The 72,089-nt window shown below is 34.1% G+C and overlaps 3 protein-coding genes, 1 long non-coding RNA gene and 1 pseudogene across 4 annotated transcripts; 4 read left to right on the top strand and 1 right to left on the bottom strand.

Moving 5' to 3' along the window:
• The first annotated feature begins 2,318 nt into the window (after positions 1-2,318).
• On the top strand, positions 2,319-8,318 carry LOC110803180 (eukaryotic translation initiation factor 3 subunit D). The gene is made up of 2 exons (XM_022008667.2): positions 2,319-4,247; positions 8,009-8,318. Exon 1 carries the CDS (start codon positions 2,486-2,488, stop codon positions 4,241-4,243), a length of 1,758 nt encoding a protein of 585 aa, XP_021864359.1. The 5' UTR covers positions 2,319-2,485; the 3' UTR covers positions 4,244-4,247; positions 8,009-8,318.
• Positions 8,319-19,910: 11,592 nt separating this feature from the next.
• On the top strand, positions 19,911-33,038 carry LOC110803196 (uncharacterized; annotated as a pseudogene).
• Positions 33,039-41,317: 8,279 nt separating this feature from the next.
• On the bottom strand, positions 41,318-43,194 carry LOC130466758 (uncharacterized). The gene is made up of 2 exons (XR_008926911.1): positions 42,445-43,194; positions 41,318-41,760 (listed from the first exon to the last, which is right to left on the bottom strand). It is a non-coding gene; the product is annotated as an uncharacterized lncRNA (long non-coding RNA).
• Positions 43,195-51,126: 7,932 nt separating this feature from the next.
• Positions 51,127-52,824, top strand: LOC110803173 (uncharacterized). The gene has a single exon (XM_022008655.2). It carries the CDS (start codon positions 51,127-51,129, stop codon positions 52,822-52,824), a length of 1,698 nt encoding a protein of 565 aa, XP_021864347.1.
• A 5,285-nt stretch (positions 52,825-58,109) lies between these two features.
• LOC110803185 (uncharacterized) lies at positions 58,110-69,506 on the top strand. The gene is made up of 5 exons (XM_056836426.1): positions 58,110-58,367; positions 58,503-58,663; positions 66,128-66,214; positions 66,642-66,800; positions 69,178-69,506. The coding sequence occupies exons 1-5, from the start codon at positions 58,262-58,264 to the stop codon at positions 69,295-69,297; spliced, it is 633 nt and encodes a 210-aa protein (XP_056692404.1). The 5' UTR covers positions 58,110-58,261; the 3' UTR covers positions 69,298-69,506.
• The last annotated feature ends 2,583 nt before the right edge of the window (positions 69,507-72,089 follow it).

The raw sequence follows: 72,089 nt of genomic DNA, 5'->3' as shown, positions 1-72,089 counted from the left end.
CTGATTGTGATTGCTAATGACTTTAGACAGGTAAGTGCCTAAGTTCCTATTAGGATAGGAACTTGAATCAGATGTTGAAGTTCCTGGTTTTACACTTGAAACAACCACTGGAGTTCCTGAGCTGGAAGTTGTATCTGTTCCAGTTTGAAGTCATAAGAGGAGCAACACATTTTACATATCAAGAGTTTTACATGCCCACAAGAACAATTACAGACTCATGGCCACGAGTTCCTTTTTATAGCCAGAGAGGAACTCATCATTGTTCCAGAGCTAGAACGTCTGAAGCTTCTGAGTTGCAAGTTCCAGACAAAGGAAGACATAAAAGTCTAGGTAGTCTACTGTACTTAGAATTTTATGTAAATATTAATTATGCTTAAGGTATATAGGGTACTCAAGGAACTTGTGATTTAATTAGGGCCACTTATTTTACTGGAATATATTTTTATGGAAAACAAGTAATTAAATAAAAATAAGTTTTTAAAAAATAGAATCACGTTTTAATTTATTAAAACTTATTTTCCTAAAAATTCTCCTTAGTTTTTGTAAATAAATAAAATCTGTTTTAAGGGAAATCTTTTAGGGTTTGATTGAGTCAAGCCACTAACTGCTTTGTAGCTAAAACGTGGGAAGTGGTCTTCCCCTTGTTCCTCAAGTCAAGGGACGTGAAGACCAAAGTGCTGGTAGTTAGCAGTTGAGGTTTTGAAGGGAACTAACCCTAGGGATAAACCTATAAAAGGGCAAATACATTTTCTGGAAAAATACACAAACATTCTAAGAGTTTTTGCTTTCCTAAAAACTTATTATCAAAGATTTTCTAAAACAGTTTGTGTCCTAGTTAATTCAAAGTTCCTCAGTTCCTTATATTTATATCAAAGCATCATTAATATCTAGAGTTATCTAAACACGAATTGTATTTTGTATTAGTGAGGATAGAGTTATCCTGTAAAGACTTAGAGTTTAAGTCTGAGAGAGAGGAAAAAGATAGAGTTGTAATCTGAGTAGATTACTGTGAGGAACACAAGTTAGAGAGAAACTTGTGTTGGAGAGTTATTGTAATCGAGGCATTACCATAATAAAAGAAATTCTCTTCTTGATTAGTGTCAAGAAGTTCGCACATTTGTTATTTTAAATCTTTCTTGCTCTCAGTTTCCTTATTGTTCCTTGGTTTCGAAAGAAACTCTATCAAAGTTTGAATTACAATTCACCCCCCCTCTTGTGTGTGTTCCTACTGGAATATCAGATTTAAATATAATAACACAAATTTGTTTCTTATATTCACACGCATCATGTGCATATAAAACTAGCGCAAATTTTTGGCTATACCCGGGTACAGCCAAAGCTGGCTATACCCGGGTACAGCCAAAGCTGGTTGTACCCCCATCCAAAACGATGTCGTTTTGTGTTGTTTAAAATGAACATTAATATACTGGTACAAAAATGAACATTTACTATTTCGGAAATGAACATTTATTTATTTATTTGGAATGAACATTTACTATTTTGTAAATGAACATTTATTTATTTCTTTGGAAATAAACTACAAAAATGAACATTTACTATTTCGAAAATGAACATTTATTTATTTATTTGGAATGAACATTTATTATTTTGGAAATGAACATTTATTTATGAACATTTATTTATTTATTTGGAAATAAACAATATATGCGCTTGTAAAAACATAAAAAACCAATGAAGTGAACAATTTCATTATGAACATTAACCATATATTTATTGTGAACAATCAAATAAACAAGAAAGAACAAATAATTCAACAAAAAAGAACAAACAATATAAAAAAGAACATAAAATTCCAGAAAAAAGAACAAACAATACAACAAAGAATAATTTTATGATGAATTTTAAAGCCAACATGAAAGAACAAACAATACAACAATAAGTTTGACGAATGAATTTAAAAAACAACAAGAAAGAACAAACAGTACAACAAGAAAGAACAAACAATACAAAAAGAAAGAATAAAAGATTAATGGAGAGTTTAATTTTGAACATTACCATATGATTATTATAAACAAACAAATAAACAAGAAAGAACAAACAATAAAAAAAAGAACATAAAATTCCAGAAGAAAGAACAAAAAATACAACAATTATGAAAATTTGATGATGAATTTAAAAAACAACATGAAAGAACAAACAGTACAACAAGAAATAACAAACAGTACAATAAAAAAGAACAAACAGTCGACAAGAATGAACAAACAATATGAGCGTTTCGTTTTTGGGTGGTATAGCCAGAGCTGGCTGTATCCGGGTACAGCAGTTAACGATTAATAAAACTAGTAAAATATAGGCAAAGAATCAATCCGAGTTGATTCGTAAAAAAAACCGGCCCAATCAGAGTGAAAAGCATAACGCAGCATCACTCTCGAATTCATTCTACTATTCTAGGGTTTGTCTCTCCTCTCTTATACCTCTTCAGTCTACCTCCTCCTTCCTCTCAATCTCATCTTCTGCAACAACAATGATGGAAATCGGATTCGTTCCCTTCAATTCAGATGGTTGGGGTCCTCTGGAAACCACCACAACCACCGCCGCAACCCCATCTCTGCCTCTTACCGCCGCCGCAACGACCAACGTCCCCACCAATGTCCCCTTCGCCCCCTTTTCTCGCTCCGACAAGCTCGGCCGAATCGCCGATTGGACTCGGAACCTGAATAACCCCAACAACCGACGAAACAACCCTAACGACTCCGTCTTCGATTTCTCCGGCGACGATTCATTCGCCGCCACACTCGCAGCCGATGAAGACGCCTCTTTCCGTCTTGTCGATGGTAAACCTCCTCCTCGCCCTAAATTCGGCCCTAAATGGCGATTCCACCACCACCACAACAACCCTGCGCGACACCTCCCTCAGCGTCGCGATGAGGAGGTCGAAGCTCGTAAGCGTGAAGCGGAGAAGGAGCGAGCTCGTCGTGACCGCCACTACCACAACAACCACCGTACTGGTGGAGGCGCTCATCAACGCCGTGAAGCCGCCGTCTTCAAATCCTCTGTCGAAATCCAGCCTGAGTGGAACATGCTTGAGCAGATCCCGTTCTCCACCTTCTCGAAGCTGTCCTTCACTGTTCCCGAACCTGAGGATCTTCTATTCTGCGGTGCCCTTGAATCGTACGACCGAACCTACGACCGTCTCACCCCGAAGAATGAGCGTAGACTGGAGAGGTTCAAGAACAGGAACTTCTTCAAGGTCACCACCACTGACGACCCCGTGATTAGGAGGTTGGCCAATGAGGATAAGGCCACCGTTTTTGCCACCGACGCTATTTTATCGACACTTATGTGCTCGCCCAGAAGTGTTTACAGCTGGGACATTGTGGTTCAGAGGGTTGGGAATAAGCTCTTCTTTGATAAGAGAGATGGGTCTCAATTAGACTTGCTCTCTGTCCATGAAACTTCACAGGAACCACTACCAGAATCCAAAGAAGACATCAATTCTGCTCATTCATTGAGTGTTGAAGCTGCTTACATTAACCAGAACTTTTCCCAGCAGGTTTTGACAAGGGATGGGAAGAAGGTGAGCTTTGAGGAGCCAAACCCGTTTGCCAATGAAGGAGAAGAGGTTGCTTCTGCTGGGTATAGGTATAGGAGGTGGAAGCTTGATTCTGACATGTATTTGGTTGCTAGGTGTGAGTTGCAGAGTGTGCTTGATAGTAATAATCAGAGGCAATTTTTGACACTTAATGCTTTGAATGAGTTTGATCCTAAGTATTCTGGGGTTGACTGGAGGCAGAAATTAGAGACTCAAAGAGGTGCTGTTTTGGCTACTGAGTTGAAGAACAATGCTAACAAGATGGCTAAGTGGACCGCTCAGGCGCTTTTGGCTAGTGCTGATATGATGAAGTTGGGGTATGTTTCTAGGGTTCATCCCAGGGATCATTTTAACCATGTGATTCTTGGTGTTGTTGGGTATAAGCCTAGGGATTTCGCGTCTCAGATTAATTTGAACTTGAACAATATGTGGGGAATTGTTAAGAGTATTGTTGATTTGTGTATGAAGCTTGGTGAGGGTAAGTATGTGCTTGTTAAGGATCCTTCAAAGCCCCAGGTGAGGATTTATGAGGTTCCTGCTGATGCTTTTGAGAATGATTACGTCGAGGAGCCGTTGCCTGAGGACGAGCAAGCTCAGCCTCCTACTGAGGATGCTGCCAATGGTATTTCTTCTGAGATTAGTGTTGCTGCCACTGATGTGGAGGACAAGGAGATTACTGCTGTGCCCTAGAGGGGTATGGATTTCAATCTAGCTTTGTTGTATCTTTTTGAACTATCATGTTGAACTTTTTAGTTTTGTCAAGACTACTGCTGTTATGTATGTTGAATTTTTTTATTTTTTTTATGCTGTTCCATGTTTGTGTTGTATGTTCAAGTTGCACACTTTTGTAGTTTTAGGTTCAAGACTAATTGGTTCTCATGCTATAACTCGCTTATTTGTTTAGTTGGCTCGCTTTATCGATGCCATCTTCAAGTTTCTGGTTCATTATGACAAGAAATTGATGACCTGTGTTCAATTTTTTATCTCTCTACCTTCCAGGGAATTGGAGTGTAGTCTTAGTGGCAGAATTCTGGATTTCTGGTTATGAATATGTAGATTTTTGTATTAGAAATCTTGAATTGTTCTTTTCCCTTCATGAACTGAACCTATATCACCATTAAAGTCTGTATCTTTAACCACGAATCATCGTCAATGATGTCTATTTTTATGGCTTAAGTTGTTTTATACCACTTTATTGTGCAAAGCTTAGGTAGCTGTCGTAACTAGCTGCTGAGCCCGTGACCAATGTTATTAAACAAAATAGCATTTGTTCATCATAAATCCCCATTCAATTCAACAATTAACTCAAGTGCTTGATTTAGAGTCCTTTATAAACACTCTTTGTTGATAGTTTTCTCTCAATCTAACTCCCAAATGGAATCTCTATATTTCTATACAATTTCATCCTGTTAAAGCCAATCCTTGTGAAATTGCATCTATTGGAGCTGTTAGAATATTTTTATGTTTCGGTTCATCTCTTTTGGAGTATGTCTAACGTTTATTTTGATCATATGAATTGGCTGTTTGTAAATTACTTTGTCTGTATTTGGAATTCAAGATTTTATAGTGTTGAATGCCGCCAATCTGCAATTAGTATATTGTTTGGAGTGATTGCATATAGAAGTAATAGAACCAACCAAATGAATGGACAATATTTGTTTTTGGTCAATTACTATTATAATTATGAGTTATCTGAAATTCTCAAAATTATTCTTTCTTGTCTAAACATGGGTATCGGTCTTGAAAGGATTTGTTTATATTTTGTACCTTCTATTATCATGTCGTCACCTTTGATCCTTTAAGAAACTTTGTGCGACTTTATCAACGTTGTTGCTGTGTGAGTCGTAATATTGTTACTCAGTACAACAATATTACAATAGTGTTATCCAGATATTTTTTTAGCCTTGTAAGCTTCCTATATTCAAAATCATTTCTGCACAACTGGCTTTGAAGAGTTTCACTGCTTAACCGAGCATCTTTTTCTTAGTGTTTAATCCATAAGCCTATTTCTTAATTTCCCTTCGTCTTTGTGGTTGTGCTTTGGTTCGTCAGGTTCTTCTTTCTTTCTTGTACTTATTTGTCTTGCGTGACCCTCTTATTAAAAGCAACTCTATCATATTTCGACATTTCTACATATATATTGAAAGAATAATTAAGTTTGATTTTCAGAATTGGTTTCCTCTAAGTCAAATTGTTTTACTGTTCCCAGAACGATAGTCAGTCTAATACTTAACTTGGAGCCATCTTCCTTATAAGCTCCCTCTCCCGAAAAAAAGAAGGGGATGTTTTTAAAGATGGAGTTGACTCATATTACAAAGGAGCGAGTGATACTGATAGGAAATAGTTACATTGAGTAGAATAGAAGATGTGTTCTGTTCTATGGAGAACAGGTATTTGCTCTCTTAGCGCACAAGCTGCATAACTTTCTTTTTGTTTCACAATATTTTTGTTTTTTTATTTGGTGCACCCCACTTCAATGAGAGCCTAGGCAAAGCAGGATTCGTGTCAAATCATTGGTTCCGTTTTATTGTTCTAGTGTCTATAATAGTTGCAATCTCTTAGCTTATGCACATTACAAGTCAGCTCTAAAATTCATCTAAACAAATGTTTGTACTTAGAACCTTGGAGTTGTAGCTCATTTGTAATGATCAGTGTGGACAAATCTCTGAAAAAAGACTTCGTGATGCAAAGGGGCAGGTTATACTGACAGGTCTTAGTTACATTGAACAGAATAGTAGATATTCGCTCTGTTCTATGTAGATCAGATATTCTGTTCCCTTCCCTTAACAAGAGAACTGATGTGGTAATACAGACAGCAGGAGATTATTTTGACTTGGTAAAAGCTTGTAACATCAGACTATCAGAGCAGAGATGAGGGAGTTTATCTAGGTCTATATTAGAACATAACGTGCAGGACAAGATCATGTTCTGTTCTGGTACTTGGATATTATAACCTTTGGGGGTTTTTGAGGTTTTAGATGACCCACAAAGGTCACAAGGAGTCAAAGCTCTGTAAACGAGATTCAAGTGTGAATTAAAGTGCTTTGAGGCTAGTCATGGATAATTTTCTAATTAGTCCTTAATCTTATGTTAGTCTTGTACCTTTATAATTGGTGCTATTTCTTACGAAGTAACAAACAAGGTCTCTAAAATTGTGTCAGGGTTCATTAAAATATATTTAAGCTTTGTTTTAGGAGCTAAGGTAATCTAAACATCCACTCTTTTATGGATTACACTTAAATTTCCATTAAAGTAACCAAGGTATTCTGTTTTAACCAAAGAGCTAGGAATCAAGCTGTGGTTTTCGAACCTGTAAACTTCCCAGTAGGTTTCTTCTACACTTCTACTATTGCTGCTGTTAGTATTGCTTCACATTGAATGTTGTCTTGCAATATCTAGTTTGATGGGTTTATACTTTATAGTGGAATAGCTAGTTTGGAGTTTGTTATTGCAACAGGCCAGTGCTCAGTGGCTATTGTTAAGCTTCAAAAGGTCCTTAGCCTTTGATCAATATATTCTAGTCTCTTAGTTCGCAAATGTCCAACGTAATGGAGGGATATTGTTTTGCATACTTCCTGTCCAGTTTTTGTTTTTTTTGGCAGAATGTTTCTTGCTTCTTTTTGGCTTCTAAAGTTAAACCCTTTACTTAGACCCTAAGCAGTTAATTTTGTGGCCTCTTCTTGCCAGCCTTATCCAAGTATTTTAAATCTAAGTTAAAAGTCTCTGAAATTCTAGAGAATATCCCTAGTAAGATTGTATGATCGGGCACATAAATTTGATAAAATCCAACTTGTTTCTCATATAACGTTAACGCTCTCACAGTCTCACCTGCTTTTACAAGAAACTGCTCATGGGTATCAGTGTGAGTGGAACATAGGGTGCCTTTTACATTAGTTTTATGTGAGCCTTTTTTGTCGAAAAGATGAACTGCAAAGTGTTTATAGAATAATTTAGTTGGATAAGAGTCAAGTTATCTATCTCTTGATTCACACAGTTCTATTTGTTGCTATGTAAGCTGCTAGATTATTTGTCTGTTTTGAACATATTTAGTAATGATGTGCCTAACATAGGTTGCATCAGGGTTAACCTAATGGCTTAAGCCGTGGCTGTTCCTACTTTCACTTGTGAGTTATGAATTTGCTGCATGAATCTATATAATAGCTCGTGAAAGTTCTAGTCATGCTCCTTGTTTTGACGTGTTCCTTCTTTTCCCGTGCTTTGACTTATTTGTCTTCACTGATTTCTCGCTCTTAGTTGCCTCGGTGTAATTCTCTGTATCTGCATCTGTATTCATGGTCATTTGAAACTGATATATGCAAAAGCTTGCATCTTACTAGAGAATAATCTTCTATTTTGCCTAGGTTTTCAGACCAGAGTACACAAGTGAAATCTTCTTTCTTTGTCCTACGCGTGATTGGTTTTTGTTTCACTCTAATCTTACTGTCTAAAATGCAGGTCGATGTGATGAAGAGAAGTAATGCTATGGATTTGGCAGTGTTGATTATGCAAATGCACAAAGGAAAATATGCTCACTGTCAATTTTCCTGTGAATGTGAACTTCAGTTGTTAATTTTGTAGCGAAACCCGGGATTTGATGTGTCTTTTATTATCTCTGTTGTAGTTGAGATTCTGGTAACATAATAGTGCTTAAGTTGAAATCAAAGGGTTTTATGGACCTCAATTTTTGGTTGCTGAGAATAGTAACTGTGTGTTATCAAAACATATATGATAATACGAAGTATGTTGCTGTTTTGTTTTTTTCTAACTTGGGATACTTTTGTTCTTGATTTTCTTCTGGTAAAACCGTTTATTGATAATATCTCAATCGGAAAATCTCAATTTGGGGGTGTTTTTAACGTTGAAAATAGAAAATCCACCGGAAAGGCAAACCTCAAAACTCTTTCGATTCCTCCTTGCGGTAACTGCAGCCTCCCTCCTCAGTAGCTTCTTGACCAGTATTAACACCGTGATGGCGCCACAAATCAACCTCCAAGGTCCAACCCTGGCCACTATAGTCCATTACCCTTCGAAAAACCACCAATTCAAATGACTGACGGAGAGTAGAAAGTGAAGCGCAGCTTTGGTCGGAGACGAGGGAATACAATTGATGGAAAGGGGATGGGAGTATAGATGGTTGTGGGCTGGGCCAGTTGAGCCTATGGGCTGTGGTATGAATGGGCCTCGCCTCGGGCAACCATGCCCGCTTGTATTGGGTTTTGCCATGTTGGTCAAAAAATAAAAAATAGGGCCAAGCCCACTTGCTCTCGGCCGGGCCGTGCCTGGCTAGGTCATCATGCCTAAGTCTAATTTTATCTTGTTTTGTGGTATCAGGCCGTGGCGTGCTTTTTCCCCAAAAAAATACAGCCTATGCCCGTGTCAAGGCAAGATTTTTCGTGCTGGATCGGGCCTCAATCCAGCCTAACCCACAACCATCTTTCATCGGCGGATCGCAGTGATGGCCTGGGCGTTAGTAGCTGAGCAAAACTATCTGAAATCCGAATATCCGATAATCCGATTCGTATCTGATCCGGTTTTTTTGGATATCCGATCTGAATGTTAAAAGTAAGCAACACTAGGAGCTTGTTTATCACTAGGGCACAATTAGTTGTTTGTTTGAAATCGTAGATTAATATAAATTTTTCGAAGATTTTAGCACTTGTATTGTTTTTTATACAAAGTAAAAATTTATGTATTCTTAAATTACAGATCTCCATTTCGTAATAAGGAATTTTGTTTCTTTGTTTTGGATAGTGAATGGTGAGATTACAAGTAAAACTGAGAAATTGATGGAAAACAAATTTAAATTTTTTAAAAAAAACATTAAGAAATTGGATATCGAATATCCGGGATATCCGGTTCGAAAATTTTCGGATATTGGATACCTGAAACTTTTCGGATCAGATACAAATATCAAATTTCACAATTTTCAGATTCGGATATCCGATCCGAAATCAGATTTCGGAACGTATCCGATCCGTGCTCACCCCTACTGGGCGTCCCCCCTCCCCACATAAAATTGGTAGTATATTTGTAGTTCTAGCTCCCCTAAAATTTGAGTTTATAATTGTAAAAATCATGTACTTATATTGCTTAATTGTTATTCAGTCTCTAGTAGTTAAATTGTGCAAGATCCGCCACTGATTAAGAATTAATAGAACGCTAGTAATTCACTCCAGATTCACCATTCACCATATCAATACGAAGTACAAAGGTTGTTAGATTAACAAAGTGATTACTAGAATGTAATTAGAAGCTTAAATTTGATAACTCACGTGTGATAGAGAAAACAAAAGCTATGAAGAATAATTAAAAATGAAGTTAGTTAGCTAATCCACATCCTTGCTGTTGAAGAAAGGAGAAGGTTACTTCGTGTGGATTAATTAAACTAATACTCGTAATTAATAATGTGTTGTTGTCCTTCAAAGTTCAAACCAACCTATCCTTTCTTTCCTTCACTTTCATTTAACAAATCATAACCCAAATACGTTGAATCCTAACAACTTAATTTTAATTGTATTAATAACCAAATAAGGCATGGAATGGAAACTACGCCGTACGTACGTGTGGCAACCACACCAACAATTGAACAATTGAACATCACTAATACACTTCATGATTTATCGCAAATACGATGGTGCAGGGGTGTGTAGGGTGCTTTTGGTGCACTGGTATCCAAACGACACGCGTCACATATAAAACGCGGATATCTTGTTGAATTCGGAGAAGAAAAGAACAAACGTTATTTTTTTGATAAAAAAAAAAGAACAAACGTTGTTCTTTTGTTAAAAAAAAAGAACAATGACTGCTCTGTCCCTTTTTTGTCGTTCTTTTGTTTTTCGCTCCATTTTTCTGGTATATATACCTTCTTTTTTATAATTTTCGAATCAGAATTTGTGAAGAGGAGAGAGAAAAACTATGGAAAGGAAAAAGAAACTGTGAAGAGGAGAGAGAAAGTAAAGGAAAATTCTCAGATATTGGTTGATTTTTCTACTTCAATATCAAATTATATTGATTCTTCTTCTTCAAATTTGAATTCCTCTGCTGATAATCCGATTTGTGAAGGTAATTTTTCAATTTTTTAAAAACGAATTACTTATTTATGATGATTTTGATTTCCATGTTCATTATTTTCATCATTTCAATTTATTTTGATTTTTTTGATCATTTCGATTTCTGCATTTCTCAATAACCTTGATTAATGTATTTTGATTCTATATTTTGATAATTTTGATGATTAATGTATCTTGATTATATATTTCTGATGATTTTGATTTCTGTTCTTTTTTCGATTTTATATGTTCTTTTAGTCTTATCTTTTGTTCTTTTATATATTGGTTCTCATATATGTATTAAGAGATTGTAATAATACAGAAAATAATTATTGAACATGTTGTCTTTTTTGCTTTAGCTTGTTGTTCTTTTATGCTTTAGCTTGTTGTTCTTTTTTGCTTTAGCTTGTTGTTCTTTTGATATTACACACTTCAGATCAAATTGTTCTTTTACCATTTTTGTTGTTCTTTTATCTTTTTTGTTGTTCTTTTTTCACATGGTTAAAATAAGTGTTCTACATGATATGTTCTTTTCTGTTATTTATAATGTTCTTTTTCTTTACTTTATTATGTTCTTTTATGCTCTATTGTTGTTCGTTTTTTTATTGGTAATGTTGTTTTACATTGTTAAAATAAGTGTTCTACATGATATGTTCTTTTCTATATTTATAATGTTCTTTTTCGTTATTTATAATGTTCTTTTATTTATAATGTTCTTTGAGGTTCATCCTCTTTTTGTTCTTTTGAGGAATTGCTCTGTTTATTCAGCCTCTCTTCTTGTTCTTTCAGCTATTTTTGAAGATTTAACATCATTTGTTGCTGGTCAAGTAAAAGCTTCCTTTGCTCTTCAATACTGTACTTTTTGAAAAAAGAACAAACATAAAAGAACATTAAGATTTATATCTAATAAACATAAAAGAACAGAACAACAAAACCAAAAAAAAAAAAAACAAGTGCACCGTTCTTATCATGAACATGGCTTGTATTTCTTCTCCTTCCCCCTCTTTTTTTTTATTTTTTTATTTTTTATTTTCTATATATATAATATTTCTCCTATTTGATTCATAACTTCTCATTTTAGAAACACATTCTTGAGAGAGAAAGAGGAGAGCTTTTAGTTTCTCCCAACAAAAGAGAGATTTTATGAGAGAGAAAGTTCAAAACAAATTTTCTCCTCCTTCTTTCTCTGAAATGTGATTTTAATTGAATTACGTTTACAAAAAACTAGTTTATTAAGCGAAATACTATTTCAATTTCGCTATTTTTTGAATTTTTTGTATTCATTCAAAGAGGTTTATGCTGTTGATGAAGGTGCATCGGGTGATTAAGGTAAATTTTCTCGTTCTTAATTCTATGTTCTTTTTAAAATTTAATGTTCTTTTATTATAACTTTCTATTTCTGTGGCATCAAAATAGTGTGTTCTTTTTTAGAATCAGCAATTGTTCTTTTTACATATTTATAGTGTTGTTTTCAGATATATTTTGATAAATAAAATAACGGAATTAGAACATAAATTGGTTGAAAAAGAACGTTTTCAGAACTTAAAAGAACAAGAAAAAATATAGATCTGGTTTTAAAGTTCATCAAAGGTTCGTCGTTTTATTTTTTAATTAGAACATAAATTAGTTGGAAAAGAACATTTCCAGAACTTAAAAGAACAAGAAAATATATAAATCTGGTTTTAAAGTTCATCAAAGGTTCGTCGTTTTATTTTTTAATTAGAACATACTGTAAATTGATTGGAAAAGAACATTTCCAGAACTTAAAAGAACAAGAAAATATATAACTGCTTTTTATATTTGTACCTTTTGTCTGATTTGTCAATATTAGTGTTCTTTTTGATTTGTTGCTAATGTTCTTTTACTTTACTTGTTAATGTTCTTTTCTGATTTATTTTCTCTGTTCTTTTCTTTTTTTTGCGATTTTTATGTTTGCTGCGTTTTATTGTTATTTTTGTGCGTTTTTGGGCAGGTGCACGAAGAGCACCGTGCACACCCCTGTATAATCCGAGCGTTGATGATTTATGCCTACGTTATCATATTATTACTCTCGGTGTTCATTATACACTCGTGTGTTATACTTCGGTATTTTTTTATGTTTTAAAGCTCGTGTCAAAATATCAGCATGTCAGATCTGAACCAACAAGCAATTGGTCGTGTTAGATCTTTAATGTGAGTAGGTGTATAAATCTAGGAGTATTCATTAAGATGCATGGTGATATATCTTTAGTGGCCTTACCCCAGGGTTGGAATTGAATTGAACCCAAATGGTGCAACCTTAAAAAAAAAAAAAAAAAACAGAGGAATTACAAAAACTTATTGGCGGTCTTGTATATAAGATCAACGTGACTTTGAGCGTTTTCTGCTCCTGCCCCCAGGTTTTAGTCTTAGGAGCCCTCGACCTCATGACTCCGTGGATTGGCTGTTTGTCTGATTCGAGCCAGGTCGTCCTGCATAAGGGACAGGACGTCTGACTTTAGCAAAAGAATGAAAGAGATGGGTGTCATAACCCCCAAGACGCCTCCACAGAACACTATAAACAATAAACAAGAGAGGTCCCACAAGCATACAAAAAACAAAGTTTTGATAGAGAACTTACCAGAAAATGATCAAACCGATGAGAAGTCTTGACAAATCCTCTAAACCCTCAAGAACACTGGACAGCGAATCCAAGAACACTCAAGCGCAAGCACAAGCAGATCTTTGGCAGGACAAAATTTGCTTTCTCTCTCTAAGAAAAATTGCTCTGAAGTAACAAAAGAAAAATGAAAGAGGAACTGAAGCTTTTAAAGGAAAATCTAAGCTCTGAAAAGCCCTCACACGTGGCGCTCCCTCTGATCAAGCAGCTTACCCCACAGGGACAAGGGGCATCCTCCTTGAGGGGCAAATGATGTGGCCTAAAAGAATGCCACCTGCCTGTACTATCAAAGCCCAGAAACAAGGCTCAAAAGCTTGCCTGCGGGCCTTTCTCAACTTCACAGGGCCAAGGCCCAAACGATTAAGAGGCCCACTTGGTCCAAACCAAGCCTCCAAAACCTTAGCAGGACACGTGTCCCCATCTTGCAGGACCAGTTCCCAAGAAACCCTAGCACTATAAATAGTGCAGATCCCTAGGTAAAAGGCATTCAATTCATCCCCACCAACAAAAACTTATCTTTGCTCTGCCTTCTCTCTACAAATTACTTATTTCTCTAGCTTATACTTACTTAAGCATCGGAGGGAATATTCCTACGGGAATATTCTTGTTTTGCAGGTTGCCAGAAGTTCGTGCCAGGTCATACTTGATACCTCCGAGGAACGCGTGCCACGTCAGCACCGTAAAAGATCCCACAGCATTTGTGTATAAGATCAACGCACTTCTACTCAAGGTTGTCAGGATCGGAATCCTACCTAGGATCGATGAAGGGGGGTAGGATCATATCGGTAGAATCGGATCGTAGGATCGTAAGATCCTACAAAATAGTAAAAGTAATATGTATATTAATAAAATTCAATGTAAATCATGTATTCAAGTAATCTTAATACTTAAAGATCATTTATTTCTCACATAAGATTAATACTTGTGTAGATTCAAGTGCAATTAATAAGAGGTGCGCAAGTTTGTTGAAATTAAGATTTTAGTTATGATCAACTTCAAATCGTAATTGATAAAATTATATGAATTTCCATACTTTTCAGTAAAAATGATACTTCGTTTTCTATAACTAATTCATTGATTGAAAAATATTATAATTCTAATTATATGTGATTATGAACTATTTAGTAATAAATAAATGATTTACTATCTTAAAATATTGTATATTGGATCTAATCGTAGGATCAGATCGTTGGATCGTAGGATCGTGTTAATATCCTACCACTTAAATTTTTTATCGAGGTAGGGTCGTAAGATCCTACACACATTAAATCCTACCTAAGATCCGGATCGGTGGCGTGTTTTTGGATCCTAGAGTAGTAGAATCGTAAGATCCGAATCGGGAGTTTAACAACCATGCTTCTACTAAATAGTTATACGGAGTAGTTTCTAATCAAATTGTTACTCATTGTGATCAAATAGTTGTACTCAATAACTATAATCAATCAAACAATTTTACTTTCTAATCAAATTATTATGCTTTGTCATTATGTAGTTATATATTTAAATTTTTTTTTACTGATGACATCAACGATTTTATGCGTATGACGGTCTCATAAAAGATCTACCCATTACTTAATTCATGCACTAGCTTCCTCCCCCCTCAAAAAATAAAAAGAAGAATCGACAAGAACTTAGAATTCTCTATTCTTACATACAAGAACTTGGAACTCTCTATTCTTACATACAAGAACTTTTGATTCTCCATTCTTACATAGAACGGCAATGAATAACTAGTTGACTTACTTGATTAAAATATTTGAGGATGATACCTGAGACCTGAACTTCAATCTTGTTTTTATCGGTTGCGTGTTAAAAATCTTTCCCTATACAGAAAAATTGATAATTTAGTCCGCTTTTGGATTTGGTGCTTAAAAAGTGATCTTTTACGTACTCCCTCAGCATTTATTTAAGAGATACACTTGGTCGGACACGTGAATTAAAAAAAAAATTGAATGAAATAAAGTAATAAAATACGTGGGGTTGAATAGATATTTTAATAAGAAAAACAAGTGGGGACCATGTCATTTTAGGGAGTGGGGGGTGTGGGTGGGGTGTAGATATATTACTCCCTCCGTCCCGGAATACTCGACCCGGTTTGACCGGCACAGAGTTTAAGGGACTTGAATTGACTTATTTAATTTAATAGGTAGTAGTTGATAGTGGGGTATTATTTTAATGTAGTTAGTGGGAAATGTGTAAAGGGGTGGGATTGGGGGAGAGTAGGGGTTGAATTTTTAATTATTTTTTGTATGGAGTAAGGGATAGGTGGGTTAATAGGGGTGGAGTGAGAAATAATATAATATTGTTAGAATATTTCCATTTTTAGAAACAGGTCAAGTATTAAGGGACGGCCCGATAAGGAAAACAGGTCAAGTATTCCGGGACGGAGGGAGTATTTAATTAGATGGCGGGGTTGATAAGTTACTAAAAATGGCAAGTGTATCTCTTAAATAAATACGGCCGGAAAGACAAGTGTATCCCTTAAATAAATACAAAGAGAGTAAGGAAGAATGACCATCAAAAGTAGGGGTGTGCAAAAACTGGTCCGGACCGAAAAAATAGATCGGATCGAACTGAAGGCAATCAGTCCGGTCTCCTGGTCGAGAAATACTAATTTCTGATCTTCGATCCGGTCCGATCCGGTTCGGTCCAAAACCCGATTTTGGACCGTACCGATTTTTCCTTAATTAAATACTCGGTATAATATAAACTATTTAAAATTTTAATTCTCTCCTTTAATATGTTACAAATATTACTACATTGTGATATATTTGATTTTAGCTTCCAAAGAGGGTCTTAAAAAATTATTTTTTAATTATATTTTTTCTCTTTTACCATAATTTTTAGAAAAAAATAAAAATATATATAGAAATAGGTCTATAACTGGTCCAAACCGGTCCGGTCCGGATTTTGGACCGATTTTTCGGTTTGGACCGGGTCCGGTCCAAGCATAATCGGTCCGATCTTCGGAGTTTGATTTATCAAAATTTCAATTTTCAACCCGGTCTAGATTAGTCCGGTCCGATCCGGGTTTAGACCGATGAACACCCCTAATAAAAAGTATTAATCAGACATTCAATTTTTTTTATATACTTCGTATAACACATGAACTTTAATCTCTCGTGAGAAAAGGCAAATAAAACCTTAATAAACATCGTGACACCCCAACAAGCAGTATATTTAAAAGCATGCAGTGAAAAGGGTGATTTTGGATCTTTGTTTGCCATAACTTTAGAGAAAGTGCCCACTAAATATCCAACCAGATTATCCCCACCCACCCATTAAACTTCAAATAATCCACACCCAAATATTAAAAGCAAAACAACTTCAATCTGTAAAAGGACAGGATTGCTAATTTGCAATCATCACACTCACATTCACACTATTGATTTAATGCAATAGTAAATACAATTAAAAAAGTAAAGGGTACCAATGATGTCTTGGCCTAGTGGTTAAGACTGAGGGCCTGTGTAATAGGTCTCAGGTTCGAATCCCCCCGCCCCCATTTGTAATTTATATTGCCCTTGTGGCTCATTCGCACCAAAAAAAAAAAAAGTAAAGGGTGAGAAAAGAAATATATTCCATTCTCAAATTAATTGCTCTATTTTACTGCCTCCATTCTTAAATACTTTCTTCGTTCCTTAATACATGCATCATTTCTCATTGCACGTATGCTAACGCGCTTATTTGAACATTAATATCTCTAAATGCGTATAAGTAAAAAAATATAAAAAGTTGATATTTGGAATTCTTGCATTAATACAAATTTAACAAGATCTCACTTGACTATGTTTTTTCTTACACGACAGTGAAAGAAAGGTTGTCAAAGTTGATTGATGAATAGTGCGCAAATGAGAAATGATGCATCTATTGTGGAACGGAGGAAGTATTAGTCTCCTCTTGACTTTTCAACCCGTTTTAACTCGATATTTAAACGTAAATATCTCCAAATACGTATGTTAAAAAATATAAAACTTTGAAATTGTTAAACTACACATTGAGACGAACAAAGCATGAATATGTTTTGAATTACGTATTGGAAATAAATTAGAAGATTCTCTTAAATTGTAAATAGTGTCAAGATTCCAAATAGGGCTAATATTCAAGAACGGAGGGAGTATACTGAATTTTAAGGAAATTAAAAAATAAGAATGAGAGTCTCGCAAAAAATGGACAAATTTGGTGATTAATCTAGAGTATAAAAAATCGAGTGAGTAAATATAATGTAAAATCATAAATATATATTTTGTATAATATACTTCCTCCGTTCCGGAAATATCGCACCATTTTTTTTACACTATTTACACTACCATTTTGACCAGTTTTTTTTATTCGTACATAAAGAAATTTTAGTCATGTGGGGTCATGTTAGATTAGTATCGATATATATGTTCTAAATATTGATTTTTTATAATTTTTACTTGCACAAGATTTGAGATATTAAGAGTCAAATTAAGATGCGATATTTTCGAAACGGAAGAAGTATATATATAATTCTAGTGGTAGCTTTGATTTTATTTTTATTTTTCAATTGTATTGTTTGCTTTATTTATTCATTTATGATCCTCGAATTCAAAACTTATGCATATCAAAAAAAAGTAGCAAAATTTGCATGGTCATTCTTTTGGAGTTTTTGTAAATGGTAACAATGGTAAATTATACTTCCATATCACAATGTCTGGATTTCCCAAAAATACTTTGAAGAGTAAAAGAAAAGAAAAGAAAAGAAAAAATCCGATAAGAGTACGGAGTATATCATAACCAAATTGTAATATCCAAAACTAGATTATATCCCGTGCACACGCACGGATATTTTAAAATTATTGTTTAACCATATTTTTAATAAATATTTATCCCCCTAAAACGAATATCTATAACTATATACTAAAAGAGACACCAAGAATGACACGTGTCATCTCCTAGTGAATCCTTTAGTATTTTTCTTTTTTTAATTATTTTTTAACTATTTAAAAATAAAATTCCCTGTTTTTCCATAAAATTCTAAATAATTAATAATAATAGAAAAAGTTTTTTTTTAAAAAAAAAGTGAAATATTATAATCAGTTTAGTAAATTGACCGCATCTTTTACCAAAATTTTCAAATGAACGATCATAATAGAAAAAGTCAGAAAAAAAGCGTGTGAAATTGATATAAAAAACGTGATATCCTGTGGAAAAGATACCGCCATTTTTTTTAACTGGTATCCTAAAAACGTGGGCAAAGATCCTGTGGCACAAAATCCTGTGTGAAGTGAAAGAGATCCTGTTGAAAAGATCCTTTAGAATAATTATTATTTACAAAAATTTTGGTTAAATGGAATTAAACCAATTCCTAAAAACGTGGAGTTTCTAAAATTTAGGGGATAGAAACAGTTTTACAGTTGATAAAATTCCCTTAGAAATAGAAAAGAAAAGACTAAAATTAATCTACGTTTTACATTATGTAGTTCACGTTCAATTTTTTTAATAATTCCCTGAGTCCCTGCAAAATAGGAAAGCATAGAACAAGATTAAAAAAAAATCACATAAACTACGTACAAAACTTATAAATTACGAAATTTTAGGGAATTATAAATTTATAAAATACTCCCTGCTTATCCAGTAATCCCAAGAATCCTGAATAATCACAACAAATTAGGGTAGACTAGAATTCAACTGAGTATATATATACTCCCTTCTCAACCATCAATAATATCAAACATCAATATACGTGAAGTCTGAGAAAAAAAAAGGCCAAGAATTTTACACCCATACACACTATTAATCCTTCTATAGAGAACATAACGATTCAAGCAAGGGTTATCCGACTATGGAGCGTTCCTGCCTTCAATAATCCGAGTGAAACAAATGCTATTGAAATGGTTTTACTAGATGCAGAGGTAATTTGATCATTCATATTGTGCTAGGTTCGATACTAATATTCAAGTTTTAGTATGCTGCTAACTGATTATTTATTTTATTTTTATTGTATACTAGGGAGGCAAGATTCAAGCTTCTATTAAAAAGTCTTTCATCCCAAAATGGCGGAATGTTTTCCTCGAAGGACAAGCGTACAATATTTCGTATTTTGGTGTTGGAAAGAATGCTGGAGACTATAAACCCACGATGCATCCATACAAAATTAACTTCAGAATGTTTACTCAAGCTCAAGCCGTAGAAGTGGTTGCATCGACCATTCCTATGGATGGTTTTGATTTTAAGTCATACGAAGCACTCAAAGATCTAGACAACAGTGTGTTAATCGGTATAAAAATCTACTAAAATTTTGGTATATTATATTTTTTTTATTATTATTCGCTTTTAATATCGTTTTTTTGTAAAAACAGATTGTATTGGATATTTTTCTGGAATATTATCAACTAATCAATTTATTAGAGATGGTAACCCCCAAAAAATGATCAATATTCAACTAGAGGATTTGCAGTAAGTATATTTTTAATGTTTTTAAGGAAAGTACAATTATTATTTTTGTACTAACTTTGTTGTGTTGTCAGGAAAAATTTCTTGAGTTCTACTTTGTGGAATCAATATGCTGATCAATTGACAGAATATTTATCTAATCATCCAAATTGTCAAGTTTTTATTGCCATCCAGTATGCAAAAATCAAGACTTTTCATGGTATATATATTATTTGATATGAATTAAATCCTTGCGTCATTTAATACATTGATGGGGTTTTGCATTCTTATACGTTTATCTTTCTTACGCATTTAAATGTCTTGTTGGAATATCGAGTTCGCTATTTGTGACTGGACTCCATATAAATTCTGAAATTGCAGAGATAAATGATTTTAAAAAGAGGTATGTGTATTTTTTTTTTGTCCTTAATACCTTTTTTTTCTAATCTAAATAAACTTTTATAATAAGTATACTTGCAAAAAAAATTGTCATGCAGATTTGGGAGTGAAGGAAAAACTTCTTCAGAAATGGTGGAACAAATAAGTAGTCACATCTCTCAGAAACATGAAAACGAGTTCCTGAAAAAATCGGAGAGGAAACATGTTGATGAGATTCTTGAAATGCTGGAGGTGAGCACATTAGTATTGTTTAATTTGATGCTTATATAGACAGAAAAAACAAAAGATCTATCTCAAGATACTAATTTTGGATTTTTATGGCATAGGTTTGCAACTTTGTGACATTAGCCACAATCGACTCTATTGAGCTTGAGAATGGTTGGTTCTACCTTGCATGTAAGAAAGACTACAAGAAAGTTCAAGATCAAAAAATTGATGAGCTAACGAAGTTTTGGTGCGAAAAGTGCAATAATTATGTAGATCCTGTTCCAAGGTTCAAACTTCAAGTAAGGGTGAGGGATGAATCAGGAAGTGCTTCGTTTGTTATTTTTGATCGCGAGGTGGTACAAATCTTAGGAAAGTCTGCATTACATATAAGAGAATGCCAAATTAAGGTATACTTAGTTCATCTGTGATTGTTCCTATATGTTACTATATAGTAAAAGTGTATTACATATTATTGTAGATCTTTTGATCAATTTTTAAACTTGATGCAGGATGGCAATAAGGATGACAATGACGATTCAGTGCCTAAAGATTTAAAAGAACTACTGGACCGGAAGTTTTTATTTAAAGTTAAAGTTACAGATTATAACCTTAAGCAAAGCTGCCCATTATTCACAGTAACAAAGATGTCTGATGATGTAGGCCTTATAAAGACATTCCAAGATGTAGAGGGTCCTAATGAGGTACTTTTATAATCAAATAAAACTCTAATCTTTTTATCAATATACAATTGCTTACCCTCTCTATTTATAATAGGTTATGGAGCATGAAGAACAACTAGATGTAACTTCAAAATCTGTCAACCATTTCAAGGATACTAACACAGAGAAGGTATAAAAATAAATATCTAAAAGTATATTAAACACACGTATACATTTGATTTGTTGTTTGAGAGACATGTATCTAATTATTTCTATTATATGCAGAATGTACTCAACAATGACAATGAGAATATGGATGACAATTGTGAGGAACTTTGTATCACTCCAAACCATAAAAGAAGCTTTGAAGAGTTGGGGTGCACAAGCTCGGAAGGGCATATTACATCATCTGAGTTTTCTACTAATAAAACTCAGCGAAAGATTGTCGTCAAAAAAGAGAAGGACTAAAGTTACTGCTGGAACAATTAAGAGTATTTATTTACATTTGTAGTATTATTATTCTGGTGTTTTTTTAGGTTTAAAGCTTTTCTGTTTGTTGATTTTGGATTTTGAAGTGTTCTTTTCTTTTCATGTCGTTTTTATTGGTTAATGTTTGATGATTTTGGATTTTGAAGGGTTCTACTCTTTTCATGTCGTTTTTATTGGTTAATAAAAGCCTTTGAATTTTTTTCAATTTCCCTGCTATGTTCTTTATTTTTTAATACTTGATTATAGTTAATAGCATGATAAGTTTGAACCAAAACAGAAACCGGTATGGGCGTTAAAACTTACACAACAAAATTGACCAAAAGATCATGAGAAGACTCGAAAATGGATAGGAACTGTATGCAACAAAGTACCAGGTACATCTACTGTTTTTAAAAAATATAAAGTAGAATAAAAAAACTGTGATGCATGAGTCTTTTATAGCACTGAGAAGCTGCTCCCTTAATTCAATAGCTTCTCCCTTTTGGATGAGAACACTGAATCTTATACTGATCATAGAGGGTAAACTAGGCTGAAATTATTGAAATTGATATTGCAGTAACATTCGGCTAAGGGTAACAAGAATGTACCAGGTTCAGCTACTGTGAATGGAAAATAAAAAGTATTATACAAACCTGAACAGGTCCTTTCATAGAACTAAGAAGCTGGCCGTGCGGAGAAAAATCAGCAACTGCATTCGTAAGCTTCTCCTTCCAGATGCGAAAATTGTCAAACCTAGAAAAGAAAAAGAAAAAACTGAATTTTAAACTGATTAGAAAGAGTAATCTGGAATCAGTACCTTGAATTAAGAATAGGAAAATTGAATCATTAGGAACACAATTAAGCTACTGTTGTAAATTTTAATCCATTTTTCACACAACGCACTGATTTCCACACACTGCAATAGCAAGGGATGGTTCATCATCTAAATTCTGTTTTATCATGTCCAAGTATGCTTTCACAGCTTCTTGTGTATTTCCATGTTGCTGAAAAGCCAGTCATAGAACAAGGAAGTCAGATGCCACACGATCCATACCTGTTGAACATATGCCAGTTGAACAGCTATAGGTGCCAATTCATTTTCTATATCATCATCTGCCCAGTTATCTTCCATCAGTGATTCCTGACCCACTCTGTAAAACAAATAAATCACTCATGAGTCTACAAGATCAACTCAAATTTCAGCAAGAACTCCCACTACACTGCAATAGAAGTTATACCCATTTTTATTACCCTCACCCGAGACACTGTCAACAACTACCCTGCAGCAAAGTCTATGCCAGTGCGGTGTAAGGCAAGGCAAGTCATCTTAATGGTGTAACGTCGAGGGCAGGGTGGTGTAGCCCAGAATATGGGCATGTCTAAGGTGAGTGTAGATGCTGTAGTGTTTGCTGGAGGAAGGGTGGGGCTGGGGGCTGTGGTGAGGTCGAGTGAAGGGGTGGTGTTGGCTGTAGGGTGGACGACATGTGACAACCTGGGATGCAAGACTTGTTAGGTTATGATACATATGACAATTCATAAATCATGCGGAAAAACCATAAAGCCAGGAAAACATATTATTTACACATAATCATTTAGCATAGTTTAGATGCATACTCTTTGTTGCGTGCCTTCCCTAGCTGCGCCCGAACCGAACAAGAACAAGTCTTTAGGACTCCAAGTGTCGTCCCTCCGTAGATAGTCCACAGCACGTCCGGATCCGCCTTAAGATTGACCAACTAGAATCGCCCTTAAGGTACTACTTATTTTCGGCTAAATGGGCAAGAGATATGGCTGATTTTTCTGCTTAAAAATCCTAGCTTTGAATACTTGAAAAGTTATGTATAAATAATGACCCTAGGCCCTTATTTATAGAGGTATGGAAAAGGAATAGGAATCCTATTAGGATACTAATTTATTTAATTAGAATCCTGCTAGGACTCTATTTAAATAAACTTTATCTAATAGGTTTAGGATTTAATCTTTTATCGAATCCCGATAGCTTTAGGATTCACACACGAGCATCGCACGAGCACCGTACACCCGCGCAGGCCTTGCGGCCCACGCTGAGCGCACAGCGCTCGGCCCATGCTACTGTCCGCGCGCGCCCATGGCTTCGGCTGGGCCTGGCTTGCGCTGGGCCTGGTCGAGGCTTTGGCGTGTGTTGGTGATGCGTGTGGCTTGCTGGGCGATGGCCTGGCTTCGTGCTGGGCCTTCGTCTAGCGAGCCTCGTCCGATGCTAATTCATACGATACGCTTTCGATTAAATTCCCGATTCCGGAATTTATTTCCGATACGAACAATATTTAATATTTCCGATTCCGGAATTAATTTCCGTTTCGAACAAATATTTAATATTTCCGTTTCCGGAATTATTTTCCGATTCCGATAATATTTCCGATTCTGACAATATTTCCGTTTCCGGCAATATTTCCGATTCCGGCAATATTTCCATTTCCGATAATATTTTCCGATACGTACCATGTTTCCGTTTCCGGCAACATCTACGACTTGGATAATATTTATATTTCCGATACGATCCATATTTCCGTTTCCGGCAATATCATCGTTTCCGGAGTATTCATTTCTTGCCTGTGACGATCTCAGCTCCCACTGAAACCAAGATCCGTCGATTCCGAATATCCATAGATGGAGTATTTAATGCCATTAAACACTTGATCCGTTTACGTACTATTTGTGTGACCCTACGGGTTCAGTCAAGAGTAAGCTGTGGATTAATATCATTAATTCCACTTGAACTGAAGCGGCCTCTAGCTAGGCATTCAGCTCACTTGATCTCACTAAATTATTAACTTGTTAATTAATACTGAACCGCATTTATTAGACTTAACATAGAATGCATACTTGGACCAAGGGCATTATTTCCTTCAAGACTTGGGGAAGTGATGGCTGCTCGCTTTGGCCTGTGGGTAGCTAACAGACCTGAATTTTTTAAGGTTGAGTTGCAGTGCAGTGGCGAAGGCAATATGCAAGGGGAATATGTGGCGAACACTTAATGACAGCTATAAAGCAAGCTTTAAAGACACCTCTCCTGAATTTTGAACACTTAATTCTCCTCATACCTCTGATCAGACCATTTAAGTTCCTGAAACCGTACCCCAAACCAATCCAGTTTTGCACAGTTTATCAAATTGGACTACTTAATTTAGCCAAGTTCTAAATTACATTTATGCAAAATTAAGGAAGTTTCGATACATTTGATAAAATTAAATCTGAATTATGATTTGTAATTACATGAAAACTCCCTAATATTACTTAAATTAAACAACATTCCTACTAAATGAGTGATATAAATATATAGTATGATCCAAGTGAAAGCCCGACATTGATGCACATTGCATTATTCAAATACCTACTTTATTGCTTATTTACCTTTTCATAAACAAAGGCTTAATGCTGATTACATGAGATGATGAATCTATAAGGGCATTGCCCCTTAAAGGACTGGAAAGTTCGGAGAAGATAAGACTTCAAAAGAGTTAAAAAATACGAGCATATGGTAAAAAAAACATTCAGAACGAGCCAAATTATAATACTAACAGTCTCAAAACTTAATTCAGGTGACAAGGCTGATTTAACTTTGATAGAATTTAGAACTAACAGAAGCAACACAAATATTTCGTACACTTATGCTTTGTCGTTAGTTTCGAATCCCATAAAAGTGACATATTATCCAATCCTATAAAAGTGACATATTATCCAATCCTATAAAAGTGACATATTTTTAAATCCCATGAAAGTGACAGATTTTTTAATCCCTTCAAAATGACAGATTTCTAAATCCCATAAAAGTGATGGATATCTAAAAGATAAAATCATAAAAGATATTGTAATCTAGGGAAAAAAAGAGTTTGACACTTTATTGATGATTACGGAAAATATAGTGTAATGACATATTTTTAAAACCCTAAAAGTGACAGATAATTATGGGATAAAACTAAAAAAGAATCATTAATAGTTTGCCGCCAATATCAGATTCTTAAATTATACATTTGTCACTGTAAACCCAAACAGTTTTTAAAGTAGAAAAATAATGAATCCACGTTTGCTAGATAATTATCATTCATAGGTCATTTTTAAGGGGAAATCTTAACCAGAAAAGTTTGATCAGAGGCAGAAAAGAATGGATCAAATGCTTAAGAAAAATGCCAGGATGAACAGAATAACCATTTTAAGGGAAAAGCGACAACGACTATCAATGGAAGCAAGAAGGACATCAAACCAGTTAAGAAGACCACTAGGAGATATATCAAATGGCAAGTACTCTTAAGCATTCTTTAACATTTACATTTGAGCATTATAGAGGGTGTTTTCATTGATAAAAAAAAGAACATATTTTTTAGAATACGCATTTACAGATTATGAATTAAGCATAAAGAATTTTTTAATGCATTTACATATTATGCATAAGAAATTATATAGGAAACAAACAGATTATATTATGCATATAGACTTTGCATAAAGAATTTTATGCATAAACCGATTTATATTATGCATAAAAAGATTTATAGTATGCATTGACAGATTTATAGTACCCGTGACATGCAAGATATAATCATCTTATTATAAATTCTCCAATCTTAATATAATCATCTAAATATCTACATATACTATTATGCGATCAATCGGGGGAAATCTGTCATTAGAAAAGATAAGAACAGAATCTGATTTGTTCGTATAGAGTATCAGTGTCATTAGAAAAAATAAGAACAAAATCTATTAGCCTATTTTAAGTTTAAGAAAATCACAGGTCAAAGCCATCCATATTGGAAGGAAATTAAGTCATCTTTATCACATCACACATTCCAGTAAAGTAAAATAGAATTCTGATTGTGAATTTGGGATGTCTTCGTTTTATGAATTTGAAGAACAGATTAAGTAAAACCACCAGAGGATTTGCAGTAAGTATATTTTTAATGTTTTGTTAATGTACCTCAACTTTGTAGTCTCCGATGATCATGGCCAATCATCTTCAAGTCAGAAGCAATTTCGTACTCCTGGAGAACTAGCAACATCATCTGTGTGTCATAGCACCGAAAACTCTCATTGCATCAATGGGTTTGCTGCATCTAATCATTCACCTGAATCAATCAAACAAATGCCGACCAGTGGCATGAATATAACACCAGATAGATTCACAAGCGAAAACAATACTAACCATGCAAGTACTTCTTCAGGTATCTATTATATTTTACAAGCTATTACACCGTAAAAATTCAAATTAAAAATTCAGTCAGATTCCGAACTACTTATACATTAACACAAGTATCATTCTCATTATAGCATTTGGGCATCATATGGATACCGATAGCGACCATAACTCAAACGTTGATTATGAAGGTATTGGCCGACCATTTATCTTTTGTTTAATGTATTATTCTGTAGCTTATTACTATATCAATTTCAATACAGAACACGAGATCGTCGATGAACTGATTGAGGACGACTCAAATATTGACATTGAAGGTTTGAAACATCTCATCCTTTCCACGCCCACCCGGCCTCTCTGTTAGTAAAGCTCATTGTAAATTAATTATGCTACATTTTTTTTTGTCGGCATTCAAGGTGGGAACGATATATATGCGGATGTTACTGGTTTTGAAGGTACTTATTCCGCAACTATTTATATTTAATAACTAACAATCACCTATGTGATATTTATGTTCCAAACGTATTGATTAAACATGTAGGCTATTGGGACATTGGAGATCCAACATACACATGTGAATATTGTGATGCGTTCATGTGGTTTGAAGAGAGAGCAAGGAAAGATCGAAAAACAAACCCAAAATTTAACAAATGTTGCATGCAAGGAAAGGTTCAACTTCCTAAGCTCCGAGATCCACCTAAAGTACTTCAGGATCTATACACAAATCAAGATTCAGAGGGCAAGAATTTCCAGGAAAATACACGAGCATATAATATGATGTTTGCCTTTACTTCAATGGGTGGGAAGATTGATTCATCTGTCAACAAGGGACGTGGTCCATTTACCTTCATACTATATGGACAAAATTACCATAGAATAGGGAGTTTATTGCCAACAACAGGATCATCACCGAAATTTTCACAACTATATATATATGATACTGAAAACGAAGTATCTAACAGATTGCATGCTTACAGGTGTGTTGAGATTACCTTAAAATTATGTTGAAATTGCATATTATGCTTGAATCGTGGTTGACCCCATTGGCGTGACCTAAAGTGTATTCCTAACCGATATTTCTTGCCAATGTATTATTGCAGCTCAAACAGTGAAAGAAATGCAAGGAACGCATTAGATGATTCAATTGTTGAAAGTTTGCGAGAGATGTTGGATGCATATAATCCTCTAGCACAGGCATTTAGGGTGGCTAGGGATCGATTTGAATCCAATAATGAGGAGTCTGTTAAGCTTAAACTCATTGGAAATAGGGAAAGTGATGGCAGAACTTACAATCTACCAACTGCATCCGAAGTGGCTGCTCTTATTGTTGGAGATAATGGGAGTTCAACAGGAGAAAGAGATATTATAGTTGAGACACAAACTGGCCAATTGAAACGTATAAACGAGTTACATCCATCGTATCTTCCCCTACAATATCCGTTGTTATTCCCTTATGGAGAGGATGGATATCGACTTGGTATTCAATTAAGGGAAACATCTTCCAACAGAAAAAGAAAGAAATTGACCATGAGGTAATTTTTTGCATTTAGAATATGCGAGAGAAAAGATGAATCTGTCACTATTTTGTGGGCCCGAAAATTACTCCAACAGTTTTTGGTTGACGCATACACAATGATAGAATCTGAAAGGATGTGCTTCGTTCGAACGCATCAAAAACAGTTGAGAGTAGACAAGTACAAGAATCTGAGAGAAATACCAAGACAAAACACTAATTCTTCATCTACCGGAAAACGCATAGTCTTGCCTTCATCTTTTACTGGTGGTGCTAGATACATGGTTCAAAATTACCAAGATGCTATGGCTCTATGCAAATGGTATGGATATCCTGATTTATTTATTACCTTTACATGCAATCCAAAATGGCCATAAATCATGCGATATGTACAGAAAATACTTCTTAAACCTGAAGATCGGCCAGACTTCTGTGTAGAGTTTTTAAAATGAAGCTAGATCAGTTGATTACAGATTTGAAGGGTGGCAAATTATTTGGAAGAACACAAGCTTGTGAGTTTTAATATTTATATAATAAATATCTTTTATGATTTTTCATTTATCTTAATCTTTAATATATTCTATAGTCTAATATGAAACTTTATATGTGCAGTGGTCTACACAATTGAATTTCAAAAGCGAGGCTTACCTCATGCTCATATTGTATTGTTCTTGGCACCAAGAAGACAAGTTTCCTAATGCGGATGACATCGATCGGGTTATTTCTGCAGAGATACCTGACAAGGAAACAAATCCAGAATTATATAAACTGGTTACAGACTCCATGATTCATGGTCCATGTGGTGAATATAACATGCGTGCTCCGTGCATGAAGGATGGAAAGTGTACAAAGAAATTCCCTAAAAATTTCAACGAGAGAACGACAGTGGATGATCAAGGATTTCCTGTGTACAAAAGAAGCAATAACGGACGGACAGTAGAAAAGAATGGAGTTACTTTGGATAATAGATATGTCGTTCCATATAATGCTTATCTTCTATTGAAATATGGAGCTCACATCAATGTTGAGTGGTGCAACCAATCACGTGCAATTAAATATCTTTTTAAGTAAATTAGCAAGGGTCATGATCGAGTAACTGCATCGTTGAGTCAGACAAGTGAAAGTGCCGACACTATAAAAGATGAGATAAAAGCATACTACGATTGCAGGTAAATCTCAACATCACTTAAAAGACCTTATATGGTCTTCTAACTTCTATTTAAATGTTGAATATTTCACATAGTTTCTTTCTTTTCCATTTTGGGGTGAATTTCATTGTGTTTATCATTAACCTTCGTAAGTTTACAGGTATATCTCTCCATGTGAAGCTGTATGGAGAATTTTGGGATATGATATTCATTATAGGACTCCACCGGTTGAAAGGTTGAGCTTCCACCTACCCAATGAACAAAGTATTGTGTTTGAAGATGACGAGTCATTGGAGGACATCGTGAACAAGCCGGGGGTTGATAAGTCAATGTTCTTAAGTTGGATGGAATGTAATAGAACAAATCAGAAAGCAAGAGAATTAACTTATTGTGAATTTCCGACGGAGTTTGTGTGGAACAAAAACGGGAAGAAGGAATGGACGACAAGGGCACAAAGATTTTCTATTGGAAGAATTTACTATGTTCCTCCGGGAAGTGGAGAATTGCACTATTTAGGTGCTTTGTTGAATACAGTAAGAGGTGCGACATGTTACGAAGAAATCAGAACAGTCAATGGTGTAACGTACTCAACATTCAAAGAGGCTTGCTATGCTCTTGGATTACTGGACGATGACAGGGAATACATTGATGGTATAACTGAAGCAAGCTTTTGGGGATCAGCAGGGTATTTAAGGAGTCTATTTGTGACTTTATTGATATCAGGAAGTATGTCTAGACCCGAGTTTGTGTGGGAGAAAATATGGAGGTTCCACGGAGATGATGTTCTTTTTAGGCAGAGAGTTATTCTTCAAATTCCCGGTATGACGCAATATTATGCATTTACAGATTATAGAATTCAGCATAAAGAATTTTTTTATGCATTTATAGATTATGCATAAGAAATTATATAATATACAGACTATATTATGCATATAGACTTTGCATAAAGAATTTTATGCATAAACCGATTTATGTTATGCATAATCAAATTTATGGTATGCATCTATAGATTTATAGTACCCGTGACATGCAAGATATAATCATCTTATTATAAATTCTCCAATCTTAATATAAACATCTAAATATCTACATGTATTATTATGCGATCAATCGGGGGAAATTTGTCATTAGAAAAGAGAAGAACAGAATCAACTAGCCTATTTTAAGAAAAGCACAGGTCAAAGCCATCCATATTGGATAGAAATTAACTCATCTTTTTAGCATCGCATCACACATTGCAGGAAAGTAGAATCCTGGTTGTGAATTTGGGAGACTGGTTAAGTAAAACAGATTAAGTAAAACCCAGAAATATTGTACACCAAGGAGGATTCGACTCAATGCAGCAACTTACTTAGCACTGCACAAAAAATTTGACTTGAAAATATATAGGAAACGTATGCAACAAGTACCAGGTTCAGCTACTGTTTTAAGAAAATATAAAGTAGAATAAAAAAAACTTTGATGCATGATTCTTTTATAGCACTGAGAAGTTGCTCCCTTAATTCAATAGCTTCTCCCTATTGGATGCGAACACTGAATCTTATACTGATCATAGAGGGTAAGCTAGGCTGAAATTATTGAAATTGGTATTGCAGTAACATTCGGCTAAGGGTAACAAGAATGTACCAGGTTCAGCTACTGTGAATGGAAAATAAAAAGTATATACAAACCTGAACAGGTCATCCATAACACTAAGAAGCTGGCCGTGCGGAGAAAAATCATCAACTACATTCGTTAGCTTCTCCTTCCAGATGCGAACATTGTCAAACCTAGGAAAGAAAAAGAAAAACTGAATTTTAAACTGATCAGAAATAGTAATCTATAATCAGTACCTTGGATTAAGAATAGGGCACTGCACAAAAAATTTGGGTGGAGGATTAAGGAACAGAGCGGCCTGCACAACCATATTCATAATTTTGGTGACTTTCGGTATAGCTGATAATCTGGAAGGAGATTTTTTGCTGCATTTTTCTTATAAACGAATTTAGTATTAGGCATTGGTAAATTTGATGCAATCCCTAAATATCTACAGATCATATGGCATTAGTATGCATTTACTTAATCCCCTAGCAGTAGTATTATTGGTAATAGAATTTTATAGATTCAATAGTAACTTGCACATAACTAACATGCAACCATTTCCATACTAATGATATTGTTTCTTATTGTAGACTTGACGTTAAGTGAAGAGCGACTGAAAAACCACACTTTGGCATACATAGAGAATTTACTACAGAGTAATGGACGAAGTCTTTCACAATTTCCTCCGATGCCACTACCAGATCGGGATTTGATTTCAGATGGGTTGAACAAACTTATTCATGAAGAACTTTCTTATGACAAAATATCCATGGAAATAGAGCACAAAAGATTACTTTCATGTCTTACGGATGAACAAAAAGGCGTTTATGATGAAATAATTGGTGCTCTTGCTGGAGATAAAGGAGGTGTTTTCTTTCTTTATGGGTATGGTGGCACAGGAAAAACCTTCATGTGGAAAACACTTTCTGCCGCTATTCGATGTAAAGGGGAAATTGTACTTAATGTTGCATCAAGTGGGATCGCTTCTCTACTACTACCAGGCGGAAGGACCGCTCATTCTAGATTTGCAATTCCTATAAATGTAAATGAAGATACCACTTGTGAAATCAAGCAGAGAGCACCGTTAGCAGACCTTTTGATTAAGGCAAAACTTATTATTTGGGATGAAGCCCCAATGGTTCACAGGTTTTGTGTTGAGGCTTTGGATAGAAGTTTAAGGGACATTATGCGATTTAGTAATCCAAAAAGTATGGAGCAACCATTCGGTGGCAAGGTAGTTGTTTTTGGAGGAGATTTTCAACAGATTTTACCGGTTATTCCAAAGGGAAGCAAACAAGATATTGTTTATTCAGCTATTAACTCTTCATACTTGTGGGACTTTTGTCGTGTACTTTCTTTGACACGTTATATGAGACTTCAAGCAGGAAGTTCGGATTCAAATTTGAATGAGATCAAAGAATTTTCAGAGTGGATATTAAGAGTAGGAGATGGTAAAGAAGGAGACCCTAATGATGGGGAAGCAAACATACAGATTCCTGAAGATATACTGATCAAAGATGGAGGAATAAGTCCCATTGCATCTATTGTGGATAGTGTGTATCCTTTCATGTTAGAGAACTTGGATAACCCAAATTACTTTCAAGAGAGAGTTATTCTTGCTCCAACAAATGAGTGTGTGCATGTGGTTAATGAGCATTTACTGTCCATGATTCCAGGCAAGGAAAAAATATATCTTAGCTCAGATAGTATTTGCGCATCAAATAGAAATATAAGAGGAAATCAAGAGTTATATACAACAGATTTTTTGAACAGCATCAAAAGTTCCGGTCTGCCAAATCATACCCTAAAACTGAAGGTTGGTGTCCCAGTTATGCTACTTAGGAATATAGACCAACCTAATGGTCTATGCAATGGCACAAGATTAGTAATTACTCAGTTGGGTAACCACATAATCGAGGCTAAAATTATATCGGGAAACAACATTGGTATGAAAGTGTTTGTTCCTCGCCTGCTCTTAACCCCATCGGACATAAAATTTCCTTTCAAGTTTCAACGAAAACAATATCCATTGGTTGTTTGTTTTGCTATGAAGATTAACAAAAGTCAAGGGCAGTCTCTCTCACACGTTGGTCTATATCTTCCAAGGCCAGTATTTAGCCATGGTCAACTTTACGTCGCAATCTCAAGAGTTACAAGGAAAAGTGGATTGAAGGTGTTGATTTGTGATAAGGATGGCCAGACATATAATACTACCCAAAATGTAGTATACAAAGAAGTGTTCCAGAATTTAGCGTAATGAGGTAATTCGACTAATTCTTATACTAAAATAACTAAATATTTTTAGATACACAGTTTTAATGGAATATACTCTGTCCTAATGGATTTCCCTCTGATTTCAGCTTCTCCCGGTGCTCCAGTTCCAGATCCAGGTACTGTAGGTCATTATCCTTTCTTTTCTGGTTTCATGAAACCTCACTACCAAGTCAAATAAGCTGAAATATCTTTGTTTCAAGTTTCTGTCCTTGGCTAATATATTAGTGACTAATTAATTTGATAAATGTTAATTGATACTCCGTCCTCCTAATTGCAGATATATTATAAGACAAGAAAATCCAGGAGGCAAAGTGGACAATTATAGTAATTCTTTGTGTACCTTCAATTGTTTTTCTATCTTTATTATGCTTTATTTTTTAGTTGAAACACAGTAACTGAAACTCACATGATTGATAGCGTACCTTAATTAATTTCAGTTGGTCTTTTTCACGATTAAACTGTAAGATTAATGCATGCATGCTCAAACTTAAATCAGATTGGTCTCTAGATTGAAAAATAAAATCAGATAACTTACAGAAATATGTGAAGAACCCCCGTCATTGATGTATACTAGACACAAAGATCGTTTAACACGTCTTGCATTCGTTTAACACGTACAGCCAGAGTGCCAGACACCCAAAGTTGAACAAAGGTTCAAAAACAAATTTCGACACCAAGCATTTGTAAGTGAATTTGCAAGAAGGACACAAAATGCAGCTCAATAAGTTCACATCTATTGAAGAAAAATCTTACCATATTCATTGTTATAGCTATCCAAGAATTCGAATGCTGACAAGACCTCCCCAAGATTCCTTCTGGCTTCAATTAAAAGTTTCTGTATACAATAAATGGGCAGAATTAAATGGTTTAATTTAAATACCTGTTAGACATCCATGCCAACTGCAACAGTAAACAAGCTGATGAGCTTAAACTTAGAAGCATCGGTAACACGCTAGATTAGGATGCGAGATCAAATGAATTACTGCCTCAAATACCTTATCAAAACTCTATTTCTATATAGACATAGGAAGATGAATAACCACCTTGGAGATCTCGCTGAACCTAAAAGTTAAATGAACGACAACAAAAAAGTGCTGACTGATACTCCTTAAGAGTAACCAAAGTTTGAGCGCGCAACATTAGGGCTCCAGTGTGATTATGATCAAGCTCAAGAACAGATGTACATTCATCAGCTGCCTACAACATCAACATTATAGTTAGCTACAGAAACAGGAGTAGAATCTTCCATCAATAAATGTAGCAAAGGTTTCAAGTGAACTTAATTCTGTAGTAGAAATTCAATTTGGGCATGCAAATTGCAATTGTGTAAAGATAGATATGTCTCCCTCACATTGAAGCAGTGGCTATGCTCCAGCCATATAGGCCAGAGATCTCCCACTATAATACATATACGAGTAATTATTACAAAATGTAATACAGAGTCCCCTCCCCCTTCCAAATAAAAGGAATTTTTCTTTTGAAATTTAAGATTAAATGAATATCCATCATCTACTCCGTATAATGAGCAATGAAAGAGAATATTCAATTTAGACAGGACTTCTTGCTGATATAGTATATCAAGAGCTGATGTGAAGTTATACTTTAGCCTTAGGTTCTTTTCAAATAAGCAATAATTACACACCTAAAAAACGTATCTCAATTTTCCAGAATGTATCCAAAATTATTTCAGAAATATAATGTTATAAAATTTTCCAGAATGTATCCAAAATTATTCCAGAATGTAAAATAATAAGTGAGCTATTCAGTATTGATCTCAGACTTAAATATACATTGTTCTTCCTTCACTTCTAAATTCAAAATGGTGAATGATGTAAACAGGGCATCATTAACAACAATACACAAACATCACAAACTACATAAAGGTAAACATTTCACACAAACTATGCCTCAATTTTTTGATAGAGAAAATACTTTGTGTCATTAAACATATTCTTGAGCAGGATGCAATTTTCTATAAGCTACGTTGATACCAGACACTCACATAGTTGAAGAATCAAATGAACTATGTTATGAGATTCGGGTTCTGTAAACGTATTTTCCCGACCAAGACCAACTTATTTAGGTATTGGTTGTGAGAGAAAACACGATTTACACATAAGGGCCATGCTAGATTTCCACTCACAGCGGAATGTATGGAGTCGATCAAACTTGAGGCTTGGGCAACTGAAAATAGCATCCAAGTACTTTTCAGTTGACACAATCACCTTCAGCTTCTTCAAAGTCATGCTCAGTTTTGGCATCTCTCTTGAGAACCAATCACCCCCTACACATTTTACACCCCAGAGTATTGACACTCAAGCTTCACTACAGTCCCCTTTAATTATAGTTTCTCATGCTAAACAAACCATTAATTTAAACCCCTAAACCAACAGGACGTAATTTGAGTCACAAACTTGGGTACTAGGCTAATGATACAGATAATCATGCTATACAGGAATCCAGGTTAATTAGCAATTACTTTCAAGAAAATCAGAAAATACGAAAAGCTGATATTAGAATCAACAACAACACATTTTCATCAAAATGACCTTCCAAGGTACTTGCAGGGTGATATTATCAGTTACCTGCACATTTTCATCAGAATCAAAAACAACAGGGCAGCCATGACTATTCGGCCAACTCTTCCTCACCCGATCAGCCACCTCCGCCATTTACCGGCAGCGTCTTCCCAATCACCTCGCCCACCTACACCGCCGTTGGTGTCACCACCGGCGTTTCAATCGGAACAATTGACATGACCCGATTCTTCCAATAAGATGACCGATAACCGCTTGTGTCACCACCTTTGTATTAGGAACAAATCTGAATGCCAGAAAGGTCGAAATCAAGTGGGAATTGATCCAAATGAAATAAAACAATTAATAAGACTATTCTATCAATATATTTTCAAAGATCCAGAATATATTCATGAACTTTTTTCGATCAAACTATTTTCAAAGACATTCGTATATTTCAATTCTCAAAATTCAGAATTCAACCAAAATTGTATTATACTAACCTGGAAGACATTAGGAGGAAGAACGACGCAGATGGTGAACGATTTCAACGCAATACACGGAATCAACTTCAAAATTGAACAAAATGTGAAAGATTTATTTGGAGTTTTTGATTGGATTACCAAAACAGTTTTGTAAACTCTTGATCTAAATTTTGGAAGGTGTGAAAGAAATCTTGCAAACCTACAAATTTAGGCGTAATTTAATTTGTTCTTGGTTTGGCTTCAATCGATCTGGTGTGTTTTGTGGCATGAATAAGTTTTAGGCGGTGGAACAAAGGAGCAAATTGCTTCTCAATTTTTTTTTTTTTATGGTTTAACGCCTATTCAAATTACCATGTTCAAGAATATTGTCTTAGTACCTTACGAGATTATAATATTATCTTAATATTATAAGTGTAACGTCTTTTTACAAAAAAAATATGTCTTTTTTCTTTGCCAAACTGTATATCCATGTTTAATATAAAAATTTAAAATTGTTTCTTATTCATGTATATATTCATATTATTTTTCTTTTATTTTGTTAAAAAAAAAAGTGGGGAGGGCAGACAGACAGGGGACTACACCGCGTATATATGCATATTATTAGTAGATAGATTGTTCACTTATGCACCGTAAGAATAATGGAAATAATAATTATACGAAGTATTTGAAAAACGGAATATTAGTGGTACATAATAGATGGATACGAATTATTTTAAAAAAATTATATTTATAACATATCAATAATTTTGGATAATCGTGCATGGCACGGGTCCTATACTAGTATAATTAATAATTTTGAGCATACTTATTTAATCGTCTAATATGAAAATTTCGTCCTACTATGTATTACGTACTTCATATTTTATACGTTTATTATGCTCATTTAATTAAAATATTGAGTATATATTTACATTATTGATATACGGACTTGACTAAAATAATTCCAAAATAATTTTAAGCAAACTATTATTATGTGGTGTCTATTATTGTCATATTTTATAGTCCAATATTTTTTTTCACGCATAAACCGTTTATAAAACATAATAGAAAAAAATTAAAAAAGTGAAGTAGATTATATTTTAGGAAATAGGATTTTGGCGGGAAAAAAATACATCAGGAAGTGACATGTGTCATTCTTGGTGTCTGTTTTAGTATAAAGTAATAGATAGATATTTTGTATGAAAAATGTCGCAAATGATTTGAGAAGGATATACTTCTTTCTTCTTTTTTAGTTGGCATAATTCTTTTATCACGTTTGACAATGTAATATTTCAATCATTAATATCTTTAATTATCAATAGGTTAAAAAATACTTTTATATAAAAAAAAAGGTTAAAAAATACTTCTATATTATAAATCTATACAAGGCAACAATTATAAGAAGAACCCACATGATTACTCTCTCCATTCTTGAATGTTAATCCTTTTTTGAATCTAGACAATCCAATATAAGTATACTTGTCACATCATCTAACACACATGGGTAGAGGAGAGAAATAATTAAGGGGTTTTATGTGGAAAAAAAATCTACTTGGGAATAAACGAGTGGCTATGTAGATATTTATGAGGGTATAATGAGAATAGAAATGTTGGATAAATAATGAAATATTTCAAAAGGGACTAATAAAAAAAATCCAATAAGAAAAAAAAGAGTAAGGCCATGTTCAGTTCAACTTATTCCACTTATTTCAGGAAAAATAAGTTCAGTTAAGTTCAGATAAGTTCAGATAAGATATTTTCAGAAAAAACAAGGCCGGGTTGACCCAAGTAAAATTTATAACTAAAATAAATTTTGATAAGTTCTAATAAGTTGAGATAAGTTCAGTTAAGTTCAAATAAGATAAGTTCAAGAAAAATAAGTGAAAATCAGGTGAATAGAACGCAGCCTAACATTCAAGAACAGAGGGAGTATATTTTTCCTTAAATACTCCATCTGCCCCTTAATACTCGCCCTGTTTTCCTTATAAAGTCGTCCCTTAATACTCGCACCGTTTCTATAAATGACATACTTTTACTAATATTATATCACTTTTTGTCATTTAACTATAGAACCACATATATTCTTCCTAAAGAAACATTAAAAATTCAACTCCTACCACCCCACCTCTTTATTTGACACTTTCCCACTAACTATACTAAAAAATATTCCACTATCAACTACCACCTAATAAATTAATAAGTCAATTTGCCTTAAATTTTGTGTCGGTCAAACCGAGACGAATATTAAGTGATGGAGGGAGGGATCCTACTACATGTACACCTAGTGTACAAAGCATCTTGTACACCATACTTTTCTATTGGTTGAAATGGTATATTTATTGTATTTCATTCTCATTTTTAGTGAGTTTGATGATGTGTCAACAAATTACTGGTAGGTGTACATATAACCTTTTTCCGAAGAGAGTATAAACTTTTAAATTACAATTAATAGTCAAAATAGATATATAAACTAGTATAGCACCCGTGCGATGCACGATTTACAATCTACTACACAAAATACTCCCTATTAAATTGACATGAAATCTAAACTATATCCATAGACAATTAACCAAAATAAAGCTTGTAGATATTCTTCTAAATTAAAATTAATCGTGGATAGTTTTTACTTTCATTCTCATTCATTACCCGTGTTACATAAAGTAATTCTCATATACCCTTTATTTCTATAGAGCTTGTATAACTAATACACAAAATATACTCACATAATACTCGCCCCGCATTTATCTCATTACTCGATCACTTATCACTTAGACACATCATGTACATTACTCCGCTAGAGATGACTTTTAGTCAAGGAAGGGCGGGCGCGGAGGATTGTCCCTCCGCACCCGTACTCACATTAAAATATCATCCTTATCCCCGCCACCGACGATATATATGTACGTTACCGACCTACAAAATAAAATTCATTCCCGCTCCATCACCCACCCATTTATCCAAATTCATCTCAAACCAACCATATACCCTTTTTTGGTAGTTTTCAATTTAATTTAAAACCCTATTTAGAGTATTTTCCAAATTGGTTGTCTTATTAGAGTAATTGAATAAACAAATAAAATGTTATAATATGTAGGCTAGTTGTAAAAAATGTTATTCATAATCAATTAGATGAAGGGTATGTGAGGTGGGAGGGTTAAATCTAAAATTCATCATTGCCTTGTCACTCGAGGCAGATACATTTTCTATCCACATCACCCACCAAATTAAAGTTTTCCACCAACCCTTCCAACTCGGGGCGTTGCATAAGGATCTCCCCAAAACCCGCCCCACTTGACAATCTGACATTCCTATATTTGGTCAATAATTCATGTTACCTTCAGTTAACTTTCTAATAAACTCACTCCGACCCTTTTGATTACGCCATGGCCAAAATTCAGTTTATTAAGAATTGAGTATAAAATGTGAACATAAGTTGATAAAGTAGTCACATGAGAGAAGAGATAGAGAGAGAGCAAGTGGGAAATTTTTTCGTTTAATGTATGGATTAATCTCAAACAGACACACCAAAGATGAATATGAGGAAAATAAAGGGACATAAGAACTATATATTGAATAAAATATTTGTGAAAGAGTAAAGTAGTGATATTCTTTATATAACTTCCTCCGTTTCTATATAGTTGGAACATACACATTATCACACTTTAAGAAAAAAGAATCAAAATTCTTTAATATAAGGGTATAAGTCAAAATGGGTTATGTTATTTTATTTGGTGTTTGAGAGGTTATAGTTAATAAAGAGAGTAAAGTATGAGGTAGAAATGTCAAATTATACAAAATAGTTTTGCATTTATAGTGTGTTGCAACTTTTCAGTTTTAGAAAAGCGTTGCAATTTTTTCGTTTTAGGGAAGTGTTGTAAATAAAAAAGTAGAGAAAATACTATTTAATACATTTTCTAAAATAATAGTTGAGACTCTTATAATATTATAAGTACTACGTAGTAAGAGTACGTACAATTTTGTAATAGTCATATTTTAAATACTACAAAGTCGGAGTACATATGATTGAATAATAGTCATATCGTAATTTCACCAATATTATACTTCCTCCGTTCCTAAATAGTTGCACCGTTTTGACTTTTGACACTATTCACTTGTGTTTCTTTGACCTCAATTTTCTACTAATAAATAAAATTAAAAACTATTATATAAAGTATTATTAGGTTTATTTTAATATATATTTTAAATATATCAACTTTTATAATTTTTACTAATACATAATTATTATAAGTATTGATGGTCAAAGTTATGCGTTGGGAAACGTGAAAGTCAAAACGGTGCAACTATTTAGGAACGGAGGAAGTATTACGCAATGTATATAGAATGCATGCATGCATATATACCCATTTGGAAAAAAACATACATTATAGTACATTTATATATATGTTAATAATAAAATCATACATTTTGGTCATAACTTTATGTTAAGAAAAAAATAAAAAATATACTTCCTCCGTTCATAAATACTCGCATCGTTTGTCACTTTCACGATGTCCATGCACAATTTAGATCGTCAATATCTTAAATTCTATTCAAGCAAAAATTATAAAAGTTGATATTTAAAAAATAAGTATGGAGACGAATCTAACAAAAGCCCAGATGGCTATGTTTCATTTGACATATAAATCACCAACAATAGTCAAAGTGGAATATGTGAATAGTGTAAAAATATCAAACGTTGCAAGTATTTATGAACATAGAAAATATAATTTTTGAGCAACCTAATAAACATACAATCTAGTACGGAGTATATATATTTCAATTTGATCATAAGTTTTTGTTTAATATCTTTTTAGTTATCGTATAAAAGATGTTAAATAATGATTATATTGTTTTGGTACTGTTCATATACTCTGTCTCTAATATTTTCCATAATATCTTAGTGTTAGACAATAGAAGTCAATAACATCTTAAAATTAAATAGTTTCTTGAATTTAGTATATAGATATTATTTTATACCGTATATTCAATAATATAGATTGTATTATCTATATACTTCGAAGTAATATAAATGATACGGTTTTTTCATGAAATGCCCTTGAGGTTTGCAATAATGCACCAAATACCCTCGCGTCTTTCGAATCACATAATATACCCCTATTTTTGCCTAAGTTTGCACCAAATACCCCTAAACCAGCCTTCCGTTAGTCCTCCGTTAAGTCATGTTTATAATTCACAGAATGCTCCTATTTTTTAACTTATTGCACAATATACACCTATTTGTAAACGAAGTTGCACAAAATACCCAAACTGCTTTTAAACTGTAGAATTTGAATCTAATGACTACTTTTATTGATTAAAATATAGCCTATATGTTCTTGCTGCTTATAGAAAATCTAGTACAACTTTGATTCTTAATTATAATAGAACTTTGATTCTTATAGAAAATCCATATAATCCAAAATTCAAGAAACAAGAGAAAAAAACTTAAGCTCTACATAACCCCCTAACTCAATGATTGGCCTTGGCGACTCTTTCAATCTCATCTTTCTTCTTGATAGCATAAGTGTTGGATGAACCCCTGGCACCATTGATGAGTTCATCAGCAAGGCACTCAACAATGGTCTTAATGTTCTTGAAAGCACTCTCACGAGCTCCGGTTGTCAGAAGATAGATTGCCTGATTAACACACCTGAGAGGCGAGATAACAATGCGAACCAAGAGCATTCTTAACGCACATTCTAGTGACCGGAAATAACAAATCCATCTAATGAGAATAAACACACTCCATAAGTTACCTAACGAGATATTCATCTGATCTAGCTTCAAAAGAGTAACACTCTCCAACATAAGTTGTTATCTAATCCTAGTGCTCTATGTAACAACTAAAATGATATGGATAATCGATTATATGTTACAGCAAGCTCCGCTAAATGATAGTGTAATCAAAACTAGTAACACGGCAAGACCGACACGGTGCATTCATTCAACCAACAATTGCCAAAAAATGAATTTGATAAAATGTAACTTTACACAAAATCACTATACCAAATACCCAAATACCAAGTACTAACAAAACAAAAACAAAACAGGGATCAGAGGAGATTAATAACACATTCCCCTAATGATAAATGCTTTAACTTTAATTTTTCTCTCAAATCCCCAAACTACAAGGAAAAACAACCATTATTCAACAATTTCTTAATTATACAATTCATTTGCAAATGATAATCTAAAATTACTAGAAAAATATAACCTAAACTCTTAAAGATCCCAAACAAATTATCAAACAGTAAAAAATAAAAAACTGTGCACAATACAAATGGTCGATTACTTAAATGATAATTACAAATGTTCACAATAGAAGCGATCAATCACTCAAAATTATGCACAATTGAAACAATTGAATACTGATATTAAAAATTTGCACCCAAATGAAACCACAACTCACATTGTTGGCCGTACTTTCTAAATTTTTAACAGCACCCATATACCGAAAACACGAGCAAAAAAAGCTAAGTTGAGTACATGAACATCTCTTGAGTGAGATTTTGGGGGATTAATGGACGCAATTTGATCAACCAAAGGTAAGCTTTCATCGGGAGAAGTTATAGACCCCATAATTTGATTTTGAAATCGCAAATTGCAATGAACCCTAGAATTTGCGTTAATCGGGTAATTAGGAAATTGGAAAGGTTAGCTTTTAGTAATGGGCGAGACATATTTTTGATTTTTGAAGCAGAGCGAAAATGGCAGGAGTGAGAAAGATGGAGTGAAGAAGATGATGAAGTACGAAAATGGGAATTTGAGATGAAGATGATGAAGTACGAAAATGGGAATTTGAGATGAAGATGCAATGGGTATGGGAACAGGAGAGGAGAGGAGAGAAGAGAAAAGAGTTTTTTTTTTTTTTTTTTTTTTTAAAGTTAACTGTAGAATATTGGATGCGTAAGGGGTATAAAGGTAAAATAATACTAACGGAGCACTAACGGCCGTTAAGTCTAAGGGTATTTGGTGCAAAGTAAGTTTATATAGGGGTGTATTATGTGATTCGAAAGACGCGAGGGTATTTGGTGCATTCTTGCAAACCTCAGGGGCATTTTATGAAAAAACCGTAAATGATATGCTATTAAGCAATAAAAAGTAAAAGTAAAATTAAAAATGACATGTGTCAACACCACATTGAGGTACCCTCTCTTTTAGTACAATATATAAATAGATAGATACATCATAGTGTCTTGTACTCTGTAGCATATATCAATTTTAAGATTAATAATAAAAAAAAATTGCATGATATGTGTCAGCTTAAGGTAGTGTCTGACAACTTACGTAGTACTCGTATATTTATGCTATATATATTTCACAGAATATTCATTATAAATGGTAATTTTCTTAGTGCATCATATTTACATAACGTTCACATAAGCCGATTGGAAATAGAATAATATGCATATTTTACATCTTCTATTTTTATTTAGTATTAAAAATAATCAAAATTTTTATTTCCATAAGTAAATAAGTATTTCATAGTGTAATTGATTTATTACCAAAGCAATTAGAAGGTTTAAGTAAAAACATATACGAAGTTTATTATCACATTTATTGCCATATTAAATATTTGAAGTAGATTATTGTTTATTTAAGAGATTACACTTGTAGTAAATGATATGGGTATTCAATTTGTATTATGTAAGTATTTAGACAAATCCAACAAAATGATACGGAGTACATGACTATGTTCATCATCTATATTAATAGTCACCAAATAACATTAAAATTACATAGATGTGTGAATATAATAGTTAGTGTAAAAATAAAAGAGTTGCATCTAAAAAATTGAGGAGTTACATAGTAGAGTAGTACTTATAAATATTACTTATAATTATCGAATTTATTGCCATATTAAATATTTGAAGTAGATTATTGTTTATTTAAGAGATTACACTTGCAGTAAATGATATGGGTATTCAATTTGTATTATGTAAGTACGTATTTAGACAAATCCAACAAAATGATACGGAGTACATGACTATGTTCATCATCTATATTAATAGTCACCAAATAACATTAAAATTACATAGATGTGTGAATATAAATATATAATAGTTAGTGTAAAACTAAAAGAGTTACATCTAAAAAATTGAGGAGTTACATAGTAGAGTAGTACTTATAAATATTACTTATAATTATCGAATTTATTGCCATATTAAATATTTGAAGTAGATTATTGTTTATTTAAGAGATTACACTTGCAGTAAATGATATGGGTATTCAATTTGTATTATGTAAGTACGTATTTAGACAAATCCAACCAAATGATACGGAGTACATGACTATGTTCATCATCTATATTAATAGTCACCAAATAACATTAAAATTACATAGATGTGTGAATATAATAGTTAGTGTAAAAATAAAAGAGTTGCATCTAAAAAATTGAGGAGTTACATAGTAGAGTAGTACTTATAAATATTACTTATAATTATCGAATTTATTGCCATATTAAATATTTGAAGTAGATTATTGTTTATTTAAGAGATTACACTTGCAGTAAATGATATTGGTATTCAATTTGTATTATGTAAGTACGTATTTAGACAAATCCAACAAAATGATACGGAGTACATGACTATGTTCATCATCTATATTAATAGTCACCAAATAACATTGAAATTACATAGATGTGTGAATATAATAGTTAGTGTAAAAATAAAAGAGTTGCATCTAAAAAATTGAGGAGTTACATAGTAGAGTAGTACTTATAAATATTACTTATAATTATCGAATTTAGTTGTAAAAATATTATACAATATTATAGTAACCTTTTTTATACTATATTAATAGTTCGTTGATTTTCTAATTTATTTGTATTCTAATTATGTAAGTACAAATCGGTAGATTACATTAATTATTTTTTGTAAGTATCCTACTATATACGTAATCAGTATAATGGATTTTTTTTTAATAAAAATATAATCATATATTGTTATATTTGTTACCAAAATATAAAAACAGATTTTATAAAGTATTCCTCGTGTATAGAATGACATCTTTTTTTTAGGAAAATAGAATCAAATACTTTATTAGTTTATTGGGTAAAAAGGTAACAAAATATTTTAAAATGAAGTATTTTTTTTTTTTTAATATCTAAAAGAGAGGCCAATCAATGAGTGACATTTGTCATCACCACATTGATTTCCTCTCTTTTAGTATAATATATAGATGACACTTGTCATTTTTTTTTAAAAACGAAGAAGTATAAAAACTAGGCGTAATGTACAACAACCAATTTATTATGTCTCCTGGTCTCCACATATCCACCTTAAAATTGGGAACTCAGTCAGGAATCCATAAGTTAAGCTTTATCTTCCACAAAGATTAAAGTACTGTCCATTAAGCTAAATACCTACTGGTGATTGACTGATTGGCTTATGTCATGGATAGTTGGATACCAATAATGGAGTAATCTTTCTTCCAAATGGAACAACACTAATAATTGACATTTTTACTATGAAAAATTTAAAGCAATAGCCAATATATGTCCGAAAAGGTTACATATATCCTAAGGGTATGATATCTTTGACTGTGATTGGTTTAAAATTTTAAATTTTATATGGGGTTATTATTTTAGATTTAAATTTTAATCCCATGTGAGATTGCTTATGTGAAAACAACCAATGTAGTCCAGGATATGTTACTATTGATACCCTGAAGATATATGTAGCAGCTTACATGTCCTACTGCTACATTGTGGCTCTCAAATTTGGAAAAAAAATTAAAAAAAATTTATACAATTCAAGAATTTCATATGTTAGTTTCCGGACATACTTAGAGCTAGGTATTTGCATATTTAAGGTTCTTTCTTGCTCATTTAATTAGTCTACTTCATTTTAGGAATTTTAAAATGAGAAAATAGAATTCAAGAACCTTATGTACACTTATTAGTTCACAAGTACACTAGAACTAGGTATATGTGCACTTAAGGTCATCTTTTGTCCATTTGATTAGTCTACCTCATCTGGAAAATTTAAATTTAGCAAAGAAACATGTACATTTAACTGTACCTGAATCTAGATGTACTCGATAACAAGATAGATTTAGTAATATAATTCTATATGTTAAAAAATTGTGTCTAATAATACAAGAACACATTTTGAGGCTGAGATGAGACTATGGGGACGCGGCCTAGTGGTAAAAAAATGGGTTTTGGTCTTGGTTATTCAATGGTTCGAGTCTATAGTTGGTCATCATTGGCCCGGCCAGAAATTAGCGAGTTATGGGCAGAATATTTCGGCTCGATTTTTGGGCCCGGCCCGACCCGAACCGAACTTTTTTAAAAAATTGCGGGCTTTGGACCAACGCTCAGATTGTGCAGGGGTGTGCATGGTGCTCTTGGTGCACCTGTCCAAAAATGCACATAAATAACAATAAAACGCAACAAAAATAAAAACCGCAAAAAAAAAAAAGAACGGAGAAAATAAACCATAAAAGAACATTAACAAGTAAACTAAAAGAACATTAACAAAAAGCCAAAAAGAACACTACTATAAAACGCAAAAAATATTAAAACAAAACGCAAAAAAGCAAAAAAACGAAAAAGAACTTAATAAACTAAACAGAAAGAACATGATAGAGTAAACGAAAAGAACATTAACCAAAACCTGAAAAGAACAATAATGTTAAAAAACCAAAGAAAAGGTAAAAAACGAAAAGAATATATTCTCTCTTCTGATAAACTATAAAAAGAACAACTATTTTTCAAAAAGAACATCATGTGAAATATGCAACAGAAAAACAAAAAAAAAAAATCAGAAAGAACTTGATAGAGTAAACGAAAAGAACATTAACCAAAACCCGAAAAGAACACTAATGTTAAAAAACCAAAGAAAAGGTAAAAAACGAAAAGAATATATTCTCTCTCTTGGTAAATTATAAAAAGAACAACTATTTTTTAAAAAGAACATCATGTGAAAAGTGCAACAGGAAAAAAAAAAAAAAAAAAAAAAACAACAAAAAAATCAGAAAGAACATAATAACGTAAATTAAAAGAACATTAACAAAAACCTGAAAAGAACATTAACAAAAATCTGAAAAGAAAATATCAAGTAAAACACTAATATTAACAAATCAGATAAAAGGTACAAATATGAAAAGAACATATTCGTTCTCATTTAAAATTTTATAAAAAGAACATCATGAGAAAAATGCAGGATAAATAGAACAAGATAATAATACTTGAAAAATAAAAAATAAATGTCAAAAAACCTAAAAATAACATAAACCATTAAAAATAAAAGAACAAAAAACTCAAAATTAATAAAAACAGAAAACTACAGGGGAAAAAAGCAACATATGAGAAAGAACAAGAAAAGTAAAAGAAAACAACAATAAACAAAAGTAAAAGAACAACAAAAGAACAATTTTATTTAAAGAATGTAAATGAAAAAGAACCACAAAGTCTGGAAAAAAGAACAACATTATTTTTAAGATTAATGTTTTTTTTAAAAGGTCTTTTTGTTCTTTTAATATAAAACGATGATACTTGGAAGGACGAAAATTATATTTCAAAGAAAGAATTATATGTTCTTTTAAAAGTAGTTGTTGTACTTCTAATACAATTTATTTTTAAGATTAAAAATATGTTTTAATTCCGTTATTTTATTTATAAAAAATAACTCAACACAACACTGTAAATATGTAAAAGAACAATTAGTGAAGATATAAAAGAACAAACAATGATGATGACACAGAAATAATATGTTATAAAAAAAGAACATTAGAATTTAAAAAGAACATAGAAATAAGAACAAGGAAGTGTACCTTAATCACCCTATGCACATTCATCATCAGCATCAATATCTTTGAATCGATAAAAAGATACAAAAACTAGCGAAATTAAACTAGTATTTTGCTTAATTAGCTAGTTTTCGATAAACGAAATTCAATTAAAATCACATGTTAGAGAGAGAAGGAGGAGAAAATGTATTTCGAACTTTCTCTCTCATAAAATCTCCCTTTTGTTGAGAGAAAATAAAACCTCTCATCGTTCTCTCTCTAAAATGTGTTTCTAAAATGAGAAATGATTGAATTCAATAGGAGAAATATTATATATATATATATATATATATATATATATATATATATATATATATATATATATATATATATATATATATAGAAAATGAAAAATAAAACAAATAAAAAAAAGGAGGAAGGAGAAGAAATATAAGCAGTGTTCATAATCAGAACGGTGCACTTGTTTTTTTGGGTTCAAATATGAAAAGAACATATTCGTTCTCATTTAAAATTTTATAAATAGAACATCATGAGAAAAATGCATGATAAATAGAACAAGATAATCAAATATTGATAATAATACTTGAAAAATAAAAATAAAAACGTTGAAAAACCTAAAAAGAACATAAACCATAAATAAAAGAACAAGAAACTCAAAATTAATAAAAAAAAAACAGAAAACTACAGGGGGGGAAAAACAACATATGAGAAAGAACAACAAAAGTTAAAGAAAAGAACATTCAAAATCTGCATGAATACTAATAAAAGAAAGAAAGAACATTACCAGTACATAAAAGAACAACAACAAAGCCTAAACGAACATATTAAGATAGAGAAACGAACAACTATAAAGAATTTCAAAACAGTACCGAAAGAACTGCAAAGTAATTGCGAAATTGCGAAATCATAATCATCAAACTATATAATCTAAAAACATTAATCAAAGTAATTGAGAAATCAAAAGGATCAAAATAATCAAAAACACGATAATTGCGAAATCAAAATCATCAAAATATATAATTCGTAATTAAAAAAATTGAAAAATTACCTTCACAAATCTGATTATCAGCTGAGAAATTCAAATTTGAAGAAGAAGAATCAATAAAATTTAATATTGAAGTAGAAAAATCAACCAATATCTAAGAATTTTCAATTACTTTCTCTCTCTAAAATCAAATTTACAGTTTATCACAGTTTCTTTCTCCTCCTTCACAAATTCTGATTTCAAAATTATGAAAAATACAGGAATATATACCCGCAAAAAGGAGTGAAAACAAAAGAACATACTAAAACACAGCTGAATAGAACAGAGAATTCCTTGTTCTTTTTTTAACAAAAAAAGTTCGTTTGTTCTTTTGTTCAACAAAAGATGTTCTTTTCTTCTCCAGATTTAATAAGAAATCTGCGTTTTACATTTATTGCTTGTTGTTTTGATACCGGTGCACCAAGAGCACCGTGCACACCCCTGCCCCCCATCATATTTGCGACTTTGGACAACGTAAAACAACAATTTTAATTATAATTTTGCCCCGGCCCAACAATGGCCCGAAATAGCAGGGTTTGGGCACACAAATTGGCCCGACCCGGCCCAGCCCAACATAATGGACGGATTTTTATTCCCTCGGCCTGGCCCGCCTTTTGATCAGGCTATAGTTTTAGTGACGCAATGTTGGTAATTAAACAATGAGCTAGACATCGAGCCATAATTAAGGCCCATATGGTTCATCCAAACATGTTGAATGACGAACCTTTCTGTATTTGATCTGCAATAGTGTTGCTCTTATTGTTGGTCGTTCCTTGCACCAAGCCATCTTACCCGGGCTTGATTTGAATAGGTCCCGAGTCCCGACCCACCTAGTTTCATGTCGTGTCGTGCCAAAAGTTTCAAAAGGGTCACCCTAGGCACAATACAAGATTCCAAGCCTACACATTGTCGATCGTGCTTATGTGCCTAAACTTAATTTCACTCAATTTAACGTTTTTTTGTGCTGGGAAGTGTTGTGCCGTGCACTTTCCGGGCCGGATTATTTTGTGGGTCATCTCGGGCCTTGGGGCATCCCGGCCCAGTGCTATCTAGCCAATCTTTATAAGGAACAAAATACAGATAATAATTCCTATTACCCCAACAATTTTAGATACGCCTGCACATTAGACAGCCTCATTACAGCCCTAGTAATTTTTATTTTTCATTCTGTATTACCAAGAAATCCTTAAGCAAGGCAGAAAAATAAAAAAAAAAAGATACATTAGAAGACATGATAATATAGTCTTTGCAATTAATTAATTAAATTAAATTAATTATAAAGATCCATTAATATGGATAAAGACCTGTCAACCCACTCTTCTCAATCTTAACAGCTAATATAATCCTATTAATAAGAAAAGTACACCGCTCTAACATTGCATGCTTCCAAAGAAGAGGTTGAAGAACATTGATACATCCAAAATATAACCCTTCATTATATGAAAATTTGTTTACTACTCAATCCATTATTTTTTGAGTTTTTTAGATCAATCAATCAAATTGGTTAATCATTATGAAAATTTGATCTATCTATCCAATAGTCAATAGGTCTTGTGTATTGAGAACCCAACCGCGCAGTAGATTGTTGTCTTCTTTTTTAAAAGTTTTTTACACTTAGGTCTTGTTATGTTCACCTTATTTCCACTTATTTCAGGAAAAATAAGTTCAGATAAGTTCAGGTAAGTTCGGTAAAGTTCAGGAAAAATAAGGGTTGGCCAAGTACAATTCATAACTAAAATAAGTTTTGATAAGTTCTAATAAGTTCAGGAAAAATAAGTGAAAATCAGGTGAATAGAACGCAACCTTACTATTTACACGGATTTCAATGCAATATTTAACCACTAAATCACTAATATATCTAATTGTGAAAAAATTATAAAAAATTGATATTTTGAAAACATATACCGAGACCAATCATATCTAACTTGATAAGTTTTGATATAAACGATGGTGAGAATGTCTGCTAAAGTTTTCATATTTTGAAAGCACAAAATATTTCCAGGAACATAGCATGTTGCAGCTACTATTCTCTTTATTTTTATTTTATTTTTAAATTTTTTATACCTTTTAGAAATAAAAATTACCAAGGAAAGAAATAAAAACTTTTTATTTGAAAAAAAAAACTAAAATGTTACTTCATGATTCATGATTGAAAATATTGCAATAATATCCTTATCCAAGTATCCAACTCCCACAAGCCCTTAAATAAAGGCTAACAAATTTCCCTCACTTTATTTTGAAACCCAAAAATAAAAAACTTTCAAACCCCCCCCCTCCAAAAAGACACCCCCAACAAATCAACAACAAAAGCAAATGGAAGATGGTGACATTGACATACCACCCTTTTGGCAACCACCAGCCACCATTACACGGCGGGGGCACGGCCGTCGTCCATCGTCGTCTCGGTTGCTAAACTCGTCTTTGCTAATTATCCTCCTCCCTTCTATCTCTCTTCTTTTCGTCGTCTTCATTGTCATCCCTTCAATTCCCAAAATCCTTCCACATTACATCAACAAACCAATTAATCCTCCACAAAACCAGAAAGCTATCTCAGTGAAGAAGAGCTGGGACACCGTCAACATAATCCTCGTTCTCTTTGCTATTTTATGCGGTGTTTTTGCCAAAAGAAACGACGATTCACCGGCGACTACGGAGCGTGAAGAGACGCGCAACCACGAACAACCACTTACACATTCTACTACTACAACAAATAGTAATATTAGTAGTAGTAGTGTTAATACTGTTTTACTACAAAGGAGTAAAACTATGATGAGTAGTGTACCACAATGGGTTGAGTACTCTTCTCAGCAGCAGAGGATCATCAGCTCTCCGAATGCGCCACCGGATACCGGAATCTCACGGTTGCGGCGGACGGTTAGTTCGGATCCTTACATGAGGTATCAAACCGGTAATAGCCAGTTCCGGTTCTTTGATGATCTCGATATTAGCAAGTTTTATCCTAAAGAGGATCGTGTTTTAAACGATGAGCTTCAATCTGATGAGGTTGCGGCGGCGGTGGTGGAGGTGGAGGAAGTGGACGACGTTGAAACTTCGACGGTGAAGGTAAAGGTGAAGGACATTGAGGTTGATACTTTTGCAACTGAAAATAGAGGAGAATTACCGTCACCGACATTTTCTCCGCCGAAAACTCCACCGCGAAATCCACCAGAGGCACCACCACCTCCACCGCCTCCTCCTCCGGCAAAGCAGAGACGGACATTTCAGACAATTCAGCAAAGGGGGCAGATTCCACCGTCTCCGCCTCCGCCTACACCACCGCCGCTGCCGCGACGTGGACGAGAAGAGAAGAAGAGGAGTTCTCGAAAGCGGAACGCAACGAAGGAGATCGCAACAGCTATTGTATATCTTTACAGTCACAGGAAGCGAAAGCGACGGCAAAAATTGAGCAGGAATTTCGAAGGTCCTTCACATTCGGAAATTCAATCGCATTTCGTTCCTCCGCCGTCTCCACCACCTCCTCCACCGCCATTACCACCTCATCCATCGGTTTTCCAAAACTGGTTCAAAAAAGGGAGCAAAACCAAAAAAATCCACTCCTTCTCCTCCATACCAACACCTCCGCCACCGCCAACACGCCAAAATCCGGTAAATTCCGCCAGAAAACCGCCACTTCCTTCGAGGAGAGAAAGTGGAAACGAGTCTCCGATGAACGGAATACCTACGCCACCTCCTCCGCCGTTTAAGGTATCGCAGATGAAGTTTAAACCAATGGAAGATGGTTATGTTAGGGTACAGAGCGCGCAGAGTTCTAGGTGTGGGTCGCCTGAGATCGACGGTGCTGATGATGACACGTTGTCGAGTTCAAGTAACATGAACGGTCAGGATGTAGAGAGGCTGAGTTCGATGACGTGTCCGAGTCCAGATCTGAACGTGAAAGTGGCCTCGTTTATTGCACGGCATCATGATGGGTGGAGGCTTGAGAAGCTCAACTCTTGGAGAGAGAAACTCAACAAGGCTGGTGATGGGCCCATTTCTAGGCCCACATTCTGAGGGCTCCAATTCTAGGCCCACCTTCTGAGGGCCCAATATTAATCCCATGCTTCACGCTCACTTGTCACTACCCACCAACTTAATGGAAATTATTTCCATTATTATCCTTACAAGTATATTTTTGTTTGGAATGGAAGCAGGGAGATTCGAATATGTGACTTATCGTACCATTATTATTACTGGTAGGAGAAAACTAAAAATGGTGTGTTACATATGGTCATATCGACTCATACGGATATATGGTCATATCGACTCATGTGGACATATGGTATGGGACTGGGTTGGTTGTTAGTTACATATGGTCATATCGACTTATATGGACATATGGTATGGGTTGATTGTTAGTTACATATGGTCATGCCTTGATATTGAGGTTAGGCTCTAATTTTGGTTGGTTTTATTGTATCCAAAACTAGAGTCTTGATTAATTATAGACACTATTACCCTATAGAAGAGTCAGGTTGGTTACAACTTGGGTTAGAAATCAACCGCTTAAATCGAAAATGAATCGAGATCGGTGGTCGACTTGATCAACTCTATATTTTACGGGTATCTATAGATGTTGATAAGAAGAAGTGTGACATGAGGTCATTTCTCCCCTTTTTTTCTTTAATTGGTGGGGAAAAGGGGATTGTAATTGCGTTTTGTTGATGGATACGTGATTTTTTTTTTAAAAACGCTCCATCTTTAGGAAGAGACCAAGAGGAGGCATCTTCCAATTTGTCTGGATTTGTTTTTACTATTGTAATTACCTACTCCCTCCGTTTCTTTTTGTTGTATCCGTTTCCATTTTAAGCGTTTCATATTGTTGTATCCATTTAGAATCTATTCTATTTTTGGACATACATTTTATCCTAAAATATCCTTACATTTCTATCTAATTACCAAAATACCTAAAGATTCTACCCATATTCCCACCTAATTTTCCCCACCCATAATATTTAATTCTTTTCCCTTCCCCATATACCCACTCTCTCACCTCATTTATCACCCATCATTATCATTACTCTCTCTTACCTTATTTCTTTATTATTTTCTCACTCCTTTATTTATTATAATCTCTTACACCCAATCATTTCTCTTACACCCAATCATTACACTTATACCCATACAAACCAAGATTCCAATTTTCTTAAATACCACACCAGATTCCAACTGGATACATCAAAAAGAAATGGAGGGAGTACTTTTTTTTTATTATTTACTTTTACTAGTGTATTTTGAAAGAGTAAAAAAACACATGAAATGTTTGGTATAGTAAGTAGAAAGTGAGTGATCATAGTTTTTAGCAAGCATGGTGGAAAGGGGGGGCTTTTTGTGTCGGTTGAAAGAGCAACGTGATCTCACAAGTACACTTCTTATGTAGTTGTAGGAAGTTACACAATCGTTGCTAGTTTGCATGTTTGTTTTGTTTCTTATAGTAATTACTACTCCATTGTTTTCTTGCATTTTGTGCTTGTTTAGTTGCGCATAAAAAGTAATAAGATGGTTTTTCCTTTTATTTTCATTTCATAGCCAATGTAAAATATAATTTGGTTGAGTAATAAATTCTAAGGAGCACGGAATATTTTCTATGAAATAGACACATTATGGAGCATATTGGATTACAAACGTAGAACACCTAATTTCATATTGTTGCAAGTATTTTGAAACGTATGGGGTATTATTCTAAACTCACTTTTATATGTACTTTATCCAAATTTATGGAAATTGGAACTTCTTAGAAAACGCATTAACCAAATAACTCCTCTCATTCGTCTTGTTTAAAATTTTCACCTCTTATGTATTTTGATATACTCCTCCCGTCTCTAAAATATTGTCCAAAATGATTTAGTGCACTTTATTAAGAATTGGTTATATTCAAAAGTAAATGGTACGGAGTATATAATTTGCCTATTAGTTTAATTAAATAAAGGTATACGAGGAGAGACATTTAAAACTACAAATCAAATGAGACATAGTGCAAACAAATAAGGGCATGATGATGGAGGGGGTCGTTTTTTCGGATATCAGATATGTGTGGCAACACAAATATCAGCTAAAAGACAAATAACTAAAAGACAAAAAAAGAATTACCATTCATAAATAATAAAAAGTACAATTCTGTAAAAAAAAATACCATTTTTGTTTCAGAAAACACTTTTTTTGTTTTTTTCCTACTTCTGTATTTTGCTATGACATACATTGCAAGCACATATCAGATATGCAAAAAGACTTCCTCGGACGGAACGAGTACCGACCAAAAAAACACTTTTTTTTTTATCATCACCTTGTACGTACCTTTAGATGATTTTAAAGATTTAAGAGAGAGTAAACCTAAAATTTTTCCTTTTTTTTCATGGAAGCCTAAATTTTTGCTTTACACAAACAATTTTTGAAAGGTACAGTAGTCAAACATATGATATGATCATCTTTTTCCTTTTTTTTTTCTATATATATAGTGGAGATAAAGTGGAATACAAATATATGGAGATGTTATATTCACATAGGGCTCCAGCAATTTTAAAAAGAAAAATTGTAGGGTCATTTTCAAAATAAAATTGTTCATGGAAGATAGTAAGATATCCTCAACATTGGGTTAATCATGAATTACTCAAAATTTGGATTGTTTTTAGAAGATCGGTCAAAAGTTGACTTATTATTTACAATTTTTCTAATATAAAAATTGTCTTTCATTTAAGCTATGATTGTTGTATTTCAACTATTTTTTATATCGTTGTGTTTTATTGCCCTTTTCAACGAGGAGGTTTATGAATTTGTTGTAGCCATTAAAGTGATTTCCTTCTCATTCGATCATTGGATTATAGTTGAAAGATTTACACTTTTTTAACTTCACATAAATCTTACCAAATAAATAACTTGTACTGAACTAAACTCACACTCAGTCAAACTTAAGCACTTAGGTAGAACAAAACTCACACTTAGTCAAAGTTAAGCAATTAGTTAGGCCCTGTTCTTTTTGGCTTAATTTCAGTTTCAGGACTTATTTGGCAGTTCAGTTCAGTCCAGTTCAGTTCAGGAGCATTCAGTTTAGTTCAGTTCAGTTCAGGAGCATTCAGTTCAGTTCAGTTCATGAGCAATAAGTTCAGTTCAGTTTAATTCAGTTTAATTCAATTCAATAATAATAATAATAATAATAATAATAATAATAATAATAATAATAATAATAATAATAATAATAAGTTCAGTTCTTCGCGCGTGTACTAGAGTTTCTAAACTCTACATTGCTATGCGCACTTGTCCGCCTCATCTGTTCGAAGCGGCCCAATTATCTTTTGATGTGGCTCTGCGGGCTTCTTTAGAGCGCATCGTGACTGCTTCGGGACCTGGGTTCGGTGACTGGCAATGGCGCCTTGCCACCTTGCCTTATTCTTATGGAGGATTGGGTGTTTATTCAGTTGGTGATGTTCGGCATTATGCTTTTCTTGCATCCCGTTTGCAGTCTTCTGGTTTGCAGGATTCGCTTCTTTGGCTTTCAGGTGTTGATGGTCCGGGACCGGCCTTTGATGATGCTCTTGGTCTTTTCAATAGGACCGTGGAGACCGACCTTATGCGTAGCCCTAGTGAGATCGTTGCCCCCACACTCATGAAGAAATTGGCAGACATATATTTCACGAAGGTTACTGCTGATGCGGAATCCGTCTACTCCTTATCTTCGCGTCTTGTTGCCCTATGGAAATCACAGCAGGGGGATCACTCCTCAGCTTGGTTGCGGGCAGTCCCCATCTCGGGGTTAGGCCAGGCTATGAACGGTAAGACTTATCGTTTGGTTCTTTGCTATCGGTTGGGTATTCCGTTGTTCTCTGATTCGACGCCGTGTTCTGCTTGCTCTCGGGTTTTCGACGGGGACATTTATGGGGATCATGCCGTGTCTTGTGCTGGGATTGTGGGTATCAAACATCGTCATAATGTTGTTCGGGATACCCTTTTGGATATTTGCTACCGGTCGGGGATTTCTGCTCGCAAGGAGGTTGATGTTGGGCTGACTAGTGAGAGTGATGGAGCTCTTCGTCCTGCAGATATATTGCTTTACTCATGGGATGGCGGTCTAAATGTGTGTGTTGACTTGACTGGGTCTTCCCCTATGACGCAATCTGGGTTGTCAGGCTTCGTTCCGGGTCGGGTTGTGGCGGTTGCAGCGCAGCGGAAGCAGAATAAGTATGCGGCACGTTGTAGGGCTTTGGGTTACGGTTTCTTACCTTTTTCCTTCTCTTCTTTTGGGGAATTAGAGAAAGGGGCTGTTTCTTTGCTGAAGCGGGTCCAGGCGTACTCCAGGGCTCAGGACATTGGGGCACGGACGCACGGGCAGCTGCCCACATTTTCAGCAGGATCGGGTTTGCCATAGCTAGAGGAGTGGGGGCCCAGATTGTATCTCGGCTCCCCTCCAACTTCTTGTAGTTCCCTCGATCTTTGTAGTTTGTTAAGCTTGTAACGTTTTGGTGTTTTCCCATAATAATAATAATAATAATAATAATAATAATAATAAAATTATTATTATTATTATTATTATTGTTATTATTATTATTAATATTACTTATATTATTATTTATATTATTGTATTACTTATTATTTATATTATAATATTATTATATTAATTATTATTTATATTCATATTTATATTATTATATTACTTATTATTATTATTATTATTATTTATTATATAGTTATTTAGTTATTAATTATTATTTATTCTTTAGTTATTTATTATTATTTATTCTTTAGTTATTTATTATTTATTATTATTTATTCTTTAGTTATTTATTATTTATTATTTATTATTTAAGAGATGGTGGTGATGTGGATGAGAGAAGGGACTAAGAGGGGGCAAATAAGAGTTACCTTATAATTGATGCTCTAAGAGCATCAATTATAGATGACTCTTAGCCCCTCTTAAGGAGAGAGAAATGTTAAGAGCTACCTCTTAGGAAAAACAAGGTAACTCTTAGCTTACTCTTATTTAGAGGTTGATGGAGACTTCCTCTAAATAAGAGGTAGCTCTTAGAAAATAAGAGGGGGTTGAGGTGGCACATTGTGGGATATCATGCTTAAATTTTTGCATTTTTGTTATAAAAGTAAATTTAAAATGTGAAAAAATTAAATAAGAGGTAGTGTATAAGAGTTAGTGTATTTCTTGGAATTTTTAATAGCTAACTCTTAATAAGAGTGATAATGAGGTGGATGAGGAGAGAGACTAAGAGTGGGAAATAAGAGATAGCACCACTATTGATGCTCTAATCAAGCACTTGCAATTTGCAAAGAGGTAATCCACAGACAAAAGTACAGCGTGGCGGTTTTTCGTCCTTCCAAACCAAATTACACCAATCATTTCACCTTCTTCCCTCTCTTCGCTCGCTAATTAGTTCTTCACAGTTCACACTCTTGAAATTGTTCTCCGACATTTTTACCTCAATTTCGAAATTGCGCAGAAGCTCTAAAAATGACAGCTGCAATTGCAAACCTTCAACAATTTAATTTTGATTACAGGGGAACAACATTTATCCCTACTATCAATTCTTCTTCTTCTCATCATTCTTTCTCCAAAGGTATTGTAATTTCCTTCTTCTTTGGTTTGTTAATTTTGAATATAGTGGCATTTTTATTGTTAAATTTTTGGACTGCCTATAATTTCAATTATATGATTTTAACATTAATTAGGTTTTTGTTTTGTTTTGTGGTAGTTGGGATTAATTCTCAGATATTGGACAAAAAAGATGCAAGTTTGAAGAAGATATGTTGCAGTAATAAGAGATTGCTGCGTAGTAGATTTCTGGTTACAAGATGCAGTGGTGGTAGTTCTAGCTCAAATGATACTTTGGAAGAGTCTTCTAGTCAAACTAAGGCAAGTTCATGTCAATATACTACTACCTCTTTTCCTAAATGTTCCTCCCTTTGGCACACTCACAATTTCTATCATTAATATCTCTAACCACGTATTGTTAAAAATTATAATATTTTCATATTGTTGAAGTAATTATCGAAACAAATCAAACAAGATTCCAACGTGACTATTATATTTTTTCTTATATGTTAGACATAATTCTAAAGATTATCTTCCATTGTAAATAGTGTCCAGATTTCAAATAGGAAAAAGGTAAGGAACGGATGGTCCATCCGTCCCTCAAATATTGCCCTCTTGTGATATTTTGGGTTAAACTTTTAAAACTTTGACCATGAATTCTCATTAGTCTTTAAGAAGTAATATTATCACGTGAGTCTTGTTAAATTAGATTCATTCAATATATGTTTTCGGAATATCAACTTTTTATAATTTTCACGTGGGTAGAACCAAAGGTATTTACATTTTAAGTCATATCTTGGATACCGTGATGCGTGAAAAGTCAAATGGGGCAGTATTTTAGGGAGTAAGGGATTATTAATTTTACTTTTATGGCCCGTCTGGTAGCACGATATTGAAAGGTTGTTAACAAGAAAACTTTTTTATTAAATGTAGCCTTAAGGGATATATTTCCGGAAATGTTACTTTACAGTGTGTTTGGGAATTGACTAGAGGTAAAATCTATGGAAAATTAAAACCATGGAAATATGTGGAAAAGTAAAACTATGAAAATTAATAATATTGTTTAATTAGTAAAACTATTGAAAAGTAAAATGATTTACCTAGTTTTCTATTGTTTGGTTAGTTTAATGGGGAAATCGTTGAAATGTATAATTAGTTTTCCACAGTTTTCCCATTGGTTTTGGTGGAAAAACTATGGAAAACTAAATGATTCAATCTATCTATTATATTATACTAAAATAGACACCAAGAGTGACATGTGTCACTTCCTGATGCAAAGTTTTTCCGTCAAAATTCATTTTCCTAAAAATAATTTACTTCATTTATTTTCATATTTTCTTTCCTTTTTAATTAACTGTATGTATGGAAAAAATATATTTGTTTATAAATTATGAAAATCATATATGGCACATAATAATAATTTGATAAAAAATATTTCAGTCAAACATGTTATAAAGTTGGTCAAATAATTTTACAATATCCATGCATGCACGGGATCTAATCTAGTTATAACTATTTATGAGAATTTCCATATACAACAACAACAACAACAAAGCCTTAGTCCCAAAATTATGAGAATTTCCATATACTTCCAGAAATTTATTTTTCCATAGTTTTCCCTCTCAATAAACAAACATGATTAGTATTTTTTTTTTTACTTTTAGCGTCTATTCGATAGCATGTAGTGGGGAGATTCAACATTTTCCAGCTTTAAATTAGCATTTCCTTCCATCAACTCATCTTTGTGATGAAATTGCTATTACATTGGGACATGAGAGGGAAAAAGGAGTGTCATTTCTAGTTTAATGTCTTCTGGGTATGCCTGTTTAGCTTCAAGTTAGTTGGAAAATTGTGGCCAATGTTTGAACTTCAGCGTTATGGTTGTTGTCTCTCTTTTTGGTTCCACATTCTGTTTGGAAGAAAACAAGTACAAGGGCACTCCTTCTACAATAGAAGTAAACTACTCCATCGGTATAGAATTAATTAGTGCACTTTGAAAGACACGAATTTTAATGAATGTGAGTTAATTTTATTACAACAAGAGATATGTGGGGTAAATGGAGAATAAACAATTGTAATAAAAGACTCAGGGGTATTAAAATAGTGGAGCGCTAAAAGCCGCCCTACATTACTCAAAACCGCCCCAATATTTTCCACTTTTCCCCCTTAATACCCTTACTTCCCAAATCTGATTTTCAACTTTCAGATTATCCATCTAGGAGAGAGAAAATCCAACCACCACCACAAACTCAACTTCACTCAACGCCGACCACGGCAGGGTCGCAGCACCTGTCGCCGGCGAACTGCAACTTCCGTTTTTTCTTGCCCACCACCCCTTTCCTGTTGCTCTTCTTCACTCAACGCCGACCACCCCTTTTCCTGTTGCTCTTCTTCTCGCAGCAGCCAACCACCCCCTTTCCTGTTGCTCTTCTTCTCGCAGCAGCCAACCACCCCCTTTCCTGTTGCTCTTCTTCTCGCAGCAGCCAACCACCCCCTTTCCTGTTGCTCTTCTTCTCGCAGCCAACAACCCGACCAACTTTCCGACGAACAATCCAGCGACGACGACGGGGCAAGAAACAGTAGCTCACGGCCGACTTTCCTTTGGATCTAGCAGCAGCAATACCGGTAGAATCAAATGACGGGTCGCCGAAATCCTGCGAAGGTAAGAAAAGAACCGCCGGCGACGAGAGCCAAGCAACCGGCGGCAAAGGGAGTGAAAAAACCGGCGAGGAAGAGGCTTGCACAACCTATTGTAAGTCTGATTTTAATTGTTCAATTGGGTCAATTGGGTGAAGCGAATTTGCTGGGTTTTTTGCTCAAATAGATGCTGCGTTTTTTGTTGGGATTTTTTGTTCAAATTGATTATGTGAATTTGATTTCTGTATTGCAATTGGGTTTTTTATGTTGTTTCTTACGAATTCAATTGGGTTTTTTTGTTCAAATCAATGATATTTCTGTATTGCAATTTGTGAATTTCATTTTTGTATTGCTATCTGGTTTTTTCTGTTGTTTTTTGCGAATTCTTTAGAATTAAAGGGGTGTTGGATGTACCTAACTCACGATCTGTCACAATTGCTGTTGGATGTACCTCATTACCAAGCAACAACCTTAGTTTATCTAACACCCACCCGTAGCTTTCAGCAGTCTCGTCCTTCATGAATGCATATGCAATGAGAAAATTCTTGTTACACGGTGTAACCCCACAAATTTCAAGGAATGGCATCTTGTATATATTCGTCTTGTACGTAGAATCCATGCCAATGACCCATGGATATGTGCGTAACAATTTCACCGATGTAGGGTGTGCCATGAATGCGTGTGTCACGACATGAGCCTCCTCCCTAATGTAGTGCAAGTAATCACTCTCTTTAGCAAGATGAAGAAATTGACTTATACTATCTCTTCCTTCTGCATCATTCCTCCTCATCCGATCTCTAAAATTGTAGATGTGTCTTCTATTGGGGTTCTCCTCAGGGAATTGTTCTTGGACAGCCGCCAATATGACATTTGGCCTTGCTTGAGCGGAAGACATATCACGAACAAGTTGCTTTGCGCCTAGACTAAGGCCGCTCATCTGCCGATTGCCCTCTCGATATGTAATTAATTCATGGTTGTGGATACCATGTTGTTCAGGACCCAAAACAATATTCCAACCTTCACCATCTTTGCATGGTGCCACCTTAATCAAAAACTTGCAACCACATGCTTGAGTTTTCGTGTTTGGTCGTTCCGCAGTTTCCAAATTTCTTCCTTTGCCTCTATTTCTTTCACCGCGGTTACATCTCAAGTACAATTCTCCTCGTTTCCATGAGGACTTCACAAGCTTAAAACCATTGCTAATAGCAATGTTTCTAGCCCACTCAACAGCAGCATCATCACTCGAAAATATTTCAGAAGTTACGAATTTTGGATTATAATTAATACCATCGCTTCCAAAATCTAGCAACGGAACCTGCCCATTTAAAAAAAAAAAAAATCTTTAAACAAAGTAATTTTTATAATCAATATATAAGAAAAATACTAATTTTATTTTAATGACACAAACTTATGCAGTTTAAGCTTATACCATGGTAGGGACTTATGCATTTTAAGCTCAAACCATGGTGTAGACTTATGCAGTTTAAGCTCCTGCCATGGTATGAGCTTAAAACACATAAGTCTGTCCCATGGTACAAACTTAAAATGCATAAGTCTGTACCATGGTCGGAGCTAGAATTGCATAAGTTTATGAATTGTTTTAAGTACACAAAAATTTTAAAAAAAATCTTGTGAGTTAACAGACTTATGTATCGTAAGCCCACACCATGGTGTAGACTTATGCATTGTAAGCCCCAGCCATGGGACGAGCTTAAAATTCATAAGTCTGTACCATGGTACAAACTTAAAATGCATAAGTCACTAATGTTTTTTTCGGAAAAATTTAACCAAATTAAACAACAAATAAAAAACTTAAAATTTAACGGACTTATGAATTTCTAGTTCCATCCATGGTATAGACTTATGAAGTTTTAGCTCCGTCCATGGTTGGAGCTAGAATTTCATAAGTCTGTACCATAGTTGGAGCTAGAATTGCATAAGTCTGTACCATGGTACAGACTTAAAACTCATAAGTCTGTACCATGGTCGGAGCTAGAATTGCATAAGTCCATTAAATTTTTTTCCGGAAAAAAAAAATACCTCTTGTGAATTTGAATTTCCTCCGGTAGTCTCGGCCATGTAAAAGTTGTTTCGCATTGTGGTGGTCGGCGTGGTGTTGGAAGTGGGTTCCGGCGGCGGTGCTCCGGGCTACAGTCACCGGCGGTGGTGCTCCGGCAGGAGGTGGTGCTCCGGCTGCGGTGGTGCTCCGGTGGCGGCGCTCCGGCAGTGGTGGTCCGGCGGTGGTGCTCCGGCAGTGATGTGGGGGAAGCGGTAAAAAAATAAATGGTAATGGTAAATGTTAAAAATAAAGGGGTAAATAAAGAGGGTTATATAGGTAAAATATTAGGGCGGTTTTGAGTAATGTGGGGCGGTAAATAGTAAGCCCCATTAAAATATTTAAAGAAAAGAAAAGATAAGTAACAAATGATAAAATATTAATAGTGAGGTACTTAGGATAAGAAAGAAATATAAATAAGGGAAAAAACTTCCATAAATAGAAAGTGCATCAATTAATAAAATACGGCTGATTATGGAAAGTGCACCAATTAATTTTATACGGAGGGAGCATAAACGAGGATGAAATTAGAAAGAATGGAAGGATTTTTTTAAAATTCTAGTGAGGTGTCACGTATGACCTCCCACGCCATCGCATGCAACGTCATGCAAGGCAATGAGCATCGCTAGGCAACGCAGTGCACCGCCAAGGGTGACAGCAAGGTCGCTGGGCACCATCGGAAAATGGCCCGTGTGGGTCGTCTAGGCAACAAAGTGCATCATGTGCATACCATGGGCGATGGCACTGGTCGCATAGGCAACATCATAGCAACAGGGCAGTAAGCAACAACTATCAAGAGCGCCCACCCCCTATAGAGGATTATTTTAAATAGGGGAAAAATTACTAGTGAACACCCACGTGACAATAACGTAATTACGTAAAAATGAGATGGTTTGGGGACCAAATAAAGTCCGTTAGAGCTGTAACTCGGGTCCCTACCAGTTTTGGCCCAATGAAGTTGATGGTTGGGCCAGATTTTCCTCATCAGCCTAGAAAGTCATGGTTTGCGGCAGGTCAATCCGGTTTGGCTCGTATGGTACTAGAATGTTCTACGAGGTTCTTAGGCATTCTAGCTTGGTTGTTTTTTGTAGGTTCTAGGTAATGGAACACTCTAGAATCCTTTGTACAAATTTTAGGGAGTTCTCTAGAAGCCTCCTTGTATGTATAAATTCCTTTGGAGTTGAGAACATTCTATAGAGTTGTAGGGTTTTCCTTGTAAAGATCAGTGTAGAATATTCTAGAGTAGAAGTTATAGGGACTTGGGTTCCTATTAATAGGTTGCCCCATTCATTTGTGTAGCGGGTACAACCAACCAACGCATTTATAATCACTATCAACCAATACAAAAACCTTTCTCAAACACTCTTACTTACCTGTTTACAAGTTTCCTTACATAGCCATTTTCGTAGCACACTTAACTTTGCAAAGTCATCGGATAACCTTGACTAGTGAACCAACGCCAGTGGGCACCGTATTTAAGGCTTGGAAATAAGCAACACAACATAGGGTTGTCTTTATGAGTGTGCCTTAAAAAAGCAAAAGGTTAATCTATGAAAAAGTTGTAGTCTACAACGATTTTGGAGTAAGAAGAAATAATCGTAGGGTGGAAATATTAACAACTAATAACATAGGGACGAGACTTGAAAGAATGGAGGGATTTTATCCGTGAGTGTTGTATACTGGTTATAGACTTGAAAGGATAAAATGTTGTCCTTCAATGTAGCCATCTATGACGTATTTAGAGAGAGAAAATTAAATTATTGCTGGACGGCAAATAGTAAGGAGTAACACATCACATGGACTTTCCGATATCTTAATAGCCCGTGTTTAGTATTATAATATTCCATTTCCCTGTATTGTATTTTGAATCATGAATCAAATTAGTATGCAATGTACAATCCAACATCTAGAATCCATGTTTCAGTGCGAAGGGCACTTCTATCAACCTACTTATTCTAACTAATACAAAGAGTCGTCCCAATTTGTGATTCAATACAAGTTTGGGTATGTCACACACTCAGACCACCTCTGATAAGGAGATTAAAAAAATGTAATTTTCCTCTTTATATCGTTCATCTATTAAAGATTCTAAAAGAATGTAATTTACCTTTACCAAAGGACGATGAACTGTCATTGATTATTTGTGTGCCTACCTCCTATTGATGTAGATTGTGTTTGGTTATTTTACTTATAGATTAATATATTTCTTCTGGAATAAAGTACTCATTATGCAATGATTTTGTCACAATTATTTTTGTATATGGTTATAGATACTTAAATAGAAATAAGTCACATACACCATGTATTTGAGATAATTTACAAAGTGAAGAGGGTGTCAACTCAGAAAACCTGAATTTTACGAGCACTTATACCAGAGTCTCAAAAGCTAGAACTTGGAAGATATATCTGATAGATCATCCTGTACTTAAATGCTGAAATTCCTCACTTATCCAGGCAGAAGATATATCTGATATATCATACTTGAATACTGAAATTCCTCACTTATCAATTGCAAAAACGTTGGAGAATGGATGGAGAATATATCGCATGGCGCTATTAACTTTTGAGTTTGTTGGTATTTCCCAAGTCCCAATGAAAAAAAAGATACAATTGTTGGTTGTTTTAAAAGAAAAAAAAATATATCTTTTGAGTTTCAACCCATTAGGAAGTTTGGGGGCAAAAATTCACTTCTATTAGGCGGAAAACTTCGCTCTTTTATAACTTCATTCTTGAAAGTTAGTCAACTGCAACATCATTTTCCGGCTATGTGAAGTCTTTCCCCAAGTATGCAAAAGGTAGGGGTGTTAGTGGATAAAATATGTATCTGTATTTTTATTAAAAAATACAAAAAAAATTGTTGCACTCCTAAAACGTGAGTTCACAAATTCAACAATGGTAAAGTGGAAAGCTAATGGTATGATAAGTCTCTGACATAAGATTCTGAACATATCCTGCGTTGCAAGTTTTTTTTTTTTTTTTTTTTTTTTGCTGGAGATATTTTAGAAGTGTTCCATGAATCAATTTTTGAACTATCATGTACATTTCTTTTTGCTATCTGACGGAAAAGTTGTGTTAAAATGCTCAATTACCAGGTGCCTTTTGGGTACAGCAGGAAGGATGTGCTGCTGATTGGGTTAGGAGTAACTGCTTTTGGAGTGGGATTGAAGAGTGGATTGGAGGTATCCTAACCTTTGATTAATTCCATAAGATTTTCATTTCATTGTTGGTTTGCAACTTTGCGCATTCTACTAAGGAATCCATTGTATATTTTCTTCTCAAATGTTTTGACTTTTGAGATTTCTGTTGCAATTGAAGATATTCTTTCTACATACAAAGTTAATTAGTTGTATGTAAATCTGTCTAAGAAAGTTAACCTAACCAGAATGACTGACCCAAAACCAACTTTTTTTGATGAAAAGGGTGACCTGTGAATTGTACCCGGAAGGAAGTTGATCTGAGCATAACCCAGTTAATAATAAAAGGCCAAAGATAGAAAACAAGATCAATATATCTAGTTTTAGTTCTTTGTACAAATTTGTTACATCAGTAAGTTATTAGCTTATGTTATGGTCTTATAAATTTGTCTCACAATTGTGTTCTGCGCAGTTTGTTGGAGTTGATCCATTACAAGCAGGAAATGTGGTTCAGCTACTTGTAGTCTTAGGCATGACAGTTGGATGGATTTCGTCCTATATGATTCGGGTTGCAAGTAAAGACATGACATACGCTAAGCAGTTGCGAGACTACGAGGGCAAAGTGATGGAGGTAGGCTTTATGCAGTTATGCTATGTTAACCTTTCTTGAATTTCCGCGTCTTTTTCTGAAGCAAGGCCAATCCTTCTATCCAATATTAATCCCACATTTGAATTATTAGAAATAATTATTTTTGTGGTTCCTGGACTCCTGGCATAGAGCCGGAACATCCTTTGGATTAGATCACCTTATCGTGCAGTTCTTTCTCGCTTTGGCTTCCATTTTTGGATGATTTCATGATTATATAAAGGATCCCACCTATGATATTTTAGGACCATGATTAGTCTTGTGAAATTCCCTAAACCACTCTCTAGTCCTAGTCCTTTTCCACATCAGTGATTTATAAGAAAACCAATGTGAAAAATGAAAATATGATAGTCAGAAAACATTGTTATCTTGAGGAAAGTTTAGTAACAGCCATTAGAAGACATATTAGGTAATGTTTGGTTGATAAAGTTCCTAGGAATAAGATTTTCCCATGTATTAACATTTCCTAGGAAGTACTAAATGTTGTTTGGTTGAACATTAGAAGTAACTTCCCATGGGAAGTTCCACTTACCTAGGGGGCCTAGGTAAGCAACTTCCTCCTTTTTAGAGCAACTTCCTCCATTTCATGGGAAGTAGAAGTTCCTAGGAGGTGTGACTTCCCATGTTTTCGCAAACCAAACAACACTACAACCTTCCACTTCCTAGAAAACTACACTTTCTATGGGGTCGTTTGGTTGATCGTGGGAAGTAGAACTTCCTAAGAAGAAGTTTTCCCATGCATAAGCATTTCCTAGGAATTGCGTGATGTTGTTTGGTTAAACATGAGAATTTACTTCCCATGTGATGTTCAACTTACCTAGGGGAACCTAGGTAAGCAACTTCCTCCATTTTGTAGGAAGTGGAAATTCCCAAAAAGTGTGACATCTTATGTTTTTGTCAACCAAACAATTCTACAATCGTCCATTTCCTAGGAAATCATATTTCCCATGGTTTTTCATGTTAACCAAACATCACCTATGATTTTTCATGTCGACCAAACAACACCTTCAATAATTTGGTCGTTATATATCATATACACGCCGTCTTCAGATGTGGACAATTTCAGACCTTAAGGTCTGGTCATTCAGGGTTCTTTCTTGATATGATACAATTCTTAGTTGCTACTCTGAAAGTCCGTATCTGTTCGTGAATTAGACAGGCCTTCACTTTCTTAATTGTGATCTAATTGTAGCCCTACCCTAATTATATCTGTAAGTGTGAGAAAGATAAGTACCAACTTAATACAAGTACCTCTTTGGGACCTCTTATCCTTTCTTTCTTGTTCAGTTCCTAAGCATTGATGTCTCTAATAAACATTCTGTCTCTTTCTGGCTCACTTGTAAGTAAACCATGTAATGTCCAATATGATATGTTTAACTCCAGCAGATCACCTTCTTCCTTAAAACAAGATTACGAAGCAAAGTGCCCTTGATTTAAACACCTTTTTTTTTTTGGTTACTATTCGACTTATTTTGTCTGAACTTATATGAACTTAAGCTCTATTCTGTTTTGTTCGACTTATTTGTTCATATAAGTTCAGATAAGTTCATATAATATAATAAGTTCAGCAAAAATAAGTTTTTTTCAGACATTTTCACACACAAATAAGTTTATTTCAGACAAAATAAGTATTTTTTCAGATAAAATAAGTTAAGATCAGTTCAGTTAAGTTTAGATAAGTTCAAATAATATAAGTTCGGTCAAAATAAGTCCAATAGAACGGAGCCTTAACTGAACTCATTTTATCTGAAAATACTTATTTTGTCATTTTGTCCGAAATAAACTTATTTGTGTGTGAAAATGTCTGAATGTTTTCTAAACTTATACTTCCTCCGATTTTTAATACTCGCAACGTTTGGGGTATTTTACACTATTCACATATTCTATTTTGACTATTATTGGTGACTTATACGTAAGATAAAACATAATCATGCAGAATCTTGTTAGATTCGTCTCAATTTGTATTTTCAAAATATTAACTTTTTATAATTTTTGCTTAAATAAAATTAAAGATATTAATGATCAAAGTTTTGCATAGGCATTCGTGAAAGTTACCAACGTTGCAAGTATTAAAAATTGGAGGAAGTATTATCTGAATTTAACTGAACTTATCTGAACTTATTTTGTCAAAAATAAGTCGAACAGAAACAGAGATCCATTGCGCGAGATTCTTTTTCCAGTCACTGCTTGCATCTCTATCTAATGCAGTTGTTTTTAACAAAGTTTGATAGTTAGGTTATTTTTACAGAGTACTCCATATATTCTTATACTAGTTGGTTTATTTTTGTTGCACCGTCTATAACCAGGTTCATCAGCATATAATCCCTTTATTCTTTAATGTATTATCCTTTTCATTTTGCAGAAACGATTGGAAGGCCTTACTGAAGCAGAAATTCAAGTTTTAATCGAGCAAGTCGAAGAAGAGAAAAGAGTTGCAAGCCTTGCAGCTAACAACAGACCCAACAGTGAGCAGGTTAATTAGCTTAAAACATGGTTTCTGGTAAGAAAATACTATAGTTTGTGATCAAGAAAAGTTGTGTATAGTATGGTGTATAATGTATATGGGAGGCTTTGTGACTATACAAATTACTAATTGTGACAATCACAACGTTTGCCAAAGTCTTAGTTTTGTACATTATTGGTCAGGTTGTATCTTATTTACATAAACGGTGTGTTACGTTACAGTTCAAACATACGATACAACTCAAAAACGTAGAAAATACGAAGTATGTGAAATTAAGTCTGAAAGACCTCTAATACACAAGGTGTACGATAAATTTATTGTATATTGAGGTAATTTTTACTAAGTTTTTTGGTAATTGTAACGTGTTTGTCGGAACAATTACAAAATTGTGATTATACTTTTAAAAAAAATGTCGGTTATAAAACTAAGAGATCCTTATTAGCATTATTAGCCAGAAAGGACAACAATATTTGTCCTTTGAGGACACAAGGGGAATACTTTGTCACTACTGTATGTAGCAATGTGATATTGCATTGTAAACTTGTGAACTTGTCTTTGGTTTTTTTTTTTTTTAAATGCGTCATTTGTATAGGCACACATTTTTAATAAGCTCATGCAAAAATATTACGGAATTTAAATGAGCGATTTCCTCCAATATTGTGTAAAGAACGTCAAATTCCTAAAATGCGCCACTTTCTAACTTAATTCCCACCATACCGTCCACGTCCGCATTAAAACCGATTTTTTTAAAACAAAGCGTCACTAAACCGTTATCTCAGGTAGCGGTTTATGTAAACCGCTATCTGAGATAGCGGTTTATGTAAACCTCTATCTGAGATAGCGGTTTATATATTCCCTAAATCAAAACTTACAGTGAGCTTCCAAACAAAAACTTACCGTACGCCAGTAATGTTTTAAAGCAAACCGCTATATGAGATAACGGTTTTGTTTTAAAGCAAACCGCTATCTAAGATAGCATTGAACCGCCATCTGAGATGACGGTTTGCTTTAAAACGAAACCGCTATCTCAGATGGCGGTTCAACGCTGAACCGAAAAAAAAATTACTTCTCTTTCTCCCTTGCTGACGTGGACGGTGTGGTGGGAATTAACTTAAAAAGTAACGTATTTTGGATATTATTGGATCTTTATGCAATATTGAAGGAAATCGCTCAATTTAAATAATATAAGTGGATAAATGAAAATTTAAAGATAAACAATAATGGAAATCATGATAGTGATAGCATGTGAAAGATGTCGAATTTTTTTAAAATTATTTAAGTGGAGGATATGGAAGAGAAAAACAATAAAATATTTTGAGTAGAGATTAATAAAAAAGAGAAACAATAAAATATGGTAGAAAACTACCAAATTGTAAAAATGATGCAATAAAAAACAAAATCCACAAAAGACAAGTGATGCGTTAAAAAAAATAGAGCTGGCAATGGTTGAGTTGGGTTGGGCCGTAATCAGGTCTATTCATTTATAAACGGGTTGAGATTTTTCCGACCCAATCCGACCTTTTTATTTAAAAAGGTTGACATTCTCAACCCATTACAACCCGGCTATAAACGGGTTAACCTGAAGTTGATCCGTTTAAGTCTTTTTTCATCTTTTAAGTGTAAATTGGCTTGACTATATAATTGCTAGGTGAATTTTTTGAGGCAAATCTCATAGAAAAAACTAATATTCCATTATGTATTTGTTCAAGGACACAAATGAGAAATAAAAATCTTTCGGATAACATTTTACATATCTATATTATTGCTTGAACTTAAACAGGTTAGGCAAGCTGTTTTCGGTTACCCATTTAGTTAAACTGGTTGAGTTGGGTTGACCCATTTAATTAAACGGGTTGAAAATCTTGACCCATCCCTTTATTATTGGGTTGGGTTGGTGGGTTGGGTCCGCTTTTATCGGCTCTAACAAAATGGAGGGAATGAATTTCAAAAAAAATTGCAAAATTGTTGATGTGACCACTGGCCAGTACGGTACAATTATTTGGTAAAAAGTCGATCTTATATGTAGCACCATCATACTTCATCCGTTTAGAAATAGTCATAACGTTTGGACTTTTTACACTAATTACATATTCTACTTTGATTATTATTGGTGATTTATGTGTCCGATAAAACATTCCCATGTGGATCTTGTTAGATTCGTCTAAATACGTACATTCAAAATATCAACTTTTTATAATGTTTGCTTGAAAAGAATTTAAGATATTAACGATCAAAATTGTGCATTGACATGCGTAAAAGTGACCAACGTTACAAGTATTTTCAAACTGATGAAATATATACGGAGTATAAGTTTGTGTACTTAAAAATAACATAAAACCTTAGAAATCATTTTAATTTCCAGCTGAAACAATAATCGATCACAAACTCACAAGGCATGGGAGAGAGTATGGAAGGCGACCATACTCATATTTTAATAGATTCAATCATTCAAACGTATGAAGATTGAAGAAAATGGATTAGTTCAGAAACTCAATTAGTCAAATATAAATCACTATTATTACTCCCTTCATTTTTAAATATTAGTCTTGTGTTGACTTTTCAACTCGTTTCGATTCAATGTTTAAATGTAAATACCTTCAAATACGTATGTTAGAAAAATAAAAAAAATTGATATCGTTAAACTACACATTAAGACGAACAAAATAAGATCTCACATGAATATGTTTTGAAGTATGTATTGAAAAAAAAAATAGAAGATTCTCTTCAATTATAAATAGTGTCATTCCCAAAGGGACTAATATTCGAGAATAAAATGAGTATGTGACTAATTAATTTTTTTTTTTTTTGAA

Source organism: Spinacia oleracea, chromosome 2, assembly GCF_020520425.1.
Source record: "Spinacia oleracea cultivar Varoflay chromosome 2, BTI_SOV_V1, whole genome shotgun sequence".
Taxonomy (NCBI): Eukaryota; Viridiplantae; Streptophyta; class Magnoliopsida; order Caryophyllales; family Amaranthaceae; genus Spinacia; species Spinacia oleracea.
Note: the sequence above shows the minus strand (reverse complement) of the source record. Positions and strands in the feature narration are given on the sequence as shown.

Coding starts and splice junctions, on each gene's coding strand:
- LOC110803180 (XM_022008667.2), top strand. CDS start 2,486: ATGATGGAAATCGGATTCGTTCCCTTCAATTCAGATGGTTGGGGTCCT.
- LOC110803173 (XM_022008655.2), top strand. CDS start 51,127: ATGGAAGATGGTGACATTGACATACCACCCTTTTGGCAACCACCAGCC.
- LOC110803185 (XM_056836426.1), top strand. CDS start 58,262: ATGACAGCTGCAATTGCAAACCTTCAACAATTTAATTTTGATTACAGG. Junction 66,215..66,641: donor GATTGAAGAGTGGATTGGAG/GTATCCTAACCT, acceptor TGTTCTGCGCAG/TTTGTTGGAGTTGATCCATT. Junction 66,801..69,177: donor ACGAGGGCAAAGTGATGGAG/GTAGGCTTTATG, acceptor TTCATTTTGCAG/AAACGATTGGAAGGCCTTAC.